The 71246-nt window shown below is 42.2% G+C and overlaps 4 protein-coding genes and 1 pseudogene across 4 annotated transcripts; 1 reads left to right on the forward strand and 4 right to left on the reverse strand.

Moving 5' to 3' along the window:
- Positions 1 to 1612: 1612 nt before the first annotated feature.
- On the reverse strand, positions 1613 to 10014 carry arf2b (ARF GTPase 2b). Its single transcript, XM_070851269.1, has 5 exons — positions 9896 to 10014; positions 8551 to 8708; positions 7607 to 7717; positions 4458 to 4582; positions 1613 to 3596 (listed from the first exon to the last, which is right to left on the reverse strand). The coding sequence occupies exons 2-5, from the start codon at positions 8696 to 8698 to the stop codon at positions 3435 to 3437; spliced, it is 546 nt and encodes a 181-aa protein (XP_070707370.1). The 5' UTR covers positions 8699 to 8708; positions 9896 to 10014; the 3' UTR covers positions 1613 to 3434.
- A 1674-nt stretch (positions 10015 to 11688) lies between these two features.
- Positions 11689 to 26099, reverse strand: LOC139220157 (mitogen-activated protein kinase kinase kinase 14). Its single transcript, XM_070852226.1, has 15 exons — positions 25995 to 26099; positions 23944 to 24240; positions 22615 to 22690; positions 21597 to 22383; positions 19963 to 20097; positions 19693 to 19822; positions 18896 to 19024; positions 16603 to 16707; positions 15236 to 15399; positions 15006 to 15156; positions 13997 to 14533; positions 13377 to 13483; positions 13177 to 13297; positions 13000 to 13100; positions 11689 to 12205 (listed from the first exon to the last, which is right to left on the reverse strand). Exons 2-15 carry the CDS (start codon positions 24212 to 24214, stop codon positions 12041 to 12043), a joined length of 2979 nt encoding a protein of 992 aa, XP_070708327.1. The 5' UTR covers positions 24215 to 24240; positions 25995 to 26099; the 3' UTR covers positions 11689 to 12040.
- A 4500-nt stretch (positions 26100 to 30599) lies between these two features.
- Positions 30600 to 46703, reverse strand: grnb (granulin b). The gene is made up of 17 exons (XM_070852345.1): positions 46546 to 46703; positions 46253 to 46334; positions 44808 to 44951; positions 43412 to 43552; positions 42399 to 42512; positions 40918 to 41059; positions 40639 to 40748; positions 39093 to 39222; positions 38866 to 38957; positions 38201 to 38354; positions 37250 to 37347; positions 36292 to 36525; positions 35537 to 35773; positions 34695 to 34958; positions 34370 to 34603; positions 33636 to 33899; positions 30600 to 32862 (listed from the first exon to the last, which is right to left on the reverse strand). The coding sequence occupies exons 2-17, from the start codon at positions 46256 to 46258 to the stop codon at positions 32716 to 32718; spliced, it is 2511 nt and encodes an 836-aa protein (XP_070708446.1). The 5' UTR covers positions 46259 to 46334; positions 46546 to 46703; the 3' UTR covers positions 30600 to 32715.
- A 3254-nt stretch (positions 46704 to 49957) lies between these two features.
- Positions 49958 to 59198, reverse strand: LOC139220075 (protein FAM171A2). Its single transcript, XM_070852137.1, has 8 exons — positions 59102 to 59198; positions 55186 to 55413; positions 54242 to 54334; positions 53581 to 53739; positions 52758 to 52937; positions 52517 to 52630; positions 51694 to 51841; positions 49958 to 51545 (listed from the first exon to the last, which is right to left on the reverse strand). Exons 1-8 carry the CDS (start codon positions 59196 to 59198, stop codon positions 50060 to 50062), a joined length of 2505 nt encoding a protein of 834 aa, XP_070708238.1. The 3' UTR covers positions 49958 to 50059.
- A 2841-nt stretch (positions 59199 to 62039) lies between these two features.
- LOC139220158 (large ribosomal subunit protein eL39-like) overlaps positions 62040 to 71246 on the forward strand; it is a 14441-nt pseudogene continuing 5234 nt past the window's right edge.

Raw genomic sequence — 71246 nt, forward strand, 5'->3', positions numbered from 1 at the left:
GGCTGCTTGTCTCCACCTGGTGGTTAAACCTGATTACCTGGAGACTCGCACTGATCACCAACTTGTTTTTCCTTCAGCTGTCACCTGCGTTTCGCTCGAGCTGAGTAAAGTTTAACCAGAAGTTCAGTCTGAGTTAAATATTTACAGAACCTGTGATACCAGAAGCCAAACACTTTTCTCAGGGAAATTATTTAATGGACCAATTAGTCTTTTTGAGCTGGAGCCAATAATTCAGAGTCCGGCAGCACAAAGAAAACATGAAAACTCATTTATATAGAAGCTTGATCACCACTAATGTGATTAAAGTACAAGAACTCTATCAGAATTAACTGACCTCTGTCCTATTTATGCCAAATAAACTAAGAAACGTGTTTTTTTTTCCTTTTATAGACGTTTGTTGTCTTTCTTGTTTCTTTTTGTTCCTTGAGTTGAGACCACAAGGCATTGGTTATACTGTACTGTTATCAATATACTTATTATTTTGGGGTAAACACTCTCCACCACTGATCCATAGTCTTACTGGAACACCACCCTTAAGAAAACACCCCTGACACTGAAATCAACCACAAACAGACACTGAACAGAAGTTAATGATCGCAGGGCTCCTTTGACCTCCTCCCCTCCTGCACCAGGTGAACCTCATCCAGGTGTGGCGGAGCTGTAGACGGGAGGGGAAAAGGGACAAACAGCACGGCTGTGTAAAGCCACCAGGCGCTTCAACTAATGGTGGATTCCTGTTCTAATAACATGGTGGTGTGGTGGTTTACTAACTGGACTGTTACTGGGGAGACGGTGAAACCACATTATAGAGCAAATTATACCAATTTACCTGTAAAATTAGTTTTCTGACATATTTCAGTTGTCTTTTATTATCAGAATCTGATTTTATTCGCCAAGTGAAAACATAAAAGGAATCTGACTAAAGAACAAACATCTAAACTGTGTGAACCATGTAAATATATACATGTGTAGAAAAGTGTGGACGTAAAGATGAAATAATAATCAAATACAAATATAAAAGACATCAATAAAAACACCTATATCAATAATGTCGTCGTCTGTTTTGTTGAACGATAAGAATTATTCCTAAAGTGGATTCAAGGGAAGTGACTGAACCATAAAGACACAGACAGAAAAGTGAGTTTTACTGGAAACTTAAAATACAAAGTTTGTTTTTATTTTAGTTCAAGAGTTCAGAGTTCAAAGGTCATATGAACAAGAATTAGACTATCAACTGTTTTATCTCTATATTAACTGTTTAAGGTGAGTTGTTATGGTTCTCAGGCTGTTAGATAACTTCTAGTGATGAAAACCTTCAGGATATAGATATAAATATAAGAAAAACCCACTAATTTAGAGAAAACATCCTTTAAATTCAGGAGAAAACTGCAGACTGACAGTGAACTTAACACCTAAAAGAGCATTTTGGATGTTTTCTTTCCACTAGTCTGAAAAACAAACACATGCTGTGGAAGCAGAATAGACGAAAAAAATGAAATATGAAAAACATATATATATATTTAGTGAGAATTTAAATATTAGTCAAATAAGAAAAGTTATTATTTGGACGAATCAAACCAGTAAAAAAAGAAATACACCACAAGACGGCCTGTTGGATCAAATCATGTTTATTAATGTGTTCAGGAAATCCCCACAGAAACAGTTTACAGGGGAACGTACAGATTTACAATCATTCTTGACAGAAGTGCCAGCTCGACCCCCATGGTTCGACACGGAGCGCGCCCGCCGAGTCTCACGACCAGTTAACCGCAAACCCGTTCCCCTCAACAGGTCTACCGCCGAGTCCTTCCAGCTCGCCGCCCACTGACTGCTTGTTGTTGTGTCTCTTCGGTGGCGGAGGATGTGGTGCTGTGGATGCGTAGCAGTGGGCCGTCAACACCCAGACGCCGGAGCGAGGTTCCCCCTCTTCGTGTCTGGACTGTTCACGCCTAAGGAGCCTTCATATTTGGTGCCAATCCTTCATCCCAACCGGGGAAATTAGACAGTCAGATGCTTTCAGTCAGATTTCACAGTAAAACTGCCAACCGTTGGTGAGAAAGAGAGAAAAATAAACCAAAACCTGCAGTTCAGGCCCTCGAGGATAAACTACGTTCATATACAGGATTTGTCATACTGCTCAGATGCATTTGGTTCATCAGTACAAATAGAAATGCTAAAACTAGTTACAGAAAAAAAAAAAGAAACACATGTAACATCTCTTAAAAAGGAATAACATGTGAAGCATGAACTGTTCTCGGTCAACCGGCTGAAGTCTGTGAAATGCCCCACGCTTGGTATCCGACCCGCTTTGACGGAGGAACGCTGCCAGAATGATCAACTACACCGAAGGTCCGATTAATGAATCCAATTCAATCCGGGGAGTTTAGAGCGTCCGCTGCCAAACTACTTGAAGAGACAGGAATTGCATATATCCACAGATTCTAATTTTAAAGTAGAGTTAATTAGTTTTTTTATTTTATTCTTAAAGATTGTTGGCTTGCCTTGTGCTTCACGGTCTCTCTTAGACGGGGGGGGGGAGGAAGGTAGTGTTCACTGCAGAACCATCGCTAAGAATAATCTGTTATATTCCAATATAATAATAATAATAATAATAATAATAGTAATAAAACAAACAGCATGATTTTCAAATGACACCAGAATGATCGAGGATGGGCGTTTCTTTTTTCTCCACGTTCCTAGTTTTTGATTTGCTTCGACCTGATACAGGTTAAGATGCAATTTACTGAATCTCTTACTGGTGGGTTTGAGGTTTCAAAAATCAAAAGAGGTTAAAATGAACATTTAGCATTCAGTCTACATCAGGTGAACGTTTCTAGTTAACATAGATCTACACTACGGGGAGCGGGGAGGAGAGCTTGCACCCTTGCTCTTTCTTTGCCGTATGAAAACCATGCTTCCTCTGGAGAGTCGGGGCGAGGGGAAGAGGGGGAGGAGGAGGAGGAAGAGGAGGAGGAGGAGGAGAAGGGGGCCGTGCAAGACTTGGAGTGGGGGTAGGCCGAGCGGGGCGGAGGCTGAGTTTGGTGGATGGAGAGAGGGGGCTTGAAAACCAGACTGCTGATTCCACAGGAGGTGTGTAAAAGGCACGCCAGGGTTACTCCCAATCCCAGCCAACATACGCAGAGACGCCTTCACACCCACACACACACACACACACACACACACACTCGCTGAACACACGAGGTACACATGCGCACGCACACGCCCACACACACACACACACGCAGCACAGGCTAGAGCCCCAAGAGTACTGACGGGGGGAGAAAGCAGGAGGGGAATGAAGGAAGTTCTTGAAAGAAAGAGCTGGGGCTGGAAACTGGGTTAGATGGGGGCGAAGGGGCCTGGATCCGGTGCTGCCGCTGTGTTGAAACAGAAAAAATAAACAACAAACAAAAATCAAAAACTGGTGGAATGGATCATTTCTGGTTCTTCAGCTGGTTGGAGAGCCAGTCCAGGCCCTCGTACAAGCCGTCCCCGCTGGTGGCGCAGGTGGCCTGGATGTACCAGCTGCGCTGGCGGAGGGCGTGCAGGCCCAGCTTGTCTGTGATCTCTGCAGCGTTCATAGCGTTGGGGAGATCCTGGGGGGGAACAAACACACAGTCTGTCAAGATGCTGCAGGCGCGACGGGTTCACCAGCAGAAGGAGACAGATTCTCCGTGATACGGTTCAAACAAACGCTCGAAGAAACAGACGTGATGACAGAAAAATAAAAAATCAGAAACACACCGTGAGGTTCTGAATAAACACCTGGACTTGACCTGCTGCTTCTGCTTTACCTCCAACTACAATTAAAATTATTTCCTCCTCACATTACTTTCGCTTTTCATGACTGAGTAGCTTGTATTGACTCTGGCGTGTCATTGTGTGCGCTCTGGTATCACAGGCTGTATAGAAGAAGAGGACGTGGCCACCATGACGTCACCCACTAGCCGCCATTTTGAAGCCTCCAGCTGAACGTTTAACATTTTACTGACAGTAGTCATCTTGATGTAGGAGCCAGAGGTGACACACCCCCCCACCACCACCTCTGATTGGTTAGTAACATGGTAGCCCCGCCTTAAAGCCTCTTCCTGGTGTATTTCCCTCTAAATGGGACCACAATTTACTAAAAGAACTTGAAAAAGACTGTAAACTAGCGACTGAGACCAGAAACTAATCAGGAAAATGTTCACTAAGCTAATAATCATTTTCTCATAGACTTCCATCCTATCAGACAGTGGAGTCGCCCCCCTGCTGGACATTAGAAAGAATGCAGGTCTAAGGCTGGTCAGCAGACCCGGGCATACAGGTAGAACATGTATGTAGCATGTTGTAAACCTCATGGGGTGACAGCAGGAAGTGGGGTGTGTTTGTGGTGGAGCAGGAACGGTGTGGTGCTCTGATTTATTTCCATAAATAAAGAGCGGTGACACAGAGAGGGAACAGGAATGCGGCCTCACCTGTTTATTTGCGAAAACGAGCAGCACGGCCTCTCTGAGCTCGTCCTCGGCGAGCATTCTGGCCAGCTCCTCCCTCGCCTCGTTCACTCTCTCCCTGTCGTTGCTGTCCACCACGAAGATGAGCCCTGCGTACGAAGACACACGGTTATTAAAGAGTCAATTCAAGCTTTAATCGTTCCATCTAAATAGTTATTCTGAATGTAATTAAAGAATTAAGCTTACAGACTTTTAATACCCACAGGAAGGAGATATATAATCTGGTGTGTCAACTTTGGCTGTAATTGATTATGATGATTATCTGGTGCGAGGCGCCCAGAGACATAAACATGACGATGTTTGTTTCATTCAAATATTAAAGAAGATTTCTGGTTTACATAAGTGACTGTAGATAGAACTCCAGCATTTCTAAACTTTAAAAGACAAACCCTGTCATATATACTTATTTATTTCTATTCTTTTTATCAATATCATAATAATTAGAATACAGAAATGTGCTGCCATCTTTTATCCTCTGGTTCCAAAGTCTTTTCACTGAGTCACACTGATATTCTGTACAAAGAGTTCCCATCTCTTAATATCCGACACCTCAAATGTCAGTCAGATCTGAATATTCACACTACGTGATGGATGAATGCTGCCCCCAAACTCTTCTAATGAGCTTCTGATGTGGTCGTTATCTAAATAAATCAGCCTGAAACATTTGAGGATTATAGAGATGAACCAGATATTTAAACATGAACGGCTTCATGTGTCACTTGGGAACATTTTACTGAACCAACGTCTGACAAACACTCTTGTACTCTAATGTATTCACACAGTTGAATGCATTACTTTGTGCTGAGGAGACATTGAGACGCTCTCCTATAAATTATGTAACTGCGGCAGTGAGAGAAAGCGGACGTGTTACACCTTAGAGGAGACTCACGGTAAAAACATGAAAAACTACAACGGATCAGCAGTTTTCTACCTCGTGAGATTCTGTATCGATATTTGGAAGAAGTGATGAGGAACTAAACGAGAAACAAGAGACGAAGAGGGCAGAAGGGCAGACTTCAGTTCCTCGTGGCTCCTTCAGCTAAAGGAGAGTTACATTCAAGACTTACAGACTTTATTTGTGCCATTTGGATTGAAATTTAAGACCAATTTTACAAAACTGAAGGGAAAACCAAATCAAATCTGGGGTTTCTTGGCAGTTTGTGTCTCACTCTGCATGTGCACCAAACATTTCGTACACTTCTACCATTGCCATCGTAATAAACGCCCAAATCACTATTTGAGCGGCCATTTAGCAGACTGGATTTTTCTATTACGCTGCAATACTTGAAGTCTCCACTAGTGGAGGACTGGAGCTGGTTTGAGGGGAGTGCATTTATTAAGAATTAACGTGGCGGTCCGTCCCACCGCCGCCCTCCTCCTCCTCCTCTTCCCCGTGTTGTCCAGCGAACAGTGACAGACAGCTAGCGGACAGCGGACCTGCTCCGAGCTTCCCTGCCGCATATAAAATAAGCCTTGTTGGTGGCGCTATCCTGACCTGAGAGACATTAATGTCATCGGTAACACTAAATTAAAATAATATGACGATGTAATCTGTATTTATTGGTGCTTGTAAATGTGAGCCTGAGCGTGACTGGTCGTCTGTGTGTGTGTGTGTGTGTGTGTGTGGGCCCTGTGACTGACTGCTGACCAGTCCAGGATGTTCCCGCCTCTCGCCCAAGGTCAGCTGGGATTGGCTCCAGCCCCTTGCAACTCTTCATATTAATTTATTGACCGTCGATGCACTAATCCTTACCAATTTGTCAAAGATTTTAAATTGCATGTCAGGAAAAAAGAATATCCTAGTTTTCATGTCTTAGCACTTTGAAAGATTGATTAAATACATGAATACAAATTAAAGGCTTATTTGTAGATTATTGAGTTTAATGTTTAGGACTTTTAACCCTGAGCTGTCAATCCATGTTTAAGTACACGTCCTGATTTATGAGGCAGCTCACAGGTTATTATTACGTTACGTACACTGGCCTGGACAGGCGCTGGCACCTGGTCGGGCTGCTGCAGCACAGACTGCTAAATTACAGACCGTCGGCTGTGAGCAAAACAACACAAAAACTAAATACATCAACACTAACTGAACGCACGAGGTCTAAAAACTGTTTTCTCCTTTTTCACATTAACTTAACAGACGCTACTGTTTTTTTTAAGGGTTGAAATTTGCTGTGAATTCACACCAGAGAGCAGAAAAGCATCTCACTCATTCTACACTTGATGCTTTTTAGAGAGGTCAGCCGTTAAAACGACAGCCAGACACTGATTGATGTAAAAAAACAAACCCACATTGATCTCTGCTGGTATTGCTCTGTGCTTTCAATGGGCTTTGATCGATTCTCTGATAATAGAGCAGCAGGTGCCGACCTTGTTGGCTTTTAAACCCTTAAAACAGACTAGTGTCTTCTTGTGAACCCCCGTCAAAAGGTTATTATGGCCTTAGTTTACATTCACAGTTCAAACAAAGACTGATTTTTCCAAGATTGTTTAGTTTTAATGATTTTTAGTGGCCTGAAGTTATCTTGGCACCTGTAAGATTTACTTTGGGACCCCTTAGGTGGGCTAGGAAACCTGTGGGGGGAGGTTATTTTCCAGACAGCGCCCAGGTATCGGTTTCTTCTTGCTACAGAAAACACCAAATATATTCTGAAATAAGACGTCCTGTTTTAAATGAATCATCCTGTATCTAACTGCCATTACCACAAGGTTTCACACATTTAACTTCACACCTGGACGCTCAGAGTGTGGATGGTGATGTGTGCTGCAGCGAGATGTTTGTCTGGCTGCATGAAAGACAAACACGGAGGAGCGGACGGGGGCTTCAAGCGGGGCTTCAACTCATTAAAGCTACAACAAAACAGCAGTTCAGCTGAGAGTTACCTGCAACATTAGCAGGGAATACTAGGCAGTATTACACTACAGGGCCTTCACATGAATGAATTCAATTTCAGGAAACAGTAGAGGGGTCGCACAATGAGTCCTTTGAGAGTTGAACAATGGCGTGTGAGTCACTGGTTGACTAGCTTTAAGATCATCCTTTATGCACCAATGAGGCCACCTATAGGCAGCACTGTTCACCGACAGTATTCAGATTCAGTCCCCCTCACCTTGAGTGTTCTGGAAATAGTGGCGCCACAGCGGCCTGATTTTGTCCTGACCGCCCACATCCCACACTGTGAAGCTGATGTTCTTGTATTCTACAGTTTCAACATTAAAACCTGCAGGGAAGAGAAGAAACACGGGTGAGTCACTCTGTGTTTGGGGGGCAAAAAAGTCTACAATTCAAGTTTTTAGTGCCGCCAGCTTAATATCAAGACACTTGAGCTGGTTTAACATTTTGCATAAACAAAAATCATGTTCATTTAAACCTCAAGTTCAGATATGCAGGTCACAACAAGCCTCGGTATCCAACCTGAATACCTTTTAATTGTGCATTTAGCGCACTGAAAGCTGGCATCAAATCTCTGCCTGTGTTTTGGTTAATACTTCCTGATTTATATCATAGTTTTAGGCTGAAAAAAATGGGCGTAAGCAGAATTTATTACAGGTGACTGCACTCAGACAGTATTTACATAATTTGTTCCTATTCACTTAAGAACTGATACAGATTAATCTACCAGTTACTTTCTTGATTAATCAAATCATTGCTCTATCATTAAAACATTAAAAAGATCCCAAGGAAACCCCAAATGCCTCGGTTTGTCTGACAGCTAGTCCAAAACCCCCAAATATTCAATTTATTATGATAAAAAAGCAATAAAAACAGCAAATATCCACATTTGAGAACTTAGAACAATCCTTTTTTTAAATATTCCTGCTTGAAAAAGAACTTAGTTATCAGTCTGGTTGACAATTTGTTTTCTGCTGATCGACTAATCGGTGCAGCTCCACTTTTGTTGAATTAATCCCTAACTTTGATATTGTACAGACACCAGTATTAAAACCAATGAAACGACACCGTGCACGTCCTAAAGACAATAAACTGTAAAATTAGTAAAAAACTCAGAAAATACAAAAAGGACAAAGTGTTTTAAAACATATAGATCCATACCAATGGTGGGAATGGTGGTGACTATCTCTCCAAGCTTGAGTTTATATAGGATGGTTGTTTTTCCAGCAGCATCGAGTCCGACCATAAGAATCCTCATCTCTTTTTTGCCAAACAGGCCCTTGAATAAGCTGGCAAATACATTCCCCATGGCGGCGAAGCTGTCAAAGTAGAGAAGGAAACAGGGTCAGGAGTAATACATCTGTAGTGCTTCAGTCTCAGGGTGGAAATCACCAAGAGGAAAGGAGGAAGCAAAACTGTGCTATTAAAACATGAACCACTCAGGGGGTTACTGGAGGTAAATCTATAGATATTTTATCATTTAAGGACAAAACAGGCTAATGACAGCAGCACAGTAGGTCGACTATTAGGCTGATTTAAACCGAAAGAGGACACAATGAATGTAACACGGTGGCAAAACAAGCTAGGTGTTTACTTAAGCTAATGGTTAAACGTTACGGTTTATGGGTCTACGATTCCAGCTCAAAACCGTCAACCATTATCTTAACTTCTACCTCCACAACAACGCAGCTAACATCGCCTCATGTGCGGTGAAGTCTCACTAATTAACAGCTGAAATCATATCTGCAGGAGCAGCTACGTTGTTAAACCCGGATAAAGTGGAAAAAGTACCTGATCACCAGATAAGAGAGGCCTGTTCCAGCTGGCAGACTATCCCCAGTGCACTAGCTGCAGGGATAATGTTACTGTACGTGTGAGCCGTCACAAGACGCTAGCTAGCTAGCTAACAACACCTCGACCTTTTAGCAGGAGGCCGACAATCCAGCGGCTGTTTAACTCCGTGTCCGCGCAGGTCAACTGTAAAATTAACAAGAAATGTGTGCGGGAGGCTTGTCGATTATTTTAGATGTGTGAATAGCCGAAGTTGGGTGGCGTTAGCTGGTCACTCGAAGCAGATTACGGCTAGCTTTGCTTAGGGCGGATGCTTCGGCTAGTTAGCCTGCTAGCTTGTGTTAGCTTGCTGCTAGCGGGCGACACAAAACCGCGGCGGTTAACCGTCGAAAGACCACCACCGTTCACCGAACACGGCCACTCGTTTCTCACCACATCGAACGCAAACATGCCCTGAAAACCCCGTCAGAGTAATATAACCCCACTACCCCCGACTCCTTTTTAAAAAAAAAAGATCCGTACGTTACAGGAACTGCTTTAGCTAGCAGGCTAACGTTAACTAGCCGTTAGCTAAATGCCGCGTCACAGTAAGGAGAGAACACCGTGACGTCATGCTAAACGCCGACCAAAGCCTGTGTATCGCGCGGAGCAGCAGTCAGCTAGCATAACAAGACACACTAGCGCAGAAAAACGGCGCGTTTGAGCGGAGTTTTACCTTTAGAAACACAGCTTCTCGATCTTTCCGTTATCTTTCACTGTCACTCCAAAATGGCGTCTTGCGCAACCAGGGAGATACCGGCGTACGGCCACTTCCCACTATCAAACCCGGGCCAATGGCAGCGGGAAAGGTGTACGTGTCGGCCCGCCTCCGCTGCGCTGCGGGCCAATCAGGGCCGGAGCTCATCCCTGTGTGCACAGTGCACAAAATGTCGAGGAAGTGAACCGGACACAAGTTTATTCAAGTTTCAGCCACAGACACTGTGGAAAAAAAAAAGTGTGTATAACAAGGCAGGCCGGCTGGACCTGATTCGTCCTGTAATGGTGGCGTGTGAGCATAACTCCAGCTGTGGCTGCCAAAAGCAAACGCACAGAGGTCTTATTTGCTGCTCTTTCATGGCCTTTAGATCAGTAATACAACATGCAATAATTAGCTTCCAGCTTTGTGGCAACAGTGTCCTGTTTTAACATCATAACAGCACCTCATGCATGAAGCCAGCTGCATACAGAAAGGGGTTTTTGCCAGCTTGATGGGATCAGATATTCCTTTATTAGTCACACGAAGGGGAAGTATTGAACAATATTACAGCAGACAGGAGGAGATTTAAACAATAAATAAATAAAAATAGAATATACATAGGGGGGGATATAAAAAAAGAAGGTATTGCACATTAAAAAGTGAGTTAAGAAGATTAATATTGCACAGCTGGTGAACATTATAGTGCTGTTACTGTCAGTTCTGGTGCAGTTTGGTGCTGGTTGTAAAGTCTGACAGCTGCTGGAGGGAAGGACCTGCGATACCCTCACCTGTTGCCGAAGGAGCTCCTGGTGTGAAAGAACTGGACCTAAACAACCTCCAGCACCTTCATGGTGAACTGGGCCTCACTAAGGCTCATGTGGCTGAATGGGAGTGAATCCCTGCAGCCAGGAGGAAACAGCAACAATACATATCTAAAATTAGTCATTTCTATCCTTGTTCTTGATGATGATCGTCTTGTTGTCCCGCCAGCAGGCAGCCCTACAGTAACCTCTGTGTTGAGCTACTGGACACCTGCTAAAAGTCAACAAGACCCCATGTCTCGCCACCGTGCACGCACCGTTCATGTCTCATTGTTTCAGGCCAGGAGGATCAGCCGCTCTAATCCTCACTACGACAATCACGTTATGGAGTTAGGCGAACACTAGTTATAATGTTGTGGGCAGAAGGAGCCCACATTCCTCTAACATGAAACCTAATTTAACCACAAGGCTGTATTATTTCTCAACATGTAGGTCGAAACACTTCTTTAAAGCTCCCAACACACTGATGAGGAAATACTGGATTATCTATTTACAGATTTAGTGGCCTCATTAGTGGTAGAATTTAAATATATAGATCATATTAAACACACTCCAGTTTCCTGAAATTACCTCTGAATTATGATTAAATCATCATAATTTCACACCTCAGTGAAAAACTTTAACATGCAAAATGTCTCAAAACCACGTTATGTGATGTGAATTTATGAGAAGTGTCTCATAAACCACACACCAAAATCATGTGGTTTGATCACATGAAACAGTCGCCAAGACTTGTGTCTTTATTGGTGCTGTAGGTTTCTCCAATAGTCCAGTCTGTGCTAGAATAAGAGGCATTTTCAGCAGCAGCTCGTGTGCGGTGATAAATGAGTCTTGAATGCATCCCCACAGTCAACTGAAGCTGGAGGACACAAAGAATAAAGGACAAAAACAAGCAGAGGAGGCGGAAGAGGTCATTTTTTTATTAAGATAGAAAATATCACTAACGTTCAAGTATTAAAGTCTTCAAGGCTCATGTTGCATTATGACAGGTAGTCATTATTTTAAGCAGCTTCACATATTCTAAACGTTAAAAGGGACCAAACTCTAGTTTCCAGGAAACAAAGATGTATAACGAAACTGTGCATATAAGGCAAGTTAAAAAAATAATAATAATAATAATAATAAACGAAGGAACGGATATAGGAAAATCATCTTTACAATTCACAAATGTCAAATTCCAAAAGTACAGACAATCCAGGAAAATGAGCTCACATATCAGCAGCACACGTCCACATGGTTGGAGAACAGTCTGTAAATATCTAAATTAGTGCAAACAAACAAGCAAAATAACAAAAGAAATGTCTCATTCTCGAAGTTCGAGCTTCCCGTCTTGGACTCTCCACCTCCAGCGCTGACATCTGTCTGGAGCGGGAACGCAGCGGAGCCACAGACAAGACTCTTTGACCTCCTGTTCAAAGGGCACCGTCTGCCTGTCCAGGGTCTCCAAGGTGAAGGCTTTCCCCGAGATCTGGAGTCCAGAGGGGATAACTCATGTGGATTGTGGTCGGGTCGGGTATCAAACCTTAATACTGACTGAAATGTGTCAGGTTTATAATGTTTTTACTGTTTCTTCCTCTCAGTTTGACTGTTATCAGCCGACTGAATGGCCCTTTATCAGATGTCATGACTCCCATTATCCTGCTGCACCTACTTGTGTATGAACGTTGGTGAAGTGACCGTGTCTGTTTGCAGCACGTTACCTCCCCACTGAGTTAACAACAGCTCACACTCTGTGTTTACAGTTTTACGTGTCTCTCTGCTGACTTGAATTGAAATAAAATGATTTAATCGTGCTGCTGGACTTTCCAAATGTTATCAGACTGAATGGATAAAATACTGGCGTCACTTTCACAATGTAAGTCTATGGAAAAAAGTCTTTTTGGGCCCAGTGGCATCGTTTGTAATTAAATGGTTTGTAATTAAACGTAAAATTGGCTTCAAAGCCAATTAAGTCACATACTTGACTTATGTTACATTTAAAGGTGCATTAGGTGCGTAATAATGAATTTATATTATAATAAATAATCAGTTTTGGGGCCTTAACTCCTCAAGGTTAAGATAAAGGTGGGCTGCCTGTCTTGGAACAAAAGACGTCCTCAACTAACATCATAAAAAACATATGAATAAAACAATAATCCTCAGATTAATCACATATATTTCATGTGTGTGACTGTTTAGGTCATCTAGGAACTAAATCGATCACAAGAAAAACATCCCAAACACTCAAATAAGCAGTTTCAACATCAGTCAACCGTCTCTTACCTGATCACTAATTCCTATAGCAACATGGCCCACTTTGACCTGCCGACGTTCCCGAATCCTCAGACACTCACCCTGCACGTTCTCAATCCAGATGTCAACACCTGGAGGGCAAAAATGGGTAAATAGCAAAGAAAACCAAAGTGAAGCGACGCGAACATGGTGACACCTCGGTCCTACCTTCGAAGCAGTACAAGGAGGGCTGATTGGCGGAGGCCGACCACTCCAGGTGTCCGTCGGTCTGACTGTTGCAGGAGGAGAAGACTCCAGAGCTCAGATCATCAGACGAATGCTCCGAGTCCTTAAAAACGGAGAGAAATGTTTAGTAAAAATGTGTTTTCAGAGTAAGTCCACTCACATCTGCAGCCACAGACTCTCACCCTGTCTGAGGCCTCCAGCTGCGACGTGTCCGAGCAGCTGAAGCAGGACGGAGGGTCGTCTCGAGGTTCAGGGGACGGCGTCTGGACTGTGGTGCCTATAGCCACATCTGGTAAGAGACCACATGTTAGCAGGGAGCGCCAGTCAGGTGTACTTCAATCAATCAATCAACTCAATCAATCCACGCTTTCCTGCTCGGATCAGTTCATTTGGAAAATCTTCCTTTCGACAGACGACTTTCTCCATTCGAGGGATCAATATGTGGAACTTTTTAGCCACAGAATGTAAAAAAAAACTCAAGTTCGATGAATAATGGACGAATAAACAGGTTCTTTTTGTTAAATATTTTTAGTCTTGGCTCTTGGGACAGAAGTATTGATCGTTACTGAACTGAAATGGACCAGAGCTTTGCATAAAGAAATATATTATACCAACAGAGCAGTACTCCAGCAGACTTGACACCTTTTCCTCGTACATGCTGAGGTGCTTTATCATGTTTATCACTTTCTTTTCCTTTTCCTCAGACACCACCGGTACTGCAGCATCCTAATAAAATGGTCACATTAGATGATGTTGCTGTATCCAGTCAACAAATTAGAAAAGAAGAGTTCTTCTGACTCACCGTCTCTGAGGTACTCCAGCTCTGATCCTGAGCCCCAGAAATGCTCATTTGTCTGTTGGCCTTTCTGCAGCAGAGGGAAGAGGCCTCGGAGAGCGCGGAGATACTCTGTCGATTCAGAAGAATCCCACTCTTCTTCTTCCTCCTCCTCCTCCTCTTCATCTCCTTCCTCTTCCCAATCCCCTTCATAGTCCCCGTCAGTCTTCAGCCACCTTTCCTGAATGCATTCCTCCTCTCCCATGTATATATCCACCTCTGAGTCGGACCAGGTGTCCCAGTCTTTTTCGTCCGCGTCGGCCTGCAGTGACTTCGGCTGGCACTCACATTCCCTAGTTAAGGAATCTGAGTCTTGGTCTGTGTTACCGTCTTTCCAGTCGCCGCTGTCCTCGTCCACTGCTGTAGTTCTCCAGGGGCTCACCCAGAACATCGTGGGCGCTGAGACGGCCGGTTTAGTCAAGCAGGGGTCGTCTTCATTCTGGTTCTTGGCATGGTAAAGCTTCTCACGGGCACTTTGGATGGACCAGGGACTCAGACCTCCGACTGTGGAGCAAATATTCACTTTATGAGAGATGCAGATAATGTCCCAACAACAGTGAGGCCCGAAAAACAGATAATTCTGTGTTTCCATAGACAGAAAGACAAAGTTGGGTCCCTGCAGGGGTTTCAGGGGCTTCCAGGTCATATAATGACGTCATATAATCAACACTGATTTTAGTTAATTCAGCTTCCTCTTAGTTTTCCAACTTAATTTAAACCACTGCATCATAAGTCTGTCTCATCATTTTCTCAGTTTTTACTAAAATATTGTTATATATATTGCATTCATCACACTATTGTGGTTTCCTGTTCTGGTTTTATGGGTTTAACTTTGTGATTTCTATGAAAAGAATTTGTCATTTTGTTCCTCCAGTCTTGCTTGATGTTTAGAAAAGTGCTCTATTAATAAAGATTACCATCATTGTTAATATAAAGATGCACACAAAGATGATTCTCCAATATGTAAGGCGTCCACCTGCTCTGAGGGCCTTGGTGGTTTTCCTCCTGAGCTCCCTCGCCGACGCTCGCCTCTCGGGCTCTTTCTGGAGTCCGGCCCTGAACACTTTGGCCGTGAAGTTGTTACAGTTGGACGGCACCTCCCAGAGAGGCGCAGGCTCGTTGACAATCTGACAGACAGATGACAAGAAACATGAGAATCAGGGTGAAGTCATCACACTTTGCAATGACCATAAGTAGGACTGTGACCTGGAGGCACAGGGGGTGGGAGTAGTAGCGGATCCATGGGTGGCATCCATTGAGCATGTGCAGCAGCATACAACAGCTGCTCCACACGTCCGCCTTGGCACAGAGTTGATCCCCTCGTGCCACCTCGGGGGCCATGTGGGTCTCTGTGCCGGGGAAGGCAGCTCCTACATCGATAAACAGTGAATTAATTTTCTTTTATTTCTTTATTACCTCGTCTTTTCACCTGGCTGGTTTGCACGTGATCACACTCCTGTTGTTTGTCTACATGCTGACATGAACTTGTTGTTGCATTTGTTTCCCGTGACTTCAAACTATTAGTTTGATGCACACGCTGAGCTAAGAAACATGGTAAACATTCCAAGGTTATAATAGTTAAATACATTTGTTTTCAATTTCAGTTTGGTTTTAATTGATTTCTTAAATAATAACTCTGGTTATCTCTTTTTAAACCTATTTCAACATATTTTAGTTTAAAATGACTGGACTTGTCCAACCAAAAATAACCCACCAGACTTCACTGACAAAACCAGTAATTTTACCTCACAGGACATGGGAGTGGCTGGTCTACCGCTGCCTCCATCTGTTAGTTTGTTTGTGTTATTGTGTCTTACACAAATATCGTGTTGGATCTGAATTAACCCTTTAAAAACACCAAAATCACACAATAACACAAACAAACTAACTGATCGAGACAGAGGTGGACCAGCAGCTCCAGTGTAAAATTACTGTTTTTGTGAGTGGAGTTTGGTGATTATATAACAGCTGAGCCTGGTCTCATTCAAAAAAGATGAGAAAAAGTATTGTGAAATAAAAAGATGAAAACTGATTTAATTTTCTCTAAAATTTTAGATTGTTTTAGTTACTTTTTTACAATACAGTTTAAGTTATCATTTTTCTTGTAAAGGTTTTTATTTTTATTTTAGTTAACAAAAATGTTCTTTTACATTTAGTTTTTGCTATTTAGTTTGTTTCTGTACTGTAATACAATACTGTAATTGTGGGTTTTTAAAAAAAAAGATTCAGATATTTTCTTTATAATGTTTATACGTATGTCTATACACTTTGCTGATGATACTTGTAGGTTTTATTTTCTGTACAGCCCTTTGAAACATACTTGGCTGTAATAAACGTTGACTTGACTTTACTTAAAGAACAAGATAATACAGAAACCACCTGTCAGAATGAGACTCAGGTGGCAAACATACAGTAAAAAAGTAGAATTATAGTGAAAATTGATAAATGGAGAATTTCTAAAGGGTGTAATCTATTCAAAGTTAATTTGTGTAACCAAATCCTGCAATAGGATCAACAAATATCAGCTGAACGGTTGCGTTTTCATGTAAATGTTGCCAGACTTTTGTGCTCACCCCTGAAAGCCTTGGTGCTCTGCCCGTCGTCATCTAGTGTCTCTGAGAGACCAAAGTCGCAGAGGAATGTGTCTCTGCAGTCTGCAGACAGCAGCACATTGTCAACTGGAATAAAATCAACACGTAGGATTTAGTGAGACAGCTTGTTTTCATTTGGTGCTCATTATGAAACAGTTGACTGAGAAATCGGGAGGCTGTCAGAGGCTGTCAGACTGATGGGTACACAGGGGGCCGACGCCTCTGCAGCCTCTGCAGCTCCTCAACAGCCGACACGGGGGCAGCACAAGGTAACATCTTCAAAAATAAAGCATCCACGCTCCCCCCACCTCTTCATGATATGATAGGACTGCTTAATTTGATGTTTGTTGGCTGAGTGAACCTCGTGCTCACAGTGAGACAATGGAGGGGCCTAATTTGAGCGAGCCCCTTCCAACTCAATCCCCTCAGCAGGGATTACTGAGGGTTTAGGGGTGAGATGTCAGTTTAGGATTAGGTACCAAAGCTGGGATGCTAGCTGACAGCACAACCAGCAGCTAGAGGCTCCGCTGGGCTCCCTCCCTGTAGGTACTGCTGATAATATCAAAACTACTGTCACGGCAGGGACAGCTGGAACACCGCGGGGCCTGAACAAGAGCTAAACACAAAATCTACAAAAAAAAGTGATTCTATGCTGAAAACACAAGCCGACACTTAAAGTTCAGATCCTTTAAAACATTCACTAATGCAGAAGTACCACACTGCAAATAAGGGAGGATGTGTAGCAGAAGGAAAAGTAGTCATTATGCTGAATGTTCCCTTGTTTAAACATAATTATGTCAGATTGTAGTTATTCTTTTCCTCAGTTATCTTTTATTGAGGGAACATATTTCAAATACATTTCACTTGGTAATTTAAATCTCCTTTTTTGGGTTCATACAACTGTGCACGCTGCACTGAAATCAAGAGAAAATCAAGTAATTACAATCATTTTATATCCAGTTGAGATGCTCGTCTATAGAGAAGCATCCTAATCTATAAACTGATGATATAAAGAGTGAATAAAACATAGCTGCGCTGGTCTTCGTCCGGCTACTCCCAACATATCTGGTGTGACCAAACCCAGCAGTGATGCATTGTGGTCCTATAGCGCTGCGACACCGTGCATCACTGCTGCACACAGCGTGGAAAATATCCTGCTGTCAGCACTAGTTCACAGGGAGGATCATTAAACTGGACGAATCTGCAAAGTAACAGCTGTCAAATAAACGCAGTGGCATAGAAATTATGATGAGACATTTACAAGGCAGCAAATATAAGATGTATAAGTATAACGTGCAAATATTCAAGTAAAGAAGAAGTTCTGTGGTGAGAAAAACAGGAGAAAACATGTTTTTTTGGTGGCTGTTTTGTTTATTTTAGCACATTGTGTCTTTCTGTGTCTGTAAATTTCTCCTGAACTCATCTTGGAGGGCTGTTTTGAGCCAGAAATCTCCACTTAAACACACCAAACCTTTATTTAAATCTGTATTCTTTGTTTTTACGGAGCGGTTTGTTCATATATGATCATATCATTATCACAGCCTGGTTTATTTCATACATTTTGTTCCTAAAAACACGGTGAAAATATGTTTTTTATGGCTGTCGACAGTATTTTCTGATTTATGGAGTGAGTAAAAAAACCTTTAGCATTAGCATTTAACAGTTCTTGTTCTGGAAATACATTCAAATCAGCTCATATTTAAGTAGACGATGTCTCATCTGTATATTTAAACATAAGCTTTCAGCAAACATGTAACACAGAAATAACCATCTTAATATAAGTCTCATGGTGATATCTATTAGTTATATATATTGTTTCTCCCCTTAAAGCTGCAATAATGAAGTGATTTTTTTGTCCCCTTGGAGGCAACAGAACAAACTGGAACACAACACTTATATATTTTCCTCTAATGAAGTTGATGATAGAACTTGTTGCCCATCCAGCAGCAACACTAACATTCATTTGTTGTCGTGTTTCTGGCAGCTCAGACAACATAAGTCCAGTATTCACATCTAAAGTTAAAGAAAAACATGCTAAAAGCTCCTCTATGTTCACCTGCTATGGTTTTAAACTTTTTTGCTGCTCTTGTTAACAACGCTGATGAAAACATGAAAACATATTGGACCATAAAACCAAAACAACGAGCTGAAAGATGCTAAAATCTGTCAAATCCACCTGACCTGAGATGTCCAGACGCTTTAAACTACAATAATCTGCTGCTCAAGATGTTCTAGCAGAGCCAGAATAATCATGTTGTGTAAAACCCCAGCGTACCTTTGACGTCCAGGTGAAGGACCTGTCTGTGGTGCAGGTGCTCTAGCGCCCCCAGTGTTTGGTGAAGGTAGTGCAGGGCCAAATCCTCAGGTAGGGGGTTCATCTCTTTCAGAAGCTGAGCCAAACATGCTGAAGAGACATTGGACAAATATTTAATTTATAGCATAGCAATTAAACAATTAAATACGATTACAAGTAGGCTGAAGTCAGGTAATCTGACTAAAACATGTTACTGCGTCGTCTGTACAGATGTTGACATATTGATTATCTCTTTCTGCATTATAATGTGTGTCTAACGATGCATTTTATTAACGTAAAAACTCAAAAAAATGATTTGTCTTTCGCCGTCGACAGCAGTGTAATAATATTATTGTGAGTCCACACACACAGGAATGGACGTACTTTATACAAGCAGATATATACTGTTAGTATTTCTGATAAAGTACTGACTTCAATCAGGTGTTGATATTAACATGTCATCTTATATTATGATATTAGCAAGAAGCTTCTCTTCTTTGTGTGAATGATAAATCACATTTTGGGTACATACATACTGCGATCAGACTGTTTCAGGTTTTTCTAAACGTCTAATCTCTGCCCTGAAACTTATTATCTTTTAACTTAACCTAACTTATTAATTTATCATCACTTACATGCACTTTTTTATGTTCCTGTGTCTTGTTTTCATTGTGTTTTATGTCCCTGTAAAGCACTTTGATCTGCCTTAAAGGTGCCTGTGTGTCTGAAAGGTGCTACATAAATAAATGTGCCTTGCCTTGACAGCGGAGAAAGGTTACCTGGCTTCAGGTCCATGAAGAGCACGATGCTGGGCCCCTCCCTCACGGCCCCGAAGAGCTCCACGACCCGGGGGGAGTTCAGAGCGCTCCACGTGCTCACCTCCTCGCTGCTGAAGTGATTCAGGGGAATCTGAGACGGGTTGGCGGCAACACACAGAGTGACATATCAGTAACTGTGAGGTCATCGCTCCAGTGTTCAGGACTCAGAAAGACTCTGGGTGGTGCATATGAGGATTATTCAAAAAAATGACTCACTCTTTCTTGGCTTACCCTCTTGGCAGCACACTGGAATCCAGTTCTTTTGTCCCGGATGCAGAACACGTCCCCGTATGAGCCGTTCTGTATGTGGTGAAGAACGCAGTACTCCTCTCCCTCCCTGTACTGAGAGCTGCTGGGCGCAAGTTGCTTCAGGACACAGAAGTGAGCAGTGACAGCGTAAAGATGAGCAGTCAAAAGGGCAAATCAACGCACAAACAGGAAGCGTGTTGCACTTTGGCCACGCCCCCAATCTGTGATGTCACAACAGGTCTGGAAAAGTGCAAATGCTGAGGCACATTTCTCTTTACACTACGAAGAGTTTTAGCATATTCAAGCTCATTGTTTTGGTTAAAAAAAGGTGAAAAAACCTGCCGTGCTCTACCTGATCAGCAGACAGACACAGTTACCGACCAGCTTTTAGTGTACAAGATATTTCTTTTTGGTGGTGGAGACCAAAAACGGAGCTAAAAACTCCACATGCAATCCTAAATCCTGGAAAATCTGTTTATATACCACAAAGTTTTCATCCATAATCATGTTGCTCTGACAAATGCCTGGATCATCTTCACCGCAGAGTGATTATAGTTTTGTATTTTTCTTTATATTTCATATTTATATTTTTGTTTCTTTTTAATTGTAGCTTTCAAGTTAGTTTAGTTTCAGAATGTTTAATCATAGTTTATTTTGTATTAGTATGAGGTGGATTTATCAGGGGCTGCCAGCTCTGAAGTCTAGTTCTTATTTAAATTCAATAAAATGCCGTTTCACATCTAGTTTTAGTTTTTAGTTTAGTTTTAGTGGACTATGATAACTTTTCTTCACAGGTTACACTTGAATGAATGAAGCGCTGCAGTGAGTCTGACTCCAGAGATCAGGTTTCATATTCAGACTCACATCTGTGGTTAGTCTGAAGCGACAAACAGACTTGAGTTAAGGGAAAGGTCGTGGATTAGATTAAATGTTCATAAACACGTTGTATCTAAAGACTTTCACTGTGTTAAACCGAGACCGTGACCTTTGTCTTATCTTAAACAAGTGCTGTGAGGGCCTCAACATAACCATAAAAAGTTTAATAATGCTGCAGTGCAAGAGCTGAAATATGTTGTCAGAGAATATCAACACTTACATTGTGTTTCCTTCAAAATGTATTTACTGTTGCAAGTTAGTTGTTCTTAAATGTAAGTTCTTGTGTCAGCCGGATGTGTAAATAAGCAAGTGCCCCCAAGTGGACAAAATGCCTCATTTGGCAGTCGAAGGTTCATTGTTTTGAAGGTGAAACGTGACAGCAGGTTTGGGTCATTTCCTGCTACTTCATTCATCTACAAAATACATTTTTAGAGAGAAACATTCCACTTTTTTTTAGCCCACTATGTTTATTTGATGCTGTTGGTTGCATTATGGGAAATGTAGGACCCAGCATATTTTGAGTTTGGTGCATAGCAGGGTTTCTGTTCTTGAATTTTGATTTAATTTGTCTCTTGTGAGTCTCTAAAAGTGTAATGTTAAACTATCGGAGTGCCCCTTCGAAACATCACTGACTGTGGCGTTTGGTCGAAACTTTTTGTGGCTTAATTTTGCGTTTAAAGCTTATTAATATTGGACCCAAGCAAACAATAGTGTGAAAGAACTGGATGTAAATGTCTTACATGGTGAAATATGAGTCCTTCATTGACAGGTTTGCTGGTCTTCCACTCATTCAGAGTCTGTTTTATCAGGACAGGTGAAACGGACAGCTTTGGCGTCTGTGTCACTCGGCCTCTTAGGACGTCCAAAGCTGCATCAATATCGCTCATGTCATCAAAACCAAAGGCGCTCTGAGGCGTGTGCTCAGTGCTTTGGGTGTAGGTGGACTCTGACATTCCCAGCAGGCTTTGCACACACCCTGCAGAGTCAGAGCCAGACACGTGCATCAGGTCAAACGTCGAAGTTGACTTTTGGGCTTCAACTCCAAAACGACCTGATACTTGTGGGTCGTCGTCTACGCCACAAGATGAGTCTGACTCGCTCTCCTGAGTGCAAACAGACTCAGAGTCCCGCTCCACGGCACAATCGGAGTCTGAGCCTCCTCGGCCATCAGAGCTGGATGTGTCGTCTGTGTCTACCGATCTGTCGTGGTCCTCTGATGGTGCACAGCTGCAGGAGTGCAGCTCTCTGCTGAAGCTGCACCGGTGTGAAGGCTGTGAGTCAGTAAACTGAGGAGGAGGCGGTATGATCTCAGCGGATGACGCCATCTCTCTGTCTGCCGATTTCAGCCAATCAATCTCCTGCACCCACAGGCCCCGGATGATTGGAGGCTCGCCCCCTCCCTCCTGGCTCTGCCTCCTGGGTTTCCTGCGTTGTTTCCTCTGGAGGTGGTAGTGCGGGAGTTTGGCGGCCACATCGAAGTCCTCATCCTCTGTGTCACTCATGAGGGCAGTTTCCTGGCAGAGAGACCTGCAAATTAGAGGACGTACGGCATGTTTAGCGCACTAGCTCAAGCTCTGCAGGCTTAAGAATCAATATTAATATGAATTTACTTCATTTCTTGACAACTCAAAGTCCCTTCGTGCAGATTTTCTAATGCCATTATAGGTTAATGCCTGAATTCCACATAGAAGCTTTAAAAAGAGTTCTTACAGCTGCAGTATTTTGTTAGAGACATCCTGACTGTGTATGGTGAGGTACCTGTGCTTTTTGAGCTGCTGAGATCTTGAATAAGGGCACCGTGTGTTGGTGGGGCTGAACTCCTGAAAGTCTTCTCCTGGGACAGACAAACGTTATCAATTATAAACTATTGTTGCACTCGTTATAGGAACTGCTGTTGGAAAACACAGATACATTCAGCCAAATATTACAAAGAGCAGTGAAGAGAAAGTGTGGCCTTTAAGCAAAGGTGCAACATTTGGGCAAAAACAACTGCAGGAACCATATTATGAGCATTCAAGGTGTTAAAATGTAAATAGTTTGTTATCAGATGAAAGCTGAAGTTATTTTTGAATACTTTGACTCATTCGTTCACACATTCGTCCTGCTGATGTAACTCAAACCTTCAGTTAACTCAACTGGGCATAAAGAGGTCGTGTGGATATTGTGGAGAGGTTCACCAGGTTTAAACCTGGTATGGTGTTCAGGTCTGTGGGACACGTTTTCATTTTTTTATCAAGAGCAAAATGATATGATTAATTACTTTTTCAAACTCAGACTCATTGGCCTTTGCTCATATCGATGAATCTGAGTTTGAAAAAATGATTAATCGTATAGTTTTTCTTTTGATGAAGAGCGTGAAAACTGATTGAATCTGGTCCACAAACCCGAACACCATACCAGGGTTAACAAATGTTGCACGACTGAAAACCACAACAATAAGTTGCTGTTTCACAGGGGTTATATGTGTTGGATGTGCAGCAGAGAAACAATCTGGCACATAACCTCCACCATAACATAAGGCATGTTGCTCTTTTTACACTTCGTTTTTTGTGTCGATTAAAAAAACAAGAGATGACAAGTTAGTGAGCTCTGGAGGTGATGATAGGTGGATTTTGGATTTTGGAGTGTTTCCTTCTGTTTCCTGGTGCTGCAGTCTAATGTTTTATCTCCGTCAGAGAGCAAATTAATGTATTTATCACAAAGTGGTGAAACATTCCTTTAACATCTGTCCTTAAAAATCAGCCTTACTGACAGATAAAAAGCCCAAACTGGTATTTTAATTTGAAGAAGCAGAAATATCCTGACTTTTAGCCTTTACCTACCCCTGGTTCCTACATGTCCCACAATGCAACTGAAGAGCATCTCTTCGTGCCCACTTTTGTGTGTTTAGCATTGAAGGCAACTTTTCCACTGACTGCTTTCAGTGCATTTAAAGTAACTAACTGACCTGTCTGGTGGAGTAGAGGCTTTTCATTAGTACTATTGGAAACTAGTTTCTCCAATGTTTCTCCAATAATAGTAATAAATAACTGTGGTCACTCCCGTGCTGCGTTCACTGGTCCACATCCTGCAGAGCCACGCTCTTACTCTCTGCCTGTGCCACTACGGACACCCAGGGATTCTCCTCCGACACTTGCTGCCCCTCTGCGGCCACATGTTTGGCAGTGCCGAGCTGCATCAGCCGACTCAGATGGGGGGCGATGGCCTGGACCAGCGAGTCCTTTTCCTCCTCACACGCTTGGCTGTCGTCCTCTTTGCCAAGAAATGAGAGTTCAGACCCTCCGGCCACGATGATGAAGGGCGTGTTGGAGTCAAACATCCCGGGTATGGCCATTTCTCTGGAGCTGTCGCAGTGCATCGACGTTGTGGGAAGTAGAAGAGAGGCTGAACAGGAGACACACATGCAAGGACATGAAAACACATCAGAGGATTCCTACTGTCAACTAAACAGTCTGCTTTATGGGAGAAGGAACGCAGAAAACCTGAAAATCTGTTTCTGTTCAGACTAAAATATTCTCAGGACAAAAGTCTTCTGAGGCATCAATTTGTTTTATCAACAACTTCACAACTCAGCAGGTGTTTTTACTGTAACTGTAACTAAGGATTAAAATAATTTTAGGAAGTATCTAAAGGATGCATCGACCTGTTGGGGTCCATTTTGTAGAAGCTTGTTAGCTTGCTAGAGTTTAATAATTGGTCCTAAACACAAAGATTGTGTTCGTTTTGCAGATATTTGGTCGTAAACAAAAATACTGGACCAACTTTTGACCTCATAATGGCGCCAGAGGCAAAGTTAGATGATCGCCAAAGTCAGAACCACAAACGGCTGCACAAAATGTGACACCTGTCCGTCCAGTAGAGACATTTCACCTGGTATTCACTATAAACTGTGACCAGATGGTGGCGCTAGTGAGTAAAAAAGTATGCACAGTTTATTTGTTATAGTACTTTTCACAAAGCAAAGTCACAAACAATAATCTAAAGAATAAAACTATAAATAAGATAATAAAAAACAGGGTCTGGATCCTAGTCTGCCTCTGATTGGCCCGAACCTGAACCCAATCATGTGACTCCTAAATCTAACCAATCACAGTTCCCCATGCCTGAGCCTAACCAGCCGATGGTTCGATGGACGGGACCTTCCTTTTCTAGCTGGAAACTTTTCTTTGAGCTGGAGGGGACTTTTTTGCTGCAATACCACGAGTGGCCACTGAGCGGCGGTGCAGCATCCAGTTCTTATAACACACCCAAGGATTCATCCTCTGGGGATTATGAATATCTGCACAAAATTTAATGACAATCTAACAAATAAATGTCCAACCGACTGATGCTAGCGTGGCTAAAATAACACTTAACACGTAATAATTGTGTTTGTTCATTGTCATTACTTTGGATGGTTGACGGAGCAAACACACCCTGACCACAGAATATTTCAGCTCTGGATAAGCGCCCCCCACCACCCAGCATGTCAAATCAACAATAGTCAAAGCAGTAAATTTGTAATTGGCAAGCATTTTAATGTGATGGCATTTGCCGTGGCTGGGCGTGAATGAACAGACACCAGTAGCGAGCCTGGCAAGGTGAGTATAAATAGCACGCAGAGATCTGGCACGCAGAGGAGCAGCCGCATGCCTTCCACTGAGGCCGGCCAGCTGTCCAAGTCTCTCTTCCTCAACCCTCGCCATGTTGACAGCGAATACTGGGGGATCAAAACACACACGCTTCCTACACATAAAGACGGCACTTTGTCCCGAAGTCCTCGCACGGAGCCTGAGGCTGGACGAGGAATCACATCAGAAGGCTTTTGCTTGGTAACGTGTGGAAAATCAACTCAGAGAACTTTGTAATTGTGAAGTTTACAAAGCCAGAAATGTACAAAATATTCTAAAGGTTGATCGATGAGTGACACCCTCCCTACTCAAGATCAGATAATCCTCCAGTACATGTAACATCTACATCTTAAACTCTGATCCCACCTCCCAAACAGAGATAAACTTCCCATGGTGCACCGCTAACCACACTTCCTGCCGGCAACACTGCCCTCCTCCCTCTTCCCTCTGTGACCTGAAAGCTGAAACACCTCCAGTAAAACAAAGCCACACTGTGGTTTAAGGTTCCAGCCGCAGGTGAGACGTTACCTCAGGAGGACGATCACAGGCTGGACGTCCCGTCTCAGGTTCAGGTGCGGCCGCTCCGGTGATCCTGGAGGAAGAGGAGGAAAGTTCCCTCCTGACTCTTCTGTTCCTTCTGTGTCATGTGTGTGTTTAAGAGTAACCTACCGGCTTTCTGCCCCCGCAGGCTCTGGTGATTGGTCGGCCATGTGTGCGAGTTATGAGCTCTTACACCTCTGTCACGCCGGCCCACTAACCCACCCACCCACCCACCCCCAACAACCCCTAACACCCCCCACCACCCACACACAGCAGCCTCCAAGGACTCTGGACGGATACTGTAGATGCCCTCAGTGACACTTGGACCTGATCTGTCGCTCTCTTTTAGGTTCTCACCACTTTAAAGACATGAAACAACGACTTCACCACGTTAAACCATCCACTCAACCTGTGAATGATCATTTTAAAGTAGATTAGAAACACAGCTTTTGCTTCACATGCCATTACTGTCGAACAGAAATCTATGAATCCATATCCTGTCATATGTTTCTACACAATTACTTTATCTCAATCTTTGTTTCAAGATGCTTGGAGAGACCCAACGATTCAGGAATTCAAAATTAAGACACGTGAGCAAACATCAGATATTATATAAGACAACAGTTGCAGGAAAAACTCCCCTTTAACAGGAAGAAACCTCAAACAGACGTTTTACTGTCCGGTTGTGAAAAAAGGATCCTGAATGCATCAAATCAGCATTAAATCCTGTTTGAACTTCGTGACCCTGAGTTCAACATTCAGGCAAAATCCTTTTCGAGAAAGAAAGATGTGACGAGGTGACTGTAAAATAGTTAAATTAATTTGTGGTCATAACTACATGCCGTCCCCAGGCTGATCTCAGATAAGCTCCTATAGCATCAGGCTACTCTGACACCACGTTTACAACTTCTAATGATATTCAAAACACTGTTTTCATTCATATTTTGTAATTATAGACATTTTGTAAGTGAGCGTATGATCTAGATTATGTGTCTAACATTCACAGTTGTAACAGAAGACACTGCGTTATTCCACTCAAACTATGTGATGGTCAACTTTTTAGTGAATAATTCCAGTCAGCTTTAACAACAACACAAGATAACAGAAGAAGATAATATGTTGTAGATGCTTTACAGGTGGAAAATATGCGTTGAGTTGTCTGTTTCCAATAAAAAACATAGTTTAAGGTTCTTTCCATGAGATTTTAACAATTTACAGACAATCCCCCCCCTTAAAGTTTCTTTTCAAATATTTCCTTTTCCACATTAAACATGTTTTATCATGTAACCTGTACACAGTGACCCAGCATCTCTTCATCATTGCTCCGCTGTCTTATATTTTATATATTCACATTGTGCACGGAGGTTAAATGTTTATGCTTCAGTTAAATGTGTTTCCCTGTTAGTCTGTTTCTGTGTCGGCACATAAGAGCAGAGGGAAAACCAAAACACATTCCCTGTATGTGTGCACGTCTGTGAATAAAGTGGTGGAATAAGTGCTCACGTTTTTTACTTTACGCTGTGAAAACACTCAAAACACTAAAAGTGGAGCATTCAGAGTATCTTTACAGTGAAAGTACACACGTGTCTCTGAGTGTGATCAGTGAACGTCACTTTAATGTTTCAGCTTATTTTGATTTCTATAACTTTACATGGTGCTGAGTGGGTTAATCTATAATAACACATTATCATTATTAGTGACGTGTCACATTATTAAAAAAAATACACATGTAGTTTTGTGATATTTCTCATATGAAATGTATTTTGCACCTGGTTTAATACTATGACTATAATAAATAACATTATTGGTACAATATCACTTCACCAAGTGTTAAATACACTTTGTTGTACATGTTTCCGGTACTGGAAATAAATATAAATACAGAATAAACTCATATTCAGGCCTGTTATTAAAACATTGTGGGTACAAAATCAGAATATCAATACATTAAAAATGCTATTTTTTCCAGTTTTTTGTGCATTAATGTTAAGTAGTAAAATATGAGTAATAGGTTTTAATTAATTAATTATGTAATACTTTAATATAGATAATTATAAGATTTTTAAGTACAAATATGAATATATATATTTAAGTCACATCTATCTATCTATAATGTTAATTGTACATTAACAACGGTTCACTTGAGATTATACGTTATATATTGAAATAAAGGACAATTCAGTGTACTTCTGTTTTTTGGATAAATAATTCACTATAAAGAATGACTCAAAGGTAAAAACCTGTGAAATAATCTTTCAGATTAGACAAATTTAGACATAAATCATCATTTTTAATCAGTCAGAGTTTGAGTTTGAACTCCAAGTGTAGAAACTATAAATGAAGTTTGGCCTCTAAATCACTGAATATATTCAAAGTGTATCCAAACAATGAGAACATCCGATAAGTTTGCAGTCGTTTTCTCTCCACCAACACATTTGTCGTCCCAAATAGAGATGACTTGAATCTACACATTCCTTTGGGAATTAGCTAAATACCAGAGGAGGGAGTGTGTGTGTGTGTGTGTGTGTGTGTGAATTTAGGGTGGGGGTCTCTCTCCCTGGCAACATCTGAATGGGATCAGTGGCCGACCAATAGTGAGGCTGAGGAGCCAAAGAGTTTTTGTCACTTTAGTCCTCTGTGCTGTTGGCAGGTCAAGTCTGCTAAACATAGACCTGAAAATCCTCTGCCGGGCCGCGGAGCTCCTTCGGCTCCCTTTACCCACAGAAACGATCAATTATAGGAGATAAATCAACTCATAACGCTGCCGAGGATCCCTGAGTGGCTTTAACCAAACCAGATTTAGGTTGTTTCAGATTTTGGGAACACGTATAAGCTGAGAAACACACGCAGCAACACTTTCTATAAATATCCTACAGTAAATACAGTATTTGTCTGTGACTGGTTCCTCTGATTAAAGCTGCGGTAGGCGGTTTATTTTGGTGACATTGGGCAAAATAATCCATAGTAACCATTCAGCATGTTGCAATTCAAGCAGTCTGAGAGGAAACAAGACTTCTGCTCTTGACTTTGTGCTTTTTAAACTGAAAACACGTCTTTTATTGTGGCGGTGGATGCCTTCCTCTACCTGCCTCACCACTTCCTGAATGGGTGGAGCCTAAAATAGGCAGCCAGCTCACCTGTGGCCAACAAAGGAGCTGGCTAACTTCATATGGAAATGAATATATGTCAGATTTAGTTGTTCACAAAGTTATTTCTTTATTCCTGAGTTTACACGGTAATTGTTTGGAAGATAAACTGCCTTTGTTGAAGTATTAATTATTGAGATTAAGACTTTAGATTAATACCCTTTGTTAATAATGTTAATGTTGTCAGTGCTTGTTTAGGAAGTTGTGCTTGTATCTCCCGCTCTGCCTGTTTATATTCTATAAGAAGTGGACGTAGCCACCGTGATGCCACCCATTGGTTTGTGGACCGCCATTTTGAAGCCTTGAATTTGGCTGTACGGGCGTCGCCATCTTGGTTTTTTGGAGCCAGAAGAGACTTTTTCATTCCACAAAAACCAGACATAGCGCACCCTAATTTATGGTCTACTTCCCTCTAAATGGACCATAATTTACTAAAAGAACATCCTGCTGTTAACTAGTGACTGAGAGCAGAAACTCATCAGGAAAATGTTCACTGAGCTGATAAATCAGGAGAGAAGTCGACTAATTTTCCTCATTGACTTCCATCCAATCAGACGGTGGAGTCGCCCCCTGCTGGACGTTAGAGAGGAAGCAGGTTTAAGGCTGTAAAGTGGATTCAGGAGGTTTTGATCGGGAACAGACGGCCTGCTGAATGGCTGGAGGAGGTCACATGATCAGCAGATCCTCTTATGACATCACAAAGGGAGGCGAATCTAAACAGAGCGTTTTCACACATTCAGTGAAGGACGGAGCAGGAGTTAGAGGGTCTCTAGACACGCTGGTGACGCATATTTATACTGAAAAGACATTAAAAAGTGAATTTTGCATAATTAAGACCTTTATAGAATTAATTATTTGCATGTTTTACGTTCGTGTGCCTTAAATTGCCGCATCAGAGATGAATAAAACTAATTTAAAAGCTCTACTTTCTCTCTCTCTCCTCTCAAAGACAGCAGTCTGTGTCGAGGGGCTCTCACATTAATAACTGTCCTGTGAGCTCTCCACAATGGGCCCCCCCCCCCCCAGGAGAGCAGAGTATCTGACCTCATTTAGAGCTCAAACAGCCTGCGTTGTCCTTTGTTTTCAGCTCAAGCAGAAGAGCCTTCACGTCTGCTCTCCGTCCACCAGAGGGCAGATACATCCTGGCCGTCTGTACAAGTGGGACACGGCCCCCGCCCCACAGTTGCGTCTCCGCCTGTCCGCCTGTGTGTTTACTCGGGTCGTCACAACAGCTTTCTGATGACTGGGACGGGGGAGGCGGGGGCGGGGGTAAGAGGATATGGAGGGAAAGGGCCAGAGGAAGTGTGTGGGCTTGTTGTGCGAGCGTCTGCACATCCCGCCAACTGATAAAACTTCAAGGATGACCTCAGCGAGTTTAATCATCACATCCATCCAAGTGGTATTTTGAAGTACTTTATTTCACTCCCTCCCTCCCTCCCACCCTCCCTCGTCCTCAAAGTAAAAGTCTGAAACACATTAACGAACCAAACAAAGGCCTGAGAGTAGCAGTGACAAGTTTAGACACTTTACTTCAGCACGGGTCCAATCTTTGTTCATAAAAAGTGGATTGACGAGCGTTTGGAAACTTAAAAAGCCTCCAAAAGCTGGAAACCAAAACGCAAAGACTCGATGGCGACATGTATCAAGAGCTGCTGCAGTGGAAACGGGGATTTATCTGTTTAAGACGAGTGTGTGGAGTTAAAAAGCTCCACAAACAGCATGTTTTTTTGCTCTGCAGTCCTGGATTTGTTTCCTCAGAGCGTCACAATCTCTCATTTCAGAGAAAAATACCTTCATCTGTCCAAAACACAAAATAAAAGCATGCTGGTGCTTTTTCCCCCGATCGAACAGCTGCTCTTACGGAGAAGTTAAAGAAGGCACAAGCTGTTTTTTCCGGCCTGTCTTTGTTCATTCACCAAAAAAACATAACCATCCAAATTTAAAAGGAACTATTCCCATCTTTTTTGTTTTTTTTTTAATAAATCAGACAAATTAAAGATGAAGTAACACGTTGCTTCCTGAACAATGAGGACACAAAGAGGCAAACAACTATTCTTAGATAGATTATCTTATCAAATATTGCCCAATAAGGCGGCAAGTACATTAATTTCTCTTTTTAATAGAGAAATGAACCAGCACTGGGCGACCAGGGTCAGAGAACATGAAAACAATGACGTGCGCTGATGAAATTCTATATTTGTCTAAAGTATGTCAATAAATCCCACAAAAAAAACCACAAAAACCAACAACAAAAGCATCCACTTACTATTAACTGTGTATTTTCTATTTCTATTACAGATTATTCATCACTAAAGTTCTCTTTCCTCTATGTTTGACTCTTGAGCTGCTGTAACAAGTCAATTTTCAAGTCAATAAAGTTTCGTATTCAAAGCCTGATATATTTTATTCTGTGCCAGAGCTCCACTGTTCCCATAAATACCTGCTACTCAGCCACAAGGAAATAATGTATTCTGCAGAAAAAGCTTAAAACAGTTAATGTATATCGTTATTTAAGCACCTTTCACTTGGAGCACATGCTGCAAAAACTATAACATACTGTGTTTAATATCAATCAGTCCATCCTCATCATCACTCAAAGATCTGTTGTGTTCTCTTTGGTGCCCAAACTAACCAACTAACTAACCAACTGACCGACTGACCTGTGTGACGTCGGTTGGTTTATTTGCACAGAAAAAAAAAAAAAACAGCATGCTGCTAAAACTGCATCGCCTGTGATGTTCTCAGGAATGTCGCCACCGATCGAGAAGTAACAGTGAAAATATGGCGGCTTTCATCACAGGCTCAGTCACCTGTGTGTTATTCTGTGATATTCTGTGGACATTTATTCAAGAGGAAACCTTTGGGATTATTTCTGTAACTCTCTCTTCTCTCTGCCAGTTTCAAACTCGATATCAAGGCTTTTTGTGTTAAACGATTGAAGCTCCCTGTCCAAGATAATGTTAGTGAGACATTTTTAAAGCCTTTCTCTGCGTAACGGACGATCTATTCAGAGACGGACGGACGGACACACTGTTGGTTTTGGTCTTTTCATGGTGTTTGCTGACAATAAGACAAATGCAGAACAAGTTTACCCTTTAAGAGATGCACTGCGGTCCTTCCTGGAGTCGTATCATGGTTGTCAGTGATTCCAGGACGTGAGCATAAAGATGAGATACCTTCTGTCTGCTGCAAAACACTAAAAGACTGTTTTTCACTTCAAAGCTACACAGGTTGACACAACAACATGAATTCCTTCCTGCTAAAGTGCTTCCACTTCATCATATATATATATATGTAATGTCTTAATTTCCAGAGATGACTGCAGCGTGTGTGTGTTTTTCCCCGTCTTGCACCAAGTCTCCTCCACACCGACCACCACACACACACACACACACTCAGGAGTGCAGAAACTTGGTGCATGCACTTCCACTTCCACGAGTAACGAACAGGAAGCGGTGAATTAAAAAAAAAAAAAAAGAAGCTCTTATCGCGCACAGACAACGAGAGCTGTAGATGGATGTTATGGATCCAGGTTGAAGAAGATCAGTGCACCTCCGGGGGGTTTAGAGTCCGTGCTGGACAGAGTCTTTCTTCCTGTCCACAAACCAAGCGTCCCAGGTGAGCTGACCGTGCAGGCTGCAGCCTCCGGCCTGCAGGTCGCAGGAGTATCCAGCAGGGCAGCAGTGCTGAGAGTCCGAGCAGCAGACGGCCTGCAGCCACCAGAGAGAACATCAGTTAGATTAAGAAGCTACTAAAAAACATGTGAACACATTTAGTTTGTCACAAGCTTTTTGGAACTAAAGAGTGAAATAGTTTCTGTAAAAGTCTTTTTGACTTATTTAATGTCCAAGTTAAAGTAAACAAAGACCTGCTGAGTGCTGCACAAAGTTAAAATGTGTTAATTTTATGCCACGATTGAATTTATTGGTTTTCCTGTCGTCAATCTGCCTGAATAGACGTGAACGCTGCTTTACTGCCCGCTTACACCTGCAGTGTGATCAATAACTACGCACCTGTTGGATTATTTTAAATCTAAAAGGTCCCATATTATGGAAAATTTCTGTTTTTTAATGTCTTCAACACAAACATGTCCCCTGGTGTGTCTAGAGACCCTCGTCCTCTCTCTCTTCCTCCTGCTCCGTCTTTTCAGTAAATGTGTTTGTGATGTCATAAGAGGATCTGCTGATCATGTGACCTCCTCTAGCCACTGGAAACCTCCTGAATCCACCTTGCTGTCCGCCATGTTTGTCCTCACTAACACCAGCTCCCTGCAACACGAAGATTTCGAAGGCGAGAGCGAAGCAGCAGATCGTTTCTGTTCTTCTGACAGGACTTTATAATGAGCAGAATATGGGACCTCTAAAGTTTAACTGAGACTATCAGGGCTGCTGTGGATCATGTGACCTGTGAACACTGTGTCACATGATCCACAGTCATCAGAGCCAGAAGAGGCACCATTTTAAATCAGGTGATGTGAACGTACCCCGGGTGAGGGGCAGCAGGCCCACTCTGCGGCCGAGACCCTACAGCATGTGCTCTGCTTGGGGCAGTGAAACTCCCCCGTGCCGTCACATGGTACGACGTCCGCCTCGTCCTCGGCGCCCCTCGGCTCGGACTTCACCACCCGGCTCTGGGGGAGGGTGCGGGCAGGCGCCTCGTGGCTCGCCTGCTTCTCACATGTTCCGGTCTGCATGTTGCAGGTGTAGCCCTGAGGGCAGCAGTGCTCGTGGTCTGCACAGCAAACGGCCTGAGGAGGAGGCAGAGGAAGAGTCTTAAATGGTCGTAAACTGGACTAAACCACCGCGTTTTCCTGGGGAATCTTAATCTTTATTAGTTTTCTGGAAGGCTGGTCTCCTGTAGTGCTTACATAAATCATTGTTACAGGGCAGGACAGTTTTCATATAATGGAGGTTGTTTCCAGTACAGAAATCCAGTAAAAATAAACAAATAAAATGAGTAAATTCAGCAGGGAAAGAAAAAAAAAAAAAACAGAACTTATCCACAGTGCTCTTGTTTTCAGCAGCTGGTAGAGGGGATCTACTGGAACACTTCCAAAGGTAAGAAGGTTGAATCCAAAATATGTGAAAAATAGGGCCCAGCTATAAAAATACCACCATAATCCTTCCTTCTTGACATGTCGTTTATTCTGGATTTCTAAATGCACTATGAGCCCCACGGCCTGGTCACACTGGACTAACATGACTGTGATGTACAAACCTTGACCAGAGGGCAGCAGCCCCACTCTCCTGTCTGCAGCTTGCAGCACGTCGTCCCCGAAGCGCAGCTGCTCTTGTTGTCACATTTAACGTCCGTCACGGCGCCCGGCTCGGTCACGGCGCTCAGTTTGGTGAACCAGGGTACGACGCGGGGGCCCTTTGAGCAGGAGGACCGGTGAGGTTCACAGGTGTGACCTCTGGGGCAGCAGTGGTTTCCATCACCACAGCAGACCGCCTGAGGAACAGCAAACACAACTCTGAGGCACCAGTTCTGAAAAACCTCACAGGTAATTAGCTTTTTTTAGGCAGTTTAACTCGTCCGTCACCTCTGGAAGAGGGCAGCAGCCCCATTTCTGGGTCTCGCCCATGAAGCAGCAGGTTGTATCCTTGGGGCAGCTGGTTTGGGCGTCACACATGTTCCTGGCCGGCCGAGTTGAACTGGAAACACCCCGACTGGGCTCCTTCTGCAGGGCCGGCATCTTCTGCAGCCAGGGCAGGCTGAGCTGGCCGGGCTTGTCACACGTCTGCTCAGCCACGTTACATTTGTAGCCTTTGGGGCAGCAGTGCTCGTGATCGTTGCAGCACACGGCCTGGAGAGAACAACAGTGAAACAAATGTCTCCTTACATCCCTGTAAATGTCTGATCTCCAGTCAAACACATGGAGGAGAATTTATGCAACATGAAAGTCAAAGAATGTCGTACTGAAATATTCCTTTATTTGTACAAAACCCTTCAATCATTCAGTAATCAAACAGTAACGTCTCTCATCTCGTCCCTCTGTTGTTCCCAGACTGGACTTTAGATGCTGTGTTTACACCACAGATGTTAAAAACAAAGATCAGTAACTTTACTCTGTTTAAAGCCTCAAACATAAAGTTAATATTGTGTTAATCACATTGCTTATTATGGCAGATTACTTGGCGGTTCATTTGTTCTGTATAACATCAGTCCGGTTGAAGCTAAACCTCCAGATGGGACCAGAAAACCAGAAACAAACCCAACTCTACTTGTAAATTTGATGTTTTAAATCCAACCACCAGACATTTTCTGACCCACAGCAGCAACATCTTCTGTTTCGCGCCCCTCCAAGGTTTCAAACTGGTCCAGCTTCACATCCTAGAAGCCTGTAGCAGCTCCTCCTGCTTCATAACTCCATCACCTACTGACCTGAGGTAAGGGGCAGCAGGCCCACTGTCCGGAGCCTTTCTTACAGCAGGTGGTTCCTCCGGGACACATCGTCTGCTTGTCGCATTTCTCATCCCGCACCTCTGATTTCAGCGCCGACTCCTTCGCCACCATGGGGAGCGGCGGCAAGAAACCAGACGGGTCGTCACAGGTTTCAGTCTCCAGGTTGCAGACTGTGGCGTGGGGGCAGCAGTGGACGTGGTCCTCGCAGCACACAGCCTGGTGGGAGCACAGAGTCACAAACCAAACCCTGTTAAATACCTTTGATTTTTTGTTTTCTGATTCATCACCGCTGATTATTACAGTTTAAAATGGAACCTTATTTAAGTTATAAGGTTTAAGAGAATTATTATTACTGGAAGCAGTTTGTTGAATTTGGTGTTTCCGATATTTTCTTTATAACTTTATCCTCATTTATTTATAATATGTAAAAAATGCATCTAAAATATATAAAAATAAAAATGAGAGTAGGTTAAATAACAGAAACGCCTGTCTGTATAGTGCAATACAGTTCAGCAGCGCCACAAACTACATCCCAAAGAAAATGCATTCATTTAAGATGGGTGTACCTAATAATCTGGCACCTAAGTGGAATATATATGTAATGTAAGGATCAAAATGTTAAAGTGAGTATTTTCAGTGTTGGACGAGGTTTTTTCTGAGTGTCTCTGTGTTTTATTTGGATGTGTTGTATCTTTGAAACATGCTGCTCAGCATCGTCGTCGCTCCCTGATCACCTGAGGCAGAGGACAGCAGGCCCAGTCTCCACTTTCAGTCTTGCAGCAGGTGGATTTTCCGGGACACGACGTGGATTTGTCACACTTGCTGTTTTCGGTCAGTAAAGGGAAGGCGGGCACTTTGCTAAGCCAGGGCGTCACGGCGCTGCCTGTGGGATCGTCGCATGTGGAGGCTGCCAGGTTACAAACGGTGGCGTGGGGACAGCAGTGCAGGTGGTCCTCACAGCACACGGCCTACAGGGAGGAGAAGGCAGACAGTGAAGTACTGATACACAACCCTGACCAACCTGCAGGACATGCTGGTTACTCCGAGGTCACAGCTGGTGGCGAAGGGAGATCAGGCTTCAGCTCTCAGAGTCTCTTCTTCTAAAACTTCTCCCTCTGTGAAAGCTTTGGGTAACGTTTGATATTATCATTCTTGTTTTTACTCCTTATGTGCTTTTATCCTTTGGTTTTATTCTCATTTTAACTGTCTTGTCTGGTTTTACTTGTTTTGTAAAGCACTTTGTAACGTAGTTAAAAAAAAAAGTGCTACATAAATAAAGTTTATTATCATTATCAGAAGAACAAGAACAAGAAGAAGACTGCTGCTACAGCAACAGGACCTTGGATGAGTGGAAGAAAATGGATGGATGAAGGTTTAAACTTAAACTAAAAGTCCTCCATGCTGATCTCCATTAATTGACAATGGAATACCTGCCAGGTCTGCATTAATCATATTGACCTATATTCTCACACAGGAGCACCGCAACTAAAACTTGAGTGCCACAGAAGAGACGGGCCATCAGGGGAGAAGCCATTTGTCGAGATCCCCGGCGGCTAAAAACACTAAACTGTGCCGACGGGAGCTGAATCACGATCTCAGAAACGGGGTCATGTGTCGAGTGACTCTGTGCAGCTGGACGGAGAGCCGAACACAGTCGGTCTGTGTGACTCGTACACGTCCATACGTCGGTACCTTTGGCAGCGGACAACAGGCCCATTCTCCCTCCGACGATTTACAGCAGGTGCTTCCGTCAGCGCAGGCCACAGAGTCGTTGCAGGGAACCGCACCGGCTGAAACACAAGCAGGAACATCATCATCAATCAGCAAAGAGTTCCTTTAATGTTATTGGACACATGATTAAACCAAGAAACATCTTTTTTTTTTTTTTTTAGACATCAGTGTGGGCCAACGGGAGCCTGTTCATTTTAAAAACAAAATTATTAATCAATCAAACCAATAATCAGTGAAGGCAGGAGCACGTCACTGGTGAAGTGTTACAGTGGAACAAATCACTAATAATACTGCAGTAATAATAATAATAATAAGTCACAGTGACCCCCTAAAATAACCTTATTTATGTTGTCACATGATTTGCCAGTAAACTGGGAGGAGGAAGACGAAGATGGAGAAGACAAAGGAGGTGAACATAAGAGAGAGGAGGTGAGAAGAAGTGAGGAGGAGAGGAGAAAGGAGGTGAGGAAAAGAGGAAGTGAGGAGACAGGTGGTGACGTGGTGAGGAGGAGGAGGAGGTGAGGAGAAAGAAGCTGAAGAGAGACAAGGACATGGGGACATGGGAGGTGAGGGGGGGGTGAAAAAGAGAGGGGAGGAGGTGAGGAGAGAGGAGGTTAAGAAATGATAATATTGCTTTATTATCTATGTTATCGGTTAAATTGCTCCTAATATCAATTTGTTGGTTTTAGGTGAAGCACTTTGTGATTTATTTGAAAATTTACAGCATCACGGCCAGAAACCAAACTACAATCATCTTCACAGGAAACGTCGTTAAAATGTAAAACCTGCAGCGACTGTTATTAAAAAATAAACTTGATGACCAGCAGCTTTTGATTAAAACTAAACTAAAGGCCTTAAATCGCACCATGAAGCAGATAAAGGAAATGGACACCTCCTGTGTTTCGCTCTGACCTTTGCTCTGAACAGCTACCAGCGTCCTCACGGCAGCGGCGGGGATCTTAACGGCCATGGCGGTGCGTCGGTGGGCGGAGACACAGGCGCTGTGCGTCAGGTCGCACTCGGTGCCCGAAGGACAACAGTGGACGTGATCTGAACAACAGACGGCCTGCAAGACACCAGGACAGGATCTTAACCAGAGTCGAGGTCCAGTAGAGGACGAACTTCTGCTCCTCAGCTGCAAATCGACTCGTCTGAAACGCCACTTCAGCAGCTTATTAGTTTGTGTCGGGACGCTCCCACTGGGTTTTAGCCTTCACCCTCTCTCTCAGCTTGGAGAGCAAACAACAAAGTGTCATCAAGGCTCCCCAAAATCAATGAGGGATTAGCACTAGAGTCCAAAATGAAGAACCGAGGAAACTCATTCTGATGGCCCAGATATAAATATTTAAGAAAATATATACATATACACACGACCAGCTTTTGCCCTTGGATCTATTTTATGGATCCGACACCCCCATAATCAAACCTACTCAATTTTTCCTACTAAAACTGTTTATGATATAAGAAACGACCTGCTGTTCTGACCCGTCTTACTGTGAATAAGGTTTCATGTGATATGAGCACGCAGGTCTTGCAGGTTTGGTTTGGGCAGTAAAGCGTTAGTTCAGGTTACTCACATCAGGCATGGGACAGCAGCCGTATGTGCCGTTGGTCATCTGGCAGCACGTCGTCTGGTCAGGACACGCCGATTTCTTGTCAGGACACTCAACTGACAGGCCGAGAAAGTCAGAACAGACACTTTCATTGAGGCTTTCCAGCACCAGTAGCAACATGTAGATAAACTGTGTGGAATTAATGGTTTCATCTTAAAAATATTGACTAAAATACACCAGAGAAAGGTTACCGTCAGTGGGTACAGCGGAGATCTTCTTCAGCAGAGGCACATGTGTCTCACCAGACTTGCAGACCCCATGCACCAGGTCACATATTGTGTTGCTGGGGCAACAGTGGAGATGATCGCTGCAGCACATGGCCTGCACATGATTAAAATATCACAGCGTAAGCACAAGAATGAATGTAATTATTTAGCATTTCCAGGCACATACGGCATTAGATCATCTGTTGCTTGTGGGCTGTAAACTCTGACAGCTTCACTCTCACACCACGAATGTTTATTTCATCCCAACGAAGCCCTAAAAGCACAACACAACATATAAAAAAATGTACTGCTGCTGCACAATAAACACCCAAGTTTAAAATGCTCCCAGAAGCATCATTCGTGCAGATGTGAAATAAAAACTGTGCGCAATAATCCGGCATAAAATCTCCCTGCTGTTCTGATTTGATGAGATGCAATAACATGCACATGAGCTCCAATCCACTGTTACACCATCTACCAATAAATTGTTCTTTCAGCTCTCTCTGGTGTGACATTTGATTCTCTGTGAGCACCATCATGATTAAAACCACAGTAAATAATTAAGATGAGCACCTCTGCATGTTAGCAAGGCTGTGACCCATACTGGGAGGCATATTTAATATGCAATATTAAATATTGATTATCTAACAGACGGGTTATTACCTGTGCAACACCCCCTACTAGTCTTTCACTTTGTTTTTGAGGTAATATGTATTAATTAAAATGTTAATAAGTCGTGTTTAAAACAAGTGCAGCTAAGACAATAACTTATTACCTTAAAAGGAGGCAATATACGACATTCAGAACCACGAGACGCCAGACTAGAGCATCTCAGACTAAAACAACTGTGCCGTCAGCCACACTGCCCCCTGCCTCCCGAGGCACTCCTCCCTCCCTCCCTCCCTCCCTGCATGTTCAAGGTGTTGTGAAACACAGAGAAAGCGGCCCCTGAACACACCACGAGATAAACAGCTGAATAAAGTTACCCTTTTGTGAACAAAGTCAAGTGACGACAGTGAGGACATCTTAGCTATTATATCATTGGCTGTAATATTGATTTTTTTTAGAGTATGGAGTTATTTCAGTAAAATCACTAACATATTCAGCTTTCCCACCTTGGTTGGCATGAAACCAACGCCATATTTCACTGGCCATCTTAATCTAAGCTACTACTAAACTACTTCCTCATAATTGACATTGTGTTATCCTTTTGCTTCCTCAGCTTTGGAGGATAACGTGATCACTTTCACCACTGCTTTTGTGCCCTTTGATTACACAATTTCTTTTCTTCTTTTACAGAACATCTATTTCATCACCAGTAGCTCAAACAAAGCTTTGTGGTAAGAAATGGACGTGGAAGCCAAAAACTTCAGACTGACTGACTGTTGTTGTGTTTACTTCTACTCTGTGACGGGCTGTTCCATTTATCCATGCTGAGTAAAACTGTCCAAATTCATCATCATTATCAACATAAATATTACGACGATTGGGATCATTTTATGACCCCGTCCTTCGACAGAGTCGTACGTACCTCTGGGTAAGGACAGCAGCCGTAGTCCCCACTAGTTAGCAGGCAACATGTATAACTATCTGGGCAGCTGCTTCTTCCACCAGGACACGTCACTGAAGTGACTGTAGTCGCTACATGAACATGAAGAAAGAAACATGGTTGTTAGTAATTAGTACAGTATCGTCGGCATATGGCTGTAGACTGATTTTAAAATCTTTTTCACGTTGGATTTTCCATGTAGACCTCTGGCCTGAGTTAGGCTTGTTTGAATGCATTTATTTACAAGACAAATTCCCCCACCTGGACTCCTGTCCCTCCTTCTGGCCGGCAGTTTCTCCAGCATGGGAAAGGACTCCAGCGAGGCAGACACACATCTTGAGTGAGCAATATCACACTTTGTTCCCTCTGGGCAACAGTGGAGCTTATCCTCACAACACACCGCCTGCAGAGCGAAGAAAATAATTGAAGGCAGTCAAGAACGCTCTTCAGTCAAGGACACAGTTTGCTGCAGATAATGGAAAAGTACAGATGCTGAAGTTGAATGCTGACAGCTGAAGCCGATTACAAATACGTGGCAGGCACACAAGAATTCAATGCTCTCTCATTCAGAAGAGGAAACACAGCATATTAAACTTTTGCAAAATCTATAAAACATTTCTTGGGGTGTTTAACAAGCACGGACTATTTCATCCTCTTGGACTAAAACAGGTGTGGAACAGATTTATGTGAAAATCTTGTTGGCAGACTCACATTTCAGCTGAAAGTAAAGACAAGAAAACTGGATTAAAACCAATGCTAATGATGAAGCAAATTTATCTTTTGGGATCATTTTATATGACTACAGCCTGATTTTTTGTTTTTTGTTCCATGAACATATAACAAAAAGTGCTTTTGACAAGGGTCTATTAAATTTGTCATTTAATGATTTTTGACCAGGAAATGTACTGACTGGGACATTTTACATTTCTAAATTACCTCTAACATATATTTGGCATTTCTGAACTGCAATATTTTGTTACTTATAGGCCGACATTCAGTATACATCAACAGGTTTTAGTTGATATACTCTCATGGCAGATATATTGATCAGGCTCTAGCAAAAAAACAGAAATAACTTGCATTTATTTGCATGAGAAATGTCATTGAAAGTGTGTTTTTCTTGTATGGTTTGTACAGAGACAGTTCTGATTCAAATCTGCTTTCAAACTGATATCAACATTACCAGAGAATTAGTCATAGATACGAACAGCTGAAATACATGGGACAAGGACATGGTGTGACACATCTGCCGTTATAAATCGACTAAAGCGCTTCGCTGCTCATCTCCATTTTTTAAATTTTTTTACTCCATGCGCCCTCCAACAAATAAAAACTACACCAAACTGTGCAAAAAAACAAGTAATGTCTTTTCAAAAAGGATTAAAACTCATAACTAATTTGATTAGAGGGAGTGGGTTGTGGGTTTTTAAACTGCACTTTAAAATAAATCAGTCAAATCAATGAGTATCCATGATCCTGTAGTTAAAATGATCTAGTTAATTAATTCAAACCTTACGTAACCAACTGCATTAATCAAACCTCAGTATGCAGACAGTGAAGCCCCAACGTGTTCAGCTGGGAGACCTTTAGTTGCAGTTGGCAGCATCGCTTGCTGACCAGCAGACCATGTAATATGTTTCCTGGTGTTAAGTGCTTGGTGTTTGGGTTCAGCCGGTGGTTTTAGGGCGACCGTGCTTCAGTACGCATGTGTATGTTTGTGAGGGTGAGCTCGTGTGTGTCACCTTGACTAATGGACAGCAGCCCCAGGAGCCGTCAAGAAGCTGGCAGCAAGTGGTGTCGTCCGGACACTCAGACTCCTGGTCCGGACAAATGACTGCTTTTACTTCCTCTCCGGGCTGGAAACACCGCACGTTAGAGCCCACGCATACCAATGAGAGGAGCACACACGGCCACAAAAAGAACAGAAACGACAGAAAACAGAGAACGAACACGTCAGGGGCAGGACTGACATCACTTAAACTGATAAAACAACTAAGATTTAAGCTTTTCCTCTCCACAAATCCAATTAGTATAACAAATGTAATTCATTCCATTACTGTGTTATTCATGAAAATGTATTTAGTACTATTAGATAGAAAAAAGAAAAGTAATGATGGAGTATTTTAATTATCACTTTTTATGCAAAAAAAGCCAAATATATAATTTATATGACTCCTTCTTTAATAAAGAACATATTTATTCCGAAATTAGTTGGTCAAAGGGGAATTTTGATCTTTTGGTGACTAAATGGGGCCACCAAGACTGCTAAAATTCATCCTCAGGGGACAATGAATAAACATTTTAATCCGGTAATCAGTTACAGTAACACTGGTGTTTTATCATGTAACTTTTTTTTTTAATTGAACAAAACATAACGCATCAAAATCCAAAATACATGAAGTTTATAAATACATATTGTGTTTTATCATGTTTCACTAAACTCAAACTAAAACAGCAACGTTATGTTTGTTTTCTGTGACGGTCTAAAAGTACACCTCAATAAAATGGAGCTTGTCATGTGTGCTCTTTGTTTTGTAAAACAGGAAACAGAGATTAAAAAAATAAACCAGTGCAACTGATCTGATGGTGTTCATGGTTCAAATGTGTCCTTTGACCTACAAATTTCAATTAAACAATCATATCTGCACGTCTACAGGTTGAAGTCCAGAGAAAAATCAATGAGCTCAGAGGGGACAGTAAACAACAGGAGGACGTAAAAGAAGAAAAACAACATGTCTTCGACTTGATAAATTACCTGAGGGGTGAGCAGGGCCTCTCTGGTGGGGACTCGTGTCATCCAGGGCAGGGAAACGGTCTTATTAACACATTTGGCGTGGAGGAGATCGCAAACAGTCCCCTCGTAGCAGCAGTGGAGGTGGTCTGAACAACACTCGGCCTGCAGGTGGATTCAAAACATCATAAAAAATAGATGAGGAGATTATCAGAGAGTATCGCAGTTAACAGCAACACTTTACACCTTAAATTCTCTCTCTGCTGTGTAATGTAGACCCCTTTAAACACAACCGTAATATTGTCTGTGAGGATTTCTCAGTCATCCAGGTCACCGTATATGTAGAAGTCATAAAAAATATTAAATTCAGTAGAAAAAAAGAGGAGTAAAAACCTAATTTGAGCTTCTTCAGTGATTTCAGTCAGATTATATACATGCAATTCTTCAGCATCTGTGTATGAATTGATTGACTGGTGATCTTTTTTATAAGATAATCAACATTAAACAACATGAAATGACCTCTGATTTAAATAAAAGTGTGTTTCCAAGTTTTACAATTCACCACCTTTTTTCTGTTGTACTTCTTTTAAAGCATAACTTTGATATTTTTTTTAACCTGGGCACTATTTTCACTTCTGTGTTCAAAATGATTGGCTACAGCGGCTGTAATCTAATTTTATGTCCTTTGTTTGATCCACTGAAAGGCTCAGGTTGTTATTCTAAGTGTGTGACAGCATCATGGAAAGGATCCCTACAGAGAGAGACCTGGGAGATCCCTTTGGTTTAACCACAAACAGCCGTTATATCGCGCTCTCTGCACATACACCAGACTCCATTGACAAAAACAGTGATTTAATCTTGCAGAATATGGGAGGTGCTTGTTTAGTTGCTGTGACTTTGGTGTTTTAACACATTAATTATTGCAGATCCAAACTCATCAAATCACCAAAGTCACACAATAACACAAACAAAGTAACTGAACTAGACTTTGGTAAATCAGCAGCTCAGTATGTTCTGTGTGGTAAAATTACTGTTTTGGTCAATGGAGTCTGGTGGCTTTAAGAGGTGAGTATTTATATTTTATTCTACTATATATTTCTAAGCCACTACATTTCTCTAACAGCTTAAATTACTTTGCAGATGCAGAATTTATATACAAAACATTTGAACTGGTGTCATGAATTAGTCTGGACAAGAACATTTTGCTGCTAATACTTTTGTACTTTTTACTTTTGAATGACTTTTACTCCCAATCAAGTATTTTTGCACGATGTTTTAGCTATTTCTACTTTAGTAAACACTTCAATACTTCCTCCAGTGTGCTTTTACTCTGTACCTGTTCAAATGGCAAATTAAGTCACTTGAACTGGACCTGCGACAAGTACAGTAACAGTTTAATTTAAACTGAACGGTAGCTCACGCGTGGCAGTGGACAGCAGCCGTATCCTCCCACGGTGTTCTTGCAGCAGGTGTTTTTGTCCTCACACATGCCTCCATCAGGACAGACCAGCGCTGTGCTCAGGCCCAGAAGCAGAGCCAGAAACAGGATCCCCATCTGCACCGTCTGAACGCAGCGAGAGAGAGACCGTCGGGAAGGCAGCACAATGCAACGAGTTTCTGACACAACCTCAAAGATCCTCAACTGCTGCCAACGAATTCTATCTAATCTTCTTGGTTTCTGTGCTTCTTTCTGCTTGTGAGAACAAAAGTGAGTGTGTGCAGCAGCCCTGCAAGCATTCCAACCTGATAAACTGGATTTCAACACCAAACAAACCCAAGTCCTTGCAGTTCATGTCCTTTTCACACTGAAAAAGCAATAATATCTTCACTCATATCTCCAAAACACCCACTATGTGAATCTAAAATACCCCACATCCTGTTTACTAGGAAGGTTTTACCCCACATTTAGTCAGCTGTGGATTTTAGGGATAAAATTAAGGATATTTAAAAAAGAAAAACAACTATTAGTTTGAAGAAAAAACAGCCCAGGCATGACCAACAGTCTAAACCCTAAAGATATTACATTTTCTCTCACATATGACAAAGAAAAAACAGCAAATCATCTAATTTTAGAAGCTTTTAAGATAAGATAAACTTAGAAGACAAATGTGAAGACAAAAGACATAAATATATTAGACATAAATACACTAAATACATCCTCACGTGATAAATTAATTGCACATCATGACTAAGAATAACTAAAAAGCTGCATGGAGTACCATAAATATGTAAATAACCTGTTGATAAATACAATTAGACAGTGTAGATTGTATAGTGTAAAGGGATTATGTGATAATAATCTGATGATTATTTTCTCCATTAATCAATTTATTGTTCAGTTTATAAAAGATTCAGTAAATGGCGACAAATGCCATCATGATCACACAGTGCTTGTTCTTTCAAAATGATTAAAAACACATTAAAACAACTAAAAGGAAAAGCAGCAAATCTTCACACTTGCATAGCTGCAATGAATAAATGCTTTTACTTCAAAAAATACTTAAACTATGGTACCAAATTATTAAAAAAAAAAGTTGCCAATTGATTTCTTTAAACCGATTAATTGACTTATTATTTCAGCTGTACTTCTATAAACTGTTTCTGTGTAGTTTCACCTACTACAAAACATTTTTAAAGATTTTTTCCATGTGTTTTATGCAAAAATCTTTACTAAAGCTGTCAGATAAGTGTAGTGAAAACATTTTCCTCTGAGATATGGTGGAGCAGAAGTATAAAGTGGCATGACAAGAAAACACTCAGGTGATGTACAAGTACCATAACTTTGTATATAAGTGAAGAACTTGAGTAGAAGTAAAAAATGAGCAAAAATATAATGGAGTTTGGTTGGTAGTGAGTCTACTTTACCATCATTAGCAGTTGAGTGGAGGCAGACTGAGCTCAGCTGTTATGAACAAAGAGCACAGTGCTGCATTAGTACTCCTACAACCTAAAAGACAACAAAAACACCATTAATCACCGTGATACCAAGTAAAAATACCGACCAGTACTGTAGCACAATGAAGCACTTTGTGTACAAAACGATTAGAGAGCTTGACACGAAGCTAAGCTAGCTAAACATCACAGTAGCTTTCTCTAACAAGCTAATCCAAAGCAAACAAGTTAGCTTAGCATGCTAGGTGGCTAACGCCGAAGCTAACCGGTTTTTTCGGATATTTTTTTTCTCTCTGCGGGAAAACGGAAGTATTTCTCTCGCCTGCTGGTTTTGGTCCGATGGGTCCAACTTGTCACATAAATGTCGTGTTTTCGGCGGCTTCGCAAACACTCTGAGCACAAAGCAAGACAGTGAGTGGCTGTTTCTTTGGCTCACAGTTCAATAATCACATGACCTGCTGACATGTGACTCTGCAGCCTGGCGTTAAAGGGACATTACACCAAATATTATATATTTATGCATGAGCAGCCATACATCACATTAAGATTATATTACTACTAACACAGAAGTGTGTGAAAATGCACCTTTACGGCTCCTGAATCATCTTTTTATTTCTGTAAACACAAAATATTCACGAGTAAAAGTGATGGAAAGTAAATCAGCACCAAAACTCAAGTATCTTACACTTGAATATTCCTGTTTTCATGCACTCCACTACATATATTTGATAACTCTAGTTACTTTCCAGATTCATATTAATGTAAATCGATTAAAATGGGGCTCACGTTTCCATTTCTTTATGCAGATGATTTTAAATGCAGGACTTTTACATGCAACAAAGTATTTCTACACTTTAGTATTACTAATTTTACTACAGGAATAAATATGAGTACCTCCTCTGCTTCTAGTTAAAGGGCTCCTCCACCAATTTAGTGTTACATTTCCAGTGAAATTAGGAGCCCTCAGGAGAGAGAGAAAGTGTAAAACAGCTGGATCTACATTTCCCATGAGACAAGCCATGAAGCTTTAGGGCGACACGGTTCACCACCTCCACTGGGTCGAGGGGGCATCCCAGGACAGAGCCGGCCTGTTTACAGCTGCAGGTTTCTTGCGGTTTTGTGGACATGACCTGACTTGTCAGCCTGAGTGAGTGGAAGTGAGATTAAAATCATGTATTTTACATTGGAGTTTCATGTAAATCATGAGGTCCTGTTGTCTGTAGCTGCTGATGTTATCATGAAGCAATATGAGCATGTGGATGTCTGTTAAACCTTGACTCTCATCCAGCATTTGAATTGTGGAAGAATAATTGAGTCAGTTTAAAAAGAGACACCTATAATTTACACAGCACGTGTGTTCATAAGATAAGATAAGATAAGAGGACTTAATACCTCTGAGCTGTCGTATCACTGTTTATCTAAATGTACCTTTTTTTGTCTACCAGTGGATAGTTTGGCTGTTTTATACTTCAAAATAAAATCACAATCACTGAGTGAACGTGGGAACAAATTTATTACTATTTTATCTCATGTACAGAAAGAATCAATTTACAGTTTACAAACAACTGACCAGGTATATGAAGCGAAATGATTTACGGCACAGGATGAAGGCCTACAGTTCAACCCTCCTGACCCACATAAGCACTGTGCTATCAATAAAATCCAACAAGGTTTAGCAGATTTACCAGGTTCGACGTGTCCTCTCTGGGAGTCAAAATCTCCTGAGAAAACAGATTTTCTCATGTGAAACAAAAACAAGCAAGGAAAGCCACAATTTGCACAACTCATAATAATTCAGGTCCCAAAAGTAAACAGTACATTTACAGCAGTGGACACAACAGTTCAGTAGGAATCGTTTCATGGCTGTTTTTCTTCAGACTTTTACATCACATTTTCAGCTGTAGGCTAACTGACACAGGCGTATGAACAGCAAGCAAATGGTGAAAAGGACCAACGAGTCAGCATGACTTTTATACAGCCTTCAGGATTTTTCACTTCATAATCGATCTGCAAAAAACAAACTAAACAAAAAAACATTAACCTATTCAAGTTTTCCAAACTGGTGAGCTTTTACGAATCTGTTAGATGTAACGTAGTTAAGTTCACAGCTGTCAATGCGTCGTAGGCAGTGGTGATGCTAGTTAACAGCGGAAGCGTGTTGGTCAGTATGTTATTGTTGTAAACATTTACGACCGGAAGTGAATTTTGTTAGAACTGGATTAAGGGAAAAAGGGGGGGGGAAAGAAACGTCAGCATGTCTTCATATAACCGAGTTCATTTGGCAACACGATCCAACGCGTCACATTGCATCACATTTTGTGCCAAACATCCTGGATCATTTCAATAAAAGGTTTCATTAAAAACACCCTATTCTACATGTTACATGCACGTCGTATACACATAAAATCTCATATAGTTCATCATACCATTTACAAGTTTGGTGAAAAAGAGGATAGATACAAGAAAGTAAGAGATTCAAGGACGTAATAGCCGCAAGAAAAGTCGTCAACGTTGGCAGGCATGCTCCCCAGAGTGACACGTGTTGTTGTTGTTACCACAATGCAGTGTGCTTATTAGTGTCGGTTTGGGTGACGCTAACTGCATCTAAAAAGGGACCTGCATGCCTATCACTCGATCCTACGTGAAAGAAGGCACTTACAGGAGAGAAGTGGTACAGGCCCTGTCTGCAAACAACCCCCGGAGATCTCTAGTAGGATATTAAATAAGTAAGTCTTCAAGTAAAGTGATGTTTTTGCTCAGCCGTGCTCGTTGAGACTTACAGGAGCTTCTTGGCGATTAGGGGTTGTCTACGCAGGAGCCCGAAGAACTGTGGGGGGCTTCTGGTGCCTTCTGTTTATTTCATACATTCATAGTGGATGCATGCAACTTTTTCAGTTACCAAACGGTCTTTCAAATTTTCGGGAAACTATTTACACGACTGATATCGCAAAAGATGTCTTTTTTTTTGTCGGCCGAAAAAATCTCAACGACAGGAGAAAGGCAGAAATGCAAAATTTTGGCAGAATTGTAGATCGCGTGATAAATGGATGACAGAAAGACTGATGCTCAACATTTCAAATCATTACTATCTGAATACATGAACACAGGACAGGAGGAGGAAATCAAGTACATCCCTGAAGGAGCAAAATGCAAGTCGCACGTTGGACTTCCTAGATTGCTTTATCCGTTCACAGGGGCTCAAGAAAAAATCAATACCACTGATAAAACTTATCCTAGTTACAGTTCAGGGCAGGGGATTATTCAAGGAAACACAGGTGCACATCTTCTACAGTACCATCAATATGAACCTGAAGTCCAGGGAAGGAAATCTAATTCACCTTAACACCCATTAGTCCCATAAAAAATGTCATCTACTTCCAAATACTTGGTAAGTGTCAATCAATCAATTATCAAATTATTAGTAAGTGCTTTCTTCTTATATTCTGCTCTATAAAATGGCTATTTCCACAGTCAGTATATGCAATGGCTCAGGCGATGGTTCGGTGATGTGATAGGTGACAAGATTCACAATGAACTGGACAGGTTTCAGTATACAACAGATCATCTCAGTGGAAACCTGTGAGATTGACTGACAGTGAGACTACGAGAGTGATCAGAAAGTGCAAAAGCACCTCATCGGAAACACAAAGGTCAAACAACGATCTCAAAATGGGCCCGTGAAGCATGGTTGTGCTTATTGTGATCTCTCTTGGTGAAAAACGTTGCTCTTCTTCCACTTTGAAAAGTTAAAAGGTTCAGAGTTCAGTAAGTTCAAAAAGCTCACTTCCTGGGGTGGAAGACCATCAGAGGCCTGTCTTCAATCTTCTGCCAGGGGCTCTTCTTGTTCTCGTCTTTGTCGTCGGGATCATCCTCAGGACTGGTCATGGAGTCGCGGCGGTTCTCACTGTTGCTGCTGCGGCTGCTGTTCACCCGACTGCGGCCTCTCCTTGGGATGGTGGATCCTCTGGAGGACGGACCTTCGTCAAGCAGAGGGGTGAGGGAGTTCTCCTCGGGTGAGACCGGGCGCCCCTCGCTGCTGCTGGGCTCGCTGTGGTCAGGGTAGGCCAGCTTGGAGTAACTCTTCCCACCACTGCTAACGCCATGGCCTTTGCGTCCTCCCGTCCCCCAGCGCTCGTCTTTCCCCTTCCGGTTGGCTGCTGACTTCCGTTCTTGGGCCTCCAGAGGTGGTTCAAGGTTGATGTCTCGGGCAAGACTACCAGAACCACCTATGAATCCGCCACTGCCGCCACTGAGGTCATTCCCAACATCTATGTAGGAGTGGCGCACATGAGCACCTCTCTGTCCATCCAGGGAGATGAACCATGCCCTTGGGTGCTGTTTCACACCCAGCTCAAGTAGCTTCTTCTCCGTCAGAGCCTGCAGTTCCCCATTCATCTGCGCCATGGTGGAGTCGTTGAACAGCACGGGGATGGTCACAGGTCCGCCGGAGGAGTCCGACGCCCAGCTTGGCTCCTCAGAGTCGTCTCCTTGGGATCCACCTTGCTGCTGTTGTTGGCCTTGTTTCTGCGACTGGTGGTGATGATGCTGCTGGCCTCCTCCCATCTGTGCACCATCTTTGTCTTGATCCTTCTGGTCTTTGCCGTCTTTGCCAGAAAACTCAGAGGGCAGGCGCATGTAGTGGGCAGGGATGACCAGGGTTGGCACCATGCTCCGGTACATGTTCTCCTTCATCTGGTCGATGGAGCTGCAGAAGATGATCTGGCCTGGTTGGGTGTTGAGGGAGGTGGGTCTGGCAAGGCTGTCTGCAGCTGCTGCTGAATATTCGGGGGGTTTGTCAGACTGGCTGGGCACGTATCCCTGGAAGCGAGGCGGGGACGGGGGATCAGAGGAGTATCCTCGATTGTCGTTGGCGTTGTGGTGGCGGTGGTATTCAGACTCCTTGCCCTCCATGGGGCTGTAGCTCCGGTTGTAGTCTTCATGCAGCAAAGGGTTGTCCAGGTTGTTGGTCTCTGTGGCACGTGTTACCTTCATGGGGAAGCTTTCACCCCGTTGGGGACCTGACACATTTTTTCCCTTTGCATGGCGCAGCATGTGAGCTGGGACGTGCTTGGTTAAGTCCTCCCTTGAACTCTGGTAGTCTCGAGATGGGGACATGTCAGATTTCTCATTAGAGGGGCCGGACTCAACATGGCCTCCGCAGATCAGATTTAGGCGTGAAGTGGATGTACCCTGGTCTCTCTTAGCGCCATTTAGATTGGGCGTGTGGGATTTCCCTTGCTGTCGACGAGGTTTTAAACACTTCCGCCTAAAAAGTAAACAGACACTGAAGGTTAGAAATGAAAGATACACCTCTTATCTGCCTGGGGAGTCTAATCTAGTGACAGCTCCATGTTCACATGGAGTTATTTGCCACCATGTCATTTTTGCTACTGATAGAAACCTAAAACTGAGACCTGCGCCTACGCTCCCCACACCTGCAGTAGTAGAGCAGCACACAGAGCAGGATGAGCACCAGCAGGGCCAGTGAGCCCAGGATGGACAGCAGGAACAGGGTGTGGTAGGTGGTGATGTCCCTCAAGCCTGGATGAGACAGACCCAGTCCTGCAAGACAAATAATGGCAGAAAAGTCTGAGAATCACTCCGTAACTTCACCTGCCACCAGATCTGTGGGCTGGTTATAGTCTATGAAAGCCCAAATTCTACTATGGAATAATCACAGACACCATGAAGTCACCCACTGGTTCACCGCCATTTTGAAAACTTGAGTTTGACTTTATGGGTGACGCCATTTTGGTTTTTTTGGAGCCAGAGGTGACGTTCATCCCACACAGACCACCTCTGATTGGTTATTCACAAGTTGGTCACGCCCTAAAGCCGACTCTTCTTCCTGGTCTATCTTCCTCTAAATGGGACCAATTTACTAAACGAACATCCTGTTGTGTTGAAGAAGACGAAAACTCCAACCAGACTTCTGTTTGGAGCCAGTGGAGTCGCCCCCTGCTGGTCATTAGAAAGAACGCAGGTTTAAGGCTCTTCTGCATTAGCTTCACTTTCCAGACCCCTGAGCTACATGCACTTCTTTGTAGACACATGCAATCTTTTATATATTCAGGCCATAAAATTTATTTTATGGGACTAACGCAACAACACCTGGCCTTTAGCACCAAAGCACTGCAGAGCATTGCATTTTCTTTCTCCACAGAGACATGCAGGAGCATCTGCTGGCACAGCAGCAACACCGAAGATGAAAAACAGGATGAGGATGAGTTACGATACCTGAAGATGAAGGGAAGGCAGCTAACCAGTATCCCATCTGAGGAACCACGACGTTCCACACAAACTGTGAGCCGTCCTTTTTGATGTAGCCCGTCCCGTTCCTGATCCACAGCCCTGCAGAAACATTCATCACTGTCTTTAAACCGTATATGCAGTTTGAACAGAGGAATAAAATGCAATAACAAGAAGTTATGGAACATACAGGGAATCCGATTATTGCTTAACGTCATGGTTCACTCACCAGTCTTAGGCTGATACAGCCAAGCGGGCACACTTGTGGCCATCCTGTTGCGGGTGTCGGATGGCAGCGGCACAGACACGTGGATCGGATCTGACACCTGGATTGCGCTGCCATCTTTGTCAAAGAGCTGAATGCTGACCACGGCCAACGCTGTCAAGTCGGTCCACCCTGTTTCTGCACCTGGACGGGAACATATCGAGGATTTAGGGTCAGCTGTGAGCTAGAGCGGTCTGGTGTCTACAGGCATTTAATCAGGACAGCTGTGTAACATGTGTTCAAGTGATTTCATTCATCGAGCATTTCTTTGTTCATTCTTCACTCATCTTTTTCATGGACTTGTTGGAATAAGCCGTTATTTCTTATTTTAATCCCCTCTAGGCGTCCAAAAATGATCAGTTCATTGACAGTCTGTATTGGAAACAAACTGTAGAGACGCATTTATACCAAGACGGACGACATGTGCACAAAGAAACACAGTCATGTCGTACATTTTTCCTTTTGATCTGTTGTAAAAAGGTTCACATGAACCCTCTGCTACCAGTTTGGGCCTGTTTATTCTGGTTGAGGTGTCGGTCTTCTGTTTGGGCTTTTAAAGCAATTATAATGGGAGTATTAGCTTACATATAAATATAGCTGATGATATCAACACATCTTTTACTTATCTTGTGATATGATTATCTAACCTCAATGAGGTTTAGGTGAAATTGAGGTCAAGGTCTTTCACACCAAACTGAGAAAACTCAGAGAAAACTTCCTTATGGACCTGGCTTCACACATGCTGTGGTAATTACTCTCCACGTTGATTTGTGAGACGCACACTGACCTGAGCTGTTGGTCTCTTGGCCCAGGAGAAAGGGGAAACCTCCGATTTCATACTGGGTCCTGGCCGTGGTCAGCGCGGCAGACAGCGCCGTGTAGTTGGAGTTGGACGGCAGCTGGAGGGACTTCCTCTGGAGCTGCACCAGCGGCTGGTTACGAGCTCCTGCAGAGAAAACAACAATCACACTCCCAGTCTGTAAATCCTGCAGGCACCTCGTGTGTTTTGTCCTAACGTCTCTAAAAAGGTGCAAACATACGGGCGTCTTAGTGTAGTGCAGACATGAGGAGGCGGCTGTGACTGAACTGTTTTTATAAAAACTATAACAAAGTGCCCTGCTGAAGCTGTTGCTATGGTGATGGCAGCAGCAAATAACACAGGGTTATGTAAATGGAGGCCTGAACAGTCGCCGGGGAGAGGAGAGGGGTGTGAATCTATCCTCACTCTCTGCTGGAGACACACTCATCTAAGACGTGATGACAGAATAACTGCTGAAGGGTCAAACTGACTTTCCCAGGTGACCAAAATAAGAAAATCATAAGCTGAAAGATCTAAATTTAGTCAAACTGGAACCATAAATCAGTTCTTCAGCGTTAGCAAACAATCCTTCATATATTAAAGGTACGTCAGGACATGAGCGTGCATGAGATAGTGTTATTTTCTTTACCTGGAGACCCAGACAGCACCTGCAGGACGTCATCGTACAGAATAAGTGTCCCCGGCCTCTGGACGAGGAGGTACAGGCTGACTGATGCATACACTTAAAAAAAAGGGAAGAGACACTAAAATTAACACAGCAGACATCCAGGTGCAACAACGGTGCTGAGATGAGGTTTCTGCAGGTTCAATTTATGACTTTTTAAAACCACGAGGAAGGAAGTTTAATATTTATTTCACCATCACACCAGCCAAAGTATAGTGAACTAGACTGGGCCTGTCACAGCAATTATTCACAGTCTTATTTAATCACTCTATCGACCCATTTAACGATATGTGGACAGGATAACTGCCTACATACGTGTTTGTGTAGATAAAAATGTCGCCAAAATGCTGCCAGAATAAAAAGGTGTTTTTAAGAGTCAAATAAAGTGAAGGAAAACTTTTGTTTTTGTTGTCATTTCTGCTTCTTACCTTAAAATGACAACTTAAACATTTAATTTAAATGAATGATTGTATCTTCAAATGCCGAGTTGGCAAAATGTGGATTTTACTGCAAGTACAAATTCAAAATCAGTTTCTCCGTCACTCAGACTCTTCAATCACTTGCGCTCAAAGTCATCTGTGTATGAGGGAAAGGCAGTAGGGACGACGCTGCATTGCATGAAGCAATAAAATCATTTTCAAATCAATAAAATTGTATTTAAGTCAGTATTTTGTGTCAAATTGTTGGTTTCTTTAGTATGAAGCAGTAATAAGCAGGATAATGTGCAGCGAGCAGCAGTTATTATTGCTATAATGAGCCAATCGCTGCATGTTAACCCATAATTATTTATTAGGTTCAAGGGGTTTATCGTTCTTTTTCTCTGGCTGTGAGAAGGAAAATAAAATAAACATGTTATTTCCTGATAATATAAGAATGTAACAAGAAGGGAAGTAAACCCGCAGACTCACACGGGACGCGGCTGGAGTGCCAGGGGACGGAGTTGGTGACGTAGTCGTCTTTGGACGCCGTGATGATGACCCACGTTCCCGTGCGGTACAGGAAGTTGACTCTCAGGACGCCATCGCTGCCGGCCCTGCTGGACGCCAGGACGGTCTGGTTGCCGTGGACTTCCACCTGAGCGCCCGCCAGCGGTGACAGGTCGCTGTTGTCGAACACCTGGACTTTTATTTGCACCTCTGTGTGAGCACAAAGACAGAGCGGTCCAGGAATTTAGCATAATGCAATAGGTCCAGCTTCTCAAATGTAAATATTTGTTATTATTTTTCTGACATTTTGTGGATCAAATGACTCAATAAATCCTGAAAATATTAATCAGATTAATAAAAAATAAAAAATAAAATGAATCAATGATAAAAATGATCATTTGCTGCAGCCCTACAGTCATTTTCCACAAGATGAATCTGTGTATTTGTTAATTGCAGAATCACTTAGAGCTGCAATGATTATAATAATCATAATATTGATTATTTTTGTCCATAAACAAAAAAATATTCATTTTATGATAAAACCACAGAACAGCAGTAAAAATATAAAATAAAATGTTTTCCTGTAACGACCTAAAAAGGAAAATTACTGGAAAAAAACTCAAATCAAGAAGGCTACCTGAACTTAATCAACTTAACAAACTATTGGGAAGTTAAGAACCCTTCAAATAAACAAATAAATGCTTTTTAATTATATATAAAATACATATAAAAATTTCTGTTCATCAGGAAACAGGCAGTATTTGCTGTTCTGTCAAAAATTCTTATTTCCCTAAATCAAAACTCTCCCCAGTCCTGTGCAGTCTGATTATACTGGAGTGTTAAAGCAGTAATTACACTTGAGTGCGGCTCAATTTATCAAGTCGCCCTTGGCCGTCCAACAAGGACGACCTCATTATGCAACAGTGCAAAGATCTGATCAGAGATGAGCTCTGAGAAGTGAGGGGAGTTTTTTTTAGTCCATATGTCCACAGGTTTTCACCACAGGGCAGATAATGCAACATAGAAAACCTCATATTAACACTACTGCTCAATACTATTGATAATCTTTGACTTGCTTCTGTTTGGGGTGATAATCACAACGTCCTCAGTTGTAAAACAGTTCCTATAACTTTTGCGGGATGTAAACAGGAAGTATATTGTTGCCATGGTGGTATTATTTTCTACATTTTGTCAAAGTGGTGCCATTAAAAACGAAAGCCGAATTAGCTGTAAGCAGCTCCTGCTGGTGAATCACCCTTAAATGTGCAGACAACCATCACCAGATCACTTTGACAACGAAGAAAACTTAAAAACATGAAGATTCTCAGGCAGGTTCTGAGTTACAAGGAGCGTCTTCTTTTTGTGTGTTTGTTCAAGATGAACATTAGCTATAATAGTGTCAGTAACACTACATTTAGAAATACGTGGATGATAACTGTGTGTTCAGATTGGACTGAGCTGAGACTCCCAGAGGGGTGAATTTTGGTGTTTTGAAGTATTTGCCGTATTCGCAGCTCCAACGTCCGACCCTGCTGACGAGTCAAACTGCAATAACGAACTTCCTGTTGCACCTGTCACCTCACGCCATATCCCCGTCATTTCCAGTAGCGGCTGCTTAAAACGATGATGATGATGATGATGATGTGCAGTCATCACAGACACACCCATCACAAATCCATCGCGTGACTGTTCCTGCCCTTCATCCTGCCATGTTTTCCAGCCCCAGAACATTTTGTTTCTCATCTTGCCTCTTGGACGGCGAGGATGTGGGTCACGCCAGGGATGTTTCCATGGATACAAGCTGGCTTGTTGTGCTTCCTCACACAGCTCAGCTCCCTTTAGCACCACGAGCTGTCCTCCTCTAAACTAAACCCTCCGGGCCTCTGGTGACAAACCCCTCTGCGTGTCCACGACTCGTCAGCGACAGCAGCGGCCTCTCTGATGCAGATAAAACGCAGCATCTACTGCATGAGTGTGTCCACAGCCATTGTGTGTGTATAAATGCTGTGATCCATTACCATAATTGGTTCAATAAAGGCTCCCTTGTGTATGTGTGTGTGTGTGTGTGTGTGTGTGTGTGTGTGGAGAGGATTTCCTCCGCCTGGGCTCCACATTTACAACTCTGCTGCTTGAAGCGGCTCCATTGACAGAAACACTGAGAGTCACAGTGTCACATCGAGGGTCTGAGAGTTTCTACTCACTCGAAGGGCCTGAATATCAGTTCAGTGGAGTGTAAACTCAGTGTGACCACCCCCTCTGGTCCAGTTGAATCCTTTTAAATCAAATTCAAGCAGAGGTTCTCAAAGTCAGAGGCAGAAAACTGATATTTTGGGAGAATTTAGTCCTTTAAGTCATTAACAGTCCTGCAGCACATCATCACTGGTGCTCAAGACACAACTAGCAGTTAATCTGCCAGTTGTTTTCTCTATTAACTGATTATTCATTCAGTTTAAAAATGTCAGAACTGAGTGAGAACTTTCCCTGAACTAAAAGTGATTCAGTGCATCATATAAAGACCAATAAAACCAGCAATTATTCCCCCCCGGCGACCTAGAAGCTGCAAATCTTTGGCCTTGCTGGTTAAAACAAAGGAAGTGAATTATTAATTTCCTGTTGATTTAATAATCAATTCACTGTCTAATTGTCTGGGCTCTAAAACACAACATCATCCACATCCTGCTGCTGTGCAGGTTTCTTTAGATGGTAACACGTCAGGAGAAGTCCTGAGCTGTTCAAAAACACACCATATAAATCAATTCACTGAAGATTTAATCAGCGAAGCAGCAGCTGGGCAGCAAAGTCTATTATCATTTCATCTAAACGAACAAGAAGAGGGAGAATTAAGATATAAAGAGTACAAGTCCTGCAGAAAAATGGCCCCTGTCAGTGTTATATTGTTTATCATAGCTATTTATAGTGACTTTGTATCCAGTGTGTTGTTCAATCGGTACAAAAAGCTTCATATATTAAAATCTTATCACATATTTTATTAGTAAAACCTGCTAATCAGTACATTTAGATCATTTTAGAAACACTACAAAGTAAAAATACTCCATTACAAAAGAGCTGCGACGCAAATACAGCACTAATGATGCCGAATTGACTGAAGTATATGATTATGTACACTATTATATTCATATTTTCTGTCGTGTGTAAGTAGGATTTAACTAACCTGAGTGCTGTCGGGTGGTTTGATCTGCCACAGATCATATTTTAGTCGATAATACGTCTTGTGTGTAAAATGTTAAAGTAACTGAAGCTGTCAGTTAATTGTAGATAAGCAGAATATTTCCACCGTAAAGCACAAACACCTCTTATGTAAATGTTCTTAGTTACAACCCTCCACTGTCTGTAAGCATCCATGCAGCTTAATATAGCTTGAAGCATAAATAATGCAAAGTAATTACATAATGTCCTTCAAAATGCACAACATAACATAAGAGAAGCTGCTGCTGCACCAACATCTAACACCAGATCTTTGTTGTTCTTCATGCTGATGCGTTTTGGGCCTTTTGAGCTCATAAATCTGTCTGTTGTGTTCAATGACTGGCAGGACATCCTGGTCTCGGTGTCATTGTTGTGCAAAGCAACAAAAAAAAAAGACACATGAAGGCCACACAAGCAAGTTAGGCCTGACATTAGAGCCACACTACATCTAAGGCCTGATAGTGTGTCTGAGCACCAGTGTGGCCCTCTCTGTCACATCCCCCCGTGGAAATCAATGAATCTGCACCGTCAAACCGGCGCTACAAAGCGGACACAGCCCAACAATCAGCCCCCTGAAGCCCATCTCCTCCCAGCCAGCGCGGGGAGACTCGACGGTTTGTCGACAAAAGCCATAAAAATGCAACCACTCCCATCTCCTCATTGTGCTGCATCCCCCGTATGGCGAGCTTACCAAATGCGCCCTGATCTGGAAGAGATTTGGCCAGCGCCTCCCGGACCGCGCACACCGACGCGAAGAGGAGCAAACGAGAGATGCAGTCGGCCGGCATCCTTGCAGCTACATCTCTAGTCCCAGCTCATGAGTCCATATTCCTCCCCCGGTCCCTCAGTCCTCTGACACGGGCTCGGATGCGCGGCTGTGCCCGGAGATGCTGCCGTCTGTGCGGGCTTCGCCTTGTTTTTATTGTCTGAGGTGGAGAGAGAGAGAGAGAGGAAGAGGAAAAGAGCCCCACGTTTCCCTCTGCTGATCTCAAGTGGAACAGCGACTCAGCTTCCTCTTGTCCTGTGGATGTGGGCTGAGCTCAGGTCTGCAGGGACCAGGACCAGGACCAGGACCAGGACCAGGACCAAGCCTGCACAGACATACTCCAAAATAATGTGATGCTGCCCAATGTGCAGAAAAAAGAATTTAAATGTAAGATAAGATAAGATATTCCTTTATTAGGGACATTTACATGTGCAACCAATAATATGAAAATGTTTAAGAATATCCTTTAATTTAGATAGATAGACAGACAGACAGACAGACAGATAGATAGACAGACAGACAGACAGATAGACAGATAGATAGATTTATCTTTAATGTATGCTGCCATCCATATTTGTATTTTACTTCTTATTTTAACCAAAATCAGAATCTTTTCCTGAACCTAACTCAGTAGGTTTTGGTGCCTAAACATAACCAACCTGCAGCTGATAATAATAATAATAATAATAATAATAATAATAATAATAATAATAATAATAATAATAATGATAATAAAAAAGAGGTAAATGGGTGTATTTTTTTTTAAATTATTATTATTATTATATTTATTATTATTATTATTATTATTATTATTATTATTATTATTATTATTATTATTATTATTATTATTATTATCAGTTTTCAGTTTCAAGTTTAGGCACCAAAACTACCAACAAATTTAAATATCCTTTAATTCAGACAGATAGATAGATAGATAGACAGACAGACAGACAGACAGACAGATAGATAGATAGACAGATAGATAGATAGATAGATAGATAGATAGATAGATAGATAGATAGATAGATAGATAGATAGATAGATAGATAGATAGATAGATGTGGCTATTAAAACCCAGGTGTATGTTGGAAAAAATATAATTTATGTTTAACCCAGTAGGTTTTGGTGCCTAAACGTAACCAAACTGCAGCTGAAAACTGATCATAATAATAATAAAGAGAAAGAAAATGAGTCTTCTTTTATTATTATTATTATTATCAGGTTTCAGGTGGAGTTTGGTTACATCTAGGCACCAAAACTACCAACGAATGTAACGCAATAATATAAAAACACATCCTTCCAGTTCACCTACAGATGTTAAACAACCTTCTGATAAATTTCTCTCTTTTAGAAACTACTCTGTTACAAAAGTGCTCCAACATAAGTATTGAAAATAAAAGTATGGTGCCCGTTATGCAGAACGGCCTCATTCAGTGTGGTGCATGGTAACATTCCTTCACTGATTATATGTTTTCTATATAAAACCTTAACTAGTAAAGTAACTCCAGCTGTTAAATGAATGTAGTTGAGTTAAAAAGTTCACTTTTAATCTCTGAAACATTGTTCAACACGAGTATAAAGTGAAGTCTGATCACTATCAAGAAGTATTCAGATCCGTCACTGCTGTAGAATACATTAACTGAAAGAAGGTAAAAGTACTGATGTTGCTGTTAAATGTACCTGTCAGTGTTTCCCACCTGGGTGTCAAAAGCTAAAAAGTGTATGTTGGAGGGAAGATATTTAGTTTTTATTGTACGCTGCCGTTAATATTTACATCTGACTCGTTATTTTAACCCAACTGCAGCTGAAAAGTGATAATAAAAAGGAAAACGAGCGTCCATTTGCACCTGGGTGCAAATAACCAGAGGAGAATGGGGGTCAAACAAAACAGTGAATTAAATAAAATTCTATCTTCCAGTTTTCAGTTTTCAGTGTTCAGTCGCAGTTTGGTTAAGTTTAGGCACCGACACTGGTTGTTATGGTTCTTTCCAACATGCGCTCTGAATTTGGGGTGCGGTGGGAGTTTAACACACTAGTCACAGTAATTTTACACGCAGTATTTCTGCATTACTGCTGAAAGCTCAGAGAACAAATAAATAAATTAGCCCGAGGGTTCTTAACAAGGTTATTTTTCCTGGCAGCGTGGAGTTTTAACTGAAACAACATTTAGACCCAGAGGAAAAGATCTGTACTGTGGGCCTTTCCTCTTGATTGATTTATTCTTTTGCTCCTTATTTCTCCTAAACCAGACAACTTTGAACCAGACGTTTTATTCGCTGTTATATTTATTTGCTGATTTTCACTCATGACCTCTAATATTTCTAAACTCCTGGCTGCATGTGTAGATCAGCTGGAAAAATCATCGTCACAAAGCCGAAAAAACAGCTGGTTTTCCAACGAAACGTCGACTTTTGAGAGATGCGTGGTTCTCGGCGATGTGATCTTATGTCCCATGATGCACTGCTGCAGATTAAACCACCCAACAGTGTATAAAGCAGCAGCATATTGATCCAGATATAGACTGGAGGGGGACATTACTTTCATTTTCACAGTACTTTTTCTTTTCATACTTTAAGTAATTGTTGCTGATAATATACTAATAATATATTTTTTACTTAAGTAAGGTGTCAGTACTTTTACTTGAATAAAGTATTGGAATACTGTGCTGTAGGACAATTTTGATGTGTTTTAGGCTTATAGGCTCATTTTAAAGTTCATTCTTGTATTTGGAGGTCCTACTAGAGCAGGTTTACATGGTTTGACGTTCAAAAAACACATTATTTCAGCCTCTGTCTGAAACAATCTGCAGCTTCTCTCTCGCCTTTGTTTTACCAGGAGCTGGTGTGTTGGTGAGGAGAATAAGATGGCGGAGGTGTGGAGGTGGATTCAGGAGGTTTTCAGACACATTCACAGAAAGATGGAGCTGGAGAAGCAGAGAGATGATGAGAGGTCTTGGAGTTTAGCAGACTGTAGACACAGAGGGGAAACATATTTATTAAAAAGTGTATTTTTACACAATATGAGACCTTTAAAACTTTAAGCAAAGACATAATACTTAACCATCAAACCGTACCTGAGTGAAGGTACTTCAAGTTTCCTTTAAGTAAATCTTTCAGGAAATATCTCTGCAGGACTTCTACTTAATGCTTCTACAACTATGGCAGGCTTCATCTACTTATACCACTGATACATTCTGACTTAGTAAAGCTAAATATACAGTAAACACATCTAAAATATGTATATTTGCCTGTTCAGGAGGTCAAACGTTCCTTGAGTCTGTTACTCATATTAGAGTCCGCACCAACTTTCCCATCGATCCAGGTCTCTGTGTGCCTACCGTCCCTCCGCTCCACAGCAGCAGCTGGAAGTCATATTTATCAATTTTAGTATTTGCTTAAAAACTCATATTGCACAAGTATTTTATTCCTGGCAGTGTGGGGAGGTGTTTGTAGATTTATAGATACCAAAACAGTTGCACGCTCAGCTCTGTGGTATTTCGTGTTCATTACAGATATCCAATATCCTGCCTGTGTGGCTGCAATAACTTTTCAGATTAAGTTCTTTAAAAGACGATTACATTTCAAAAACATCTTAATCAACACAAATACAAAGAAACTGATCCTATAACAGTTCATTTTAAACTCACCTATTTAGCTTTTATAGTGATATAAATACTTAATTGTTGCAGAAACACTATAAAGTTTTAGATTTAAGTATATTTATAGTGGTCAGTCCACTACTTTGGTCCAGATTGAAATATCTCAACAACCACTGGATGAATTATCATGACATTTTGTAGATATTCATGGTTCCCAGAGGATGGATCCCAATGACTTTGGTGACCCTCCAACCTTTCCTCTAGTTAAAGGAGGATCAGGCTCTCATTACCTTCAGGTAAAACTCATTTGTTCTCTATAGCAGGCTCATCTTTTAATGTCTTTTTAATGGCTTCATAAAGAAAGTGGGTCTTGGAAATTAGCCAGCTGCGGCTCGGAGCACATTAAATCAGCCATCGACAGATTTACATGGAAACAAGGATGTGTGTGGACTCTTTGAAATCTGAACCCAGGATGATTAAAGGGACGTCTGTGCATGAAATTCCTCAGATCAGGGAGCAACCTTGACTCAGCAGGGAAGGACGGAGATTTTGGAAACTCCCTCCGCACACAATCAGCTGTTGTTCTCCGTTCACATGATTGTTATTACTTCGTGTTGGGAAAGAACTCAAAAGATGTTCCAGAAAAATCCTCATGGCGAGCAACGAACGGCACAAATATGGCATCTATTAAAGCGTGACGGAAGTATATTTCTTCCCCCCAGTTTGTGCTGTGAAAACAGAGGTTGCTGTGCAAAAGGCCTGCTTCAGGAATAGTGATAAGAGGGTTTATATAAAGAGACACTGTCCAAACACCTCAGGCCATTAGAGCTCCTTAACCTGCACAGACGACGGCTCGGCCACTCTTCGTTTCTAGCAGCGCCAGGAGGGGTCGCAAGTCTTGTTCATACATCAGTCTCTGAGTCCAAGGTCATATCCTCCAGTGGGCTCTTTATTATCAGCGCAAGGAAAGTCTGACGTTGGCACATGTGTCCAAAGTGGCACGAGGAGGACTCTCTCAAAAACTTTCTCTTCTCCCTTCCTCACTTTAATTCCTGCCAGCTCGCTCTCAGAGGTGACTTTAACTGCCAGCAATGTGCAGTCTCAGATGTTTGGCACTCTTTCAATCCCTGTGCCAAGCAGTTCTCTTTTTATTCTCCTCTCCGTGGTACTTTCTCCTCAATTTAATTCTCTCTCATTGAAAACACATCACTCTCCTCCGTCAGCTCAAGCTCCTGCAGCTCTGTAGTCATGCCCATCCATCCGTCCATCCATCCGTCTTTCGGTTGTCCGAGGGTCAGGTGGAGGTGGCAGTAGGCACTTTTCAGCTCCTCCTCAGGGATCCTGAGGCGTTTCCAGGCCAGAGGAGATAAATAATTCCTGCAGTGAGCTTGTGGGTCGATAGGGAAAGTATCAAAACAAAACCAGATGTCCGAACCTCCTATTGTGCTCTCCAGAAGAAGATCGACCACTGAAAACAGTATTTGCCTCCAGATTTTCATCAGAGCTGCAGACAAGATGTGACAAAGATCTTCTGACAGGGATTTGACTTCCTGGCCTCCAATGAGGCGACAGAAGATTTCTTCTACGTCTTATCTCTTTCAGCATATCTGTTTTCATTCCCACATATTACCCCGCTCACTTGATCGCCCCACTTCTCAGTTTATATCGAACAAAGAAAACTCCCCAGAGTTCAGGAGGACATTCTGCAAAAACCCCAAAAGGTGGTTTAGCTTTCCATAACTCTTCTTCTCTAAAAGTGTCTTCAAACCAAATGTGAAGCAAATTGTCGCCCTGTGTTATTTGCACAAATATATCCCCTGAAGTGTTTTTGGACTATGTGGCACCCACGCGTATTCCTCCTCGATGTGAGTGACTTCCCTCCATAGATGCCACATTCATTAGCAACGTTTATTTCTGCCATCAGCCGTGACCACACTAACCACTACCGCTGCCTTGTGACTGTTGTGGAAGTCCCCGATATTCCAGAGACGCCGCTGGGTGGATCATTACATCCTCCGGAGGCGCACACAGCTTCACTGCCTTCTCCAGGTTATATCATTCATTATCACAAAAACAGACCATTTGAAACCAAGTTTTTAGGTTTTACTGACCCCCCAGAAGGATAAATATAAAAAATCCTGGATGACAAACATTTCCAGGACCACTTGAAGCACTTGAGGTCCCAGTTTGACGACCTGCTAGCGAGGATCTGTGCCAGGATTTCACTGATGGAACCCGCTCTGTTTCAGCTGTGCAGCCTGTTGCCTCGGTCCTGTGTGTTGTGTTTACTGTAGCTGTGGTATGAAGCCACCTGGGAACACTTGGACAGTGTTCCCATACTGAGGCTGGCTGCCTAAACACCAGCATGTCCGTCTCTTCACGCCTCTTCTCTTTCATGCCAACGGTTGTTTTTACACTAAAAACATGTCAACATATCTTGTATTATAGTTTTCTGTCTGGTTAGAAGTGATTGTGGTTCACAAAGCCAAGTTTTGGCCACATTTAGAGTGAAATCAGTGTTTTTAATCCACACATCAGCAGGTAATACACTCCTCTTCCTGAAAGGTTACTGATTGTGGTTTGTAAACACAACATTCAAAGTCGGCCCGTCCTCCCTGGCTCACCAGAAGTGAGTGATTGTATAGTGTGGCCCTGCAAAAATCACCAGGAGACTTAGAGGTTTATTGTCGACAACGAAGCCCGAGACCCGCTTAAGATCGGCCCATGAACACCCACCATTAATCCTTTTATAGCCCCAAAATCTGCTGAGTCTGTAAAATGATGCACCTGCCCACTGGGGCATTTCTGTCTGCATTATACAGACGCCTACATTTAATATACAAATCATCTGCCTTCTCACCCAAACTCTCAGACGTGAGCCGTCAGACTCCTGACACTGATCAGCCCTTCAATCATCACTTCACATTACTGCCATCTGGACGGAGAAGCAGGGCGGACTTGAAGGTGGAGAAGAGAACGCTGACAGCGCTGTGTGCAGGGACGCATGCGTTTAGACTCTAATGCTTCGTCTTTATCTGCATGCTGCTGTGTTTCTATCTGTGTTGTGATAACAAAGCTTCCTCTGGGACATTTAACACCAAATCTAATCTCATTCTTGGTGGATTTAAAATGCAAATGACTGTTGCACTCTTCCATTCATCTTCATTGTGGTTGTTGAGCAAGTTGTACATTTTGTAAATAATAGATTGGGTGCAAATAGACAACAAGTGGTAGCAGCTGAAGAGGGTGTTTGGAGTCATGGCTGCTGTTAACGAGGCTGAGGGGGTGAAGGCTTTTGAGCACTGCTGTCAGGTGGAGGTGCTCCGGTCTGGTCTTTCTGTGAGTGCGTCAGATATCCTGGGAGCATCACCCAATGGACTTGCTGCACTGCATATTGCACATTAAAGGATAACTTTGGTACTTTATCTACATATTTAGATGTCTAAAAGACTGGTAGATACAAAAAGCCAACTTCTTCAAAGCCACCAGACTCCAGTGACAAAAACAGGAATTTTACCTCTCAGAACAGAAGTTGGTGCTCTACTGCTGCCTCGATCAGTTCGTTTTTTTGTGTGTTGTTGTGTGTTACAGAAATACCAAATGAACTGTTTGAAACACCAAAGTCACACAATAACACGAACAAACTAACTGATGGAGGAAGCAGTGGACCACTAACTACTGTGTTCTGCGAGGTAAAATAACTATTTTTGTGAATGGAGTCTGGTGTGTTTGAAGAGAGAGACATAACGGCTGTTTGTGGTTACACAAAGATCGATCTTATATCTTCTTCCTTTTCTTCTTCTTCTAATAACAATAATAATAATAAAACATTTTATTTACATTATTATTTACATATTACAGTAGAGACAACACTGATTACACACTAACAGCAGCTCTGCAGAGGAGACCTGGATGGCCCCAAGTCCGGTGCTCGGTCCTGCGTGGTGGAGACGGGATGTTTGGCGTCAGAGGAGCGGGGGGCTGTGGGAAGGAGTGTAGTGGTGGGGCAGGTCGGTGAGGCAGGAGGGGCCCCTGTTTGTGTGAGTGAGGAGAAGGATGACGGGGAGCCAGCGGAGGCTCTGGTGTGCTGTTCTGAATGTACTGAAGTTTATTTAGGAATGTGGCTGAAGAATACTGTTACAGTAGTCGATCCTGGACGTGATGTAGGCGTGGATCAGGGTTTCAGCTGTGAGTTTGAGGTTGGAAAATGCAGTTGTGTTCATTTGGCTGTTGAAAATTACTCTGAGGGGCATTAAAAAGAGTGGAGTTATTGATGGTGAGGGACTTGGGACAAAAACTTAGCTGTCCTCACCCTTTACAAGCATGTTTTTGTCCATCTGACCCACCGCCCAAGATCTAAAAGTCCTATTTTGTGACTGAAAATGGGTTTAATCCACATTTTGGTCTACTTTTTTGGAGCATCCTCAGAAATGACCACGTGCTGGATCACTATCATGTACCTGGGTACCAGACGGTGGGGGGAGGAGGGAGCTGTGCCTCCCCCTGCATCCCCAGAGGAGGTGAGGACATTATGGTGGTTGGTGACTGCACGTTATCCTGTTTGCACGGAGGGTAATCCTCCAGCAGGGGGCGGATGAGAGCTTGAGAAGCCGATGCTTGCCTGCTGACAGCGGCCTTCATCGGTGTGCACTAGTGCTGAATTCATGTCATCATCGAATGCCTTGTGAGATTAACTGCATCACCATCGAGAACGAGGTGCAGCTCTTAACACCTTTAATCTTGATGCGCGCTGTGGTTATCGCAGTGAAAGCTATGCAGGGAGACATGATCAACACCAGGCTTTGGATTTCAGACCCCCACTGTGTGTGTGTGTGTGTGTGTGTGTGTGTGTGGGATACTCTTGCTGAACTTCACCTGCTGTTACCCACTGAGGGTTTCTCTGCTGTGCGCTAAATGATAGTTGCACAGGCTGGAAGATTATCAGTTCCTGAGCAATAAAAACAGATCAGACTACAGAGCGGTTCTCTGAGTAGCTCACCTGGGAGCACAGTGTGCTGCAGCAACATCCACAAAAGCAGAACACTGCAAAGTTTTTCAGTTAGATAAGAAGGATAAATGTGAGAATCCTTCACTTTTATGCACAAACTTAAATTTAAATTAAATAAAATCTCAAAAGAATTAAAGACATCCTGTGCTGGATGTGATACTTCCATTCATTTAAGGACTAAAGTACATTTCATGCTGCTTTATGCTTCTGCTCCACTACAAAATATTAAACTTTTTACTTTTACAGATTCTGATTCTAAAATATAAGTCAGCTGATAAATTATTACTTATCATTAAGATTAAACTACCAAGCAGTGTATAAAGTAGTTGGGATTAGATCCACCTTTCACAGCTGCAGCCTTATCCGTCAGTAATTATAATCCAATTTAATAATCATTATTCTGAAAGGGACATTATGAAACCATAATGAGCCATAAACTTTAACTTTTTGATGCTAGTTCTTTTTTTTAAACTTAATCTGAGTACTTCTTCCATCACTGAAGACATGTTTCATGCATTTTTATTGTCTGCTCTTACACGTTGCACTAAATTCCCTTTATCATATGTTTCCATTTCAGTTAACTTCCTTTTACCTGCTAATAAATCCCCGTTTAAAATTCAAGATTTGTTAAACTTCTTATCGCTCAAATGTTCAGCTGAGGGGTTAAAAAAGTTCTCTGCTAAAAATATAGAATAAAACACATTTATCAAGTCTCAGGTCTCAGGTGTTTAAAGTAAATCCTGAATTTCCAGTATTGATTAACACCAGTGGAGATTAAACATATTAGACTACAGGAGAAACAGCACAGAGGTGCATTGATGTATTGATGGAGATTACAAGAACAAACAGTTTTATTCCCGTCATCTGCGCTGCTAGGAATGAAAAGGAATGTCTCAGACGGTTTGAGTTTGCTTTGACGGCTAATTAAAGGAAACAGATAAAGAGATCCTTTATTAATAAATAAAGAACAGTGAATTCTGACTGTAGCTGGAATGAGGGAGTAAATCAAGTGGCTAAATCATCTTTTATTCTAATCAATCAATCATTATAATGTCGTGTTGAAAACTAAGATCACCACACAAAGTAATTCGTACTCAGGTCTGTTGCAGGTATTTAACAGAACTCAGAACAATCATTTAAACAGCTGTAAAACTGCAGTGTGCCTCCTCACACTGGCATGAGGAGATATTATTGATCGGCCTCATTAATCCAACATGTTACATTCATTTAAGGTGTTAAAATGCTTTTTTTTTTTAAAAAGAATGCTGTGAATGTCGTAAATTAAATTCCATTCATACATTAACACACAAAACTTGGACAAAACAAACCCCAAACTAACCGTATGGATCGATACCATCACAGGTTATTGAGAAAATGATCAACTAACCCTCAAATCTAGTTAAAAAAAAAGATGTAATATTGAATATGGTCGACATATCTGATCTGACGTTTGATCAAAATGCTGAAAATGGTTTTAATAGGACACTTCAAATGATAAAACATTATTATTATTATTATTATATTAGCCTAAATGAGCAAATAGCATGTTAGCATAGTTGAAGTCCACTCACTCTAAACAGCATTGATACTCCAAACTCCAAAACACACACATATTCAGTGTATAAGAAAGTGATACCTACATTTACTGAGTAGCACAGGTGTGTTACAGTCATGTGATACCACACTGACTTTATTTTCTAATATTTTATCAACACATGCAGTCTGAGACAGTTCTTGTGCTTTATTGGTGTATAACCCCATTTAATAGGTTTTCAGATTAAAAACAGCGAGTTTAGCACAGTCCAGGTAAAATAAACACCAATACTTCAGAGTACTACAGAACCTGCTACTGTCCTTGATCATAATTGAAGAAGATGGACACAGTATACTGTAACACACACACACACACACACACACACACACACACACTCGGTAAGATGTAAGATGAAACTGTTTTGGTTTCAGCATCAACAGGACTTCTTACTTTCCGATGAGGCAAACACAATAAAGAGATCTTCACAAAAGAACTCCTTGTCCTCCTCTCATGTTTCTCTGTTTGTCTTGTTTTTTCTTTCTATCTCTCTCCTGTGTTTAGTGTTTATTTTCCCAGGGTGTTTAATTAACAGTAGGGCTGTAAATTAACACCCTGGCCTCCATTTGATGTAGCTCCACCGCGAAGGAAACACCCTGGCAAAATATATATACATATGCAAATAAATAATAATTAGGCAATAATGACGTACATGAAATGCAGAATACGGAGGGATGTGCAAACAGTGACTTTAGACTTGGCACACACACACACACACACACACACACACACACACACACACACACACTCTGTTTTATTTTCCACACCATTATTTAAGTCGTGGCATGTGATCCCTGCTGCCAGTCTTGGCTCCAGTTCAGACTCCAGGTGCATTGCGGCACATTCTTCCCCACTAATGGCTTCCTTAACAGAAAACCTGTCCAACTGACATTTATGCATAACAACAACCCCAGTGTGTATGCGTGATAATTAATACGTGTACACTACAGAGCCTTTTCACATCTCCTTGAGTCTCTCAGTGCGGCGCCCGCTGGGGAAGTTTTATTTTTAGCTCGTTGGTCTTTGATTAAAATGTGACTCTCTTGTTGACCTTCACACCTGCTGCAGCTCTGCCAGGTCCATGGGAACACGACCACTTGATAAATAAAGGCCTGCCACCGGAACGGCTGACGATACATAATCAATTCTCCACAAACTGGGCCCGGACTGTGTGACGCTGCCGCGGGAAGACGCCCATTTGTCTCTGCAATTTTGTTCCTACGTTACACGTCTGTTGCACGCCGTCCACACGGCTCCACGTGTAGCAGATTCAATTACACAGCAGCAGCATATCGGGTGGCTGGGGGTCGTCCACCAATTGGAAGATTGGTGGTTCGATCCCCGATCTCCTCCGATCCACGTGTCCTTGGGCAAGACGGTGAACCCCAAATTGTGAATGATTGGAGTAGGTGAATGTGAATGTAGTGTCTTGTTTTATTCATACAGCACCATTAAGACACGAGGCAGTTCAAAGAGCTTTACGGGGACATAAAACACAATAAAAACAAGACGCAGAAACATTAAAATTGCATGTAAAAGTCAGAAAAAAAGACTAGAAAGGCCCATTTACATGTATTAAAATTGCACAAAATCCATGTAGATAGTTATTACTCAACATGTTAGGCCTCTGGACCATTTCATTCTAGGTTACACTTACTGTGAAGGACGCTAAAATCTTTGTGTGTAGTTTAAAACATGTAGGAGCTCATATTTAGGATCAAAAATGGATTGTTATTACCTGTTTTTGTCAGAATAAATGGAGATCAGCTATAAAAAGGTTTCCTGCTCTGGGTTTCTTCCTCAAAAGCACAACGCCAGACACGACATATGGATGTTAATGTTAGTCTGCCTGGTAGGTCAGAGCATTCATGAT

This window comes from Pempheris klunzingeri, chromosome 20 (genome assembly GCF_042242105.1).
Source record: "Pempheris klunzingeri isolate RE-2024b chromosome 20, fPemKlu1.hap1, whole genome shotgun sequence".
In the NCBI taxonomy this organism is placed as follows: Eukaryota; Metazoa; Chordata; class Actinopteri; order Acropomatiformes; family Pempheridae; genus Pempheris; species Pempheris klunzingeri.

What these genes read in the sequence shown, in the direction of transcription:
- LOC139220157 (XM_070852226.1), bottom strand. Translation starts at nt 24,214, where the DNA reads ATGCACTGCGACAGCTCCAGAGAAATGGCCATACCCGGGATGTTTGAC. An exon ending in CGTAGTGGCACAGGCAGAGA is followed by an intron (nt 22,691 to 23,943) that starts GTAAGAGCGTGG and finishes TGTCTGTCCCAG; the next exon opens with GAGAAGACTTTCAGGAGTTC. An exon ending in AGCTGGAGGCCTCAGACAGG is followed by an intron (nt 13,298 to 13,376) that starts GTGAGAGTCTGT and finishes TCCGTTTTTAAG; the next exon opens with GACTCGGAGCATTCGTCTGA.
- arf2b (XM_070851269.1), bottom strand. Translation starts at nt 8,698, where the DNA reads ATGGGGAATGTATTTGCCAGCTTATTCAAGGGCCTGTTTGGCAAAAAA. An exon ending in CTATTTCCAGAACACTCAAG is followed by an intron (nt 4,583 to 7,606) that starts GTGAGGGGGACT and finishes CTTCGTACGCAG; the next exon opens with GGCTCATCTTCGTGGTGGAC. An exon ending in TCGTTTTCGCAAATAAACAG is followed by an intron (nt 3,597 to 4,457) that starts GTGAGGCCGCAT and finishes GTTCCCCCCCAG; the next exon opens with GATCTCCCCAACGCTATGAA.
- LOC139220075 (XM_070852137.1), bottom strand. Translation starts at nt 59,198, where the DNA reads ATGCCGGCCGACTGCATCTCTCGTTTGCTCCTCTTCGCGTCGGTGTGC. An exon ending in TCCAGATCAGGGCGCATTTG is followed by an intron (nt 55,414 to 59,101) that starts GTAAGCTCGCCA and finishes GTGCTCACACAG; the next exon opens with AGGTGCAAATAAAAGTCCAG. An exon ending in GCACTCCAGCCGCGTCCCGT is followed by an intron (nt 54,335 to 55,185) that starts GTGAGTCTGCGG and finishes CTTTTTTTTAAG; the next exon opens with TGTATGCATCAGTCAGCCTG.
- grnb (XM_070852345.1), bottom strand. An exon ending in GCTGCTGTCCTTACCCAGAG is followed by an intron (nt 39,223 to 40,638) that starts GTACGTACGACT and finishes AATCATGTGCAG; the next exon opens with GCCATGTGCTGCAGCGATCA. An exon ending in GCTGCTGCCCTCTTCCAGAG is followed by an intron (nt 34,604 to 34,694) that starts GTGACGGACGAG and finishes GCTGTTCCTCAG; the next exon opens with GCGGTCTGCTGTGGTGATGG.